Here is a 72,089-nt window from a genome sequence, read left to right on the forward strand (position 1 = left end):
ATTTTAATCGTAGTGTTTATGTTCTTTTGATGCAAAAGTGTGCAAAAATCACCAACATCTGAAGGAATGATGTAACTCCAGGTAGGGTCCATGCAGGTAGCAAAGGTACTGTAAGTCCCCATGGTCCCTGGTGATGTACCTTCAGTTGCTGGTGATCCCCAGCCCGTTTTTATATTTTGTATTGTTCATAATATTTGTTCAATTTTAAAGCTACATGCTAGTTATATTTGTCTGTCTGTGATAATCTAGTTGTTTTACTGCCCTTCTGTGGTGAGGTCATTTATACTGTAAGGTAAATGCAACTTTTGTGTTTAATAGGCACTTGATTCAATATTTGTTGAGTTTGAGTGAAATGAAACATTGTCAAAAACAGCGAAAAACAAGGGTGCTGAACCACATTAGCACCATGTTTTATTCAAACGTTGCCTAAAGCTGTAACCGTTGCCACAAGCTGCATGGAAAGTCTTCCACACGCACTAGGCTGTTGTGTTTGGGAGTTTGAATCTAACATGGAGCTGGTGAAAGAGTTTATACATAAAGATATAGGGCATAACCTGAAGGGGGCGTAAGGGTTGCATATTTGAATTTGTATGAACTTTGAATTTGGAAATTTGCCAGAAGTTGTAGAGCGGATGAAGTACGCGATGGTTTGGTTGGTATTTGTCTTTTTTTATCTTTTTATGTTAACGCTAGGTGGGTATGTGGCCAATTTTGTTAAGAGATATACCTAAAGCTTTGATGGTTTGGGTGTGATGTAGTGGGCTTAGAGTGTTTGTAGTGTTAGGTGTGCGTTAATGTCCAGTGAACTCTGGAGCACCATTCGGTGTTGTTGGTAGCGGGTCAACAGAGGCTCGTTTGAACTGAGTCACTTACCTGACGTTCTGAACGCATTTGTGTGTCCATCGTCTGGTGCTGACAGACTCACATTACACAAACACACACACACGCACGCACGCGCGCGCACACACACATACACACACACACATACATACATAGGCGCACCGTGTCACAGCGTTGTCAACAAATTAGTTACCAGCAAATGGGTTAATTATCGTTGTCACCCTGTCTGAAACGCGGGGTGTCCTCGCTATGCCGGCAGGTGTTGTTTCGAATTACTAAACCGTTCAACCGTGATAGCCCCTAGAATAACAGGTGGTGTGGGTATAGTCTGTATTGACTTTTCCGCTAAAAAGGACATCTGTCACATTCATTTCTTTCATATTTTATTTTATTCTCAATCACAAACCATCATCCTGGCTTAGAGGTTCAGTTCAAACGTGACTCTGTTAACCCAGGAGGAAATCGGTACCCTATATGTGAGATGGATGTTATATACCTCTAGCTTCCTTTGGCAGCTTTGACAGCCGGGAAACCAATATACAGCGTTTGAGCAGATACTGGTTTGTGGATAGGTGCGGTATGTAAATATATTAAAATATTTTGTGAAAAGCCAAAGCAGTTTGCTGTGTTGGAGCAGTACAGAGCACATCCAGTTCTCGGACAGAGGTAAGTTTAAATTTGTGATTACACTTTGAGTTAGACACAGCTTTTAACAACAACTCTTAAAGTATTTTTCCTCAAGATTATGAATACCTTTTTTTTCCAAGTTTGATTCTTGGTTCAACTGCAAACTGAGCTGAAGTCACGCTACTTTTAAATAACCCAAATCTTTTACAAACGTTCAAAAGATTGCTGTTTGGGATTGGGCTGTTGTAGAGGAGAATTTCCCTGCTGCATATATATAACTGTGAAATGTTGTCCACGTATTCATAAAACACCACATAATAATATATTTTTGCGATGCATGATTCGTTATTGATGTGTCAATCTTCGACAGGGTTTTATATTAATATTATTAACTTGCGGTTAACATCCAATCCTTTACTCACAATAACAGGTCATATCACTTTCCAGCCAGTAACGATGAAGGTCTCACTGGGACAACGGATGTTATTGATTCTGGTTGTTTGCGCTTCACTGTGGTTTGTGGCTCGGCATGGCAGTAGAATGGTCATTTATGGCATCAACAAGAACATGTCTTCACATGGTTACCTATCTGAATCCAAGAAAGTAGACAAAGAGTCAGATAAGCATGGCATTCGGTGTGTTGGAGGAGGGGCTCACATGGCAGAGGTTCTATTCTGTATGGTATGTGTAGGGTTTGCTTCCTATTTTTGGAAGGTGAGTCAGTGAGTTGGGGATTTATGCTGCTTTTAGCAATATTCCAACAATATCACAGAGGGGTACCCATGTGTGGAATCCATCTTGGTTGGAGGCGATCAATTTCATTCCGAAGAACTGTTCCAAAAGTATATTATTCCTTAAACAATCAGTTGTCAAACAGGTGCTTTATGCTTTTCATACTTCATTTCAAAAGACTAGTGTTATTTTAATCTCACCATTTACGTTTAGATTTAGCTTCTTTCGACAATCTTTTCCAGATTGGGTCCATGCAGGAAGCATATGTACTGTAAGCCCCCCTGGTCCCTAGTATGGTGATCTGCCTTCAGTTGCTGGCGATATATAACCTGTTATTATATTGTATTTTTTCTGTAATTAAACTGTTTTAGATTTACATACTAGTTTTATATTCATATAGGTTCTATACTATAGTCTGTTTGAAGTGAAAACGTACCGATGAATTTCACTTTATACAAAAAAGTCAATCAAATAAAGTGAAATTAATATTACGAATCGTCTTAATTTTACCTTGCCAATTGAACATTTAAATCTTAGACACTTTAGTCATCTTAGGATAAAAGTTGTTTTACAAACGATCATACATTGAAATCGCTATCATTGGTCTGTATTACAAAGGGGTAAGCACAGTAGTTGGAAAAGTGAAACAAACGCACGTGCGGTTCGTGATGAGCGTTTACTTAGTCCAACTCTACTTGTTCTCGGTGTTTCATTTAATGTGCATACCCCCTTGTAATACGAACCAATAATAGCGATTTGAAACTATGATCGTTTGTTAAACAACTTTTATTCTAAGTTGAATAAAATTCTGAGATTTTAATGTTCATTTGGCAAGGTAAAATTATTCGCAATCACAATTCCACTTTATTCACTTTTTTCACTGCAAACAGACTATAGTAGTTTTACTGTCGTTCGCTGACAATTTGTTTTAGATTTACCTTTATTTATTCTAAAATTATTACTAGGTTTTAGTCACGATATGACTGAAATATTGCTGATGTGACTTTAAATCTTAACTCACTCACTCGACAATTTTAGCATATACAACAATGATCACGTTACTACTTTTTATCATGATAACAAGTTCATTAATACGAGTTAGTCTAGCGGATACAGTGTAAGTCCGGAGATTGAACGGTCGGTGGTTCGACTCCCTGCCTGGTAGTCACATCAAAAGTGAGAACAACTGCGATGAAATGTCGTTGAATATTGACATAAGTTTCTGTTTTCCCTCCATTGCATGTAGAACAGATCCATTATGTTATATGAATTGTTATCACAACATTTCGATATTGAATGGGCTTCTATTAGTTTTCTTTAGGCAATGGCGAAATATTGAAAATATTGTTTAGTAGAAACTACTTTAGCAAATGCAGTGATATGTTCACTGGATACTTGTTACCATTCAATATATGTAAAATATTTAAGGAGGTGGGGTAGCTTAGTGGTTAAAACGTTCGCTCGTCACGCCAAAGAGCCGGGTTCGATTCCCCATAAGGTTCCAATGTGTGAAGCTCATTTGATCATGATACTGCTGGAATATAAAGTCTCATGATCCTGTACCTCCGATACATAATTTATGATTTATTGATAGAGGTTTAACCTAAAATGACATGAAAACAATGTAACAGAGACTGCAACCGAGTCTATGCAGGTTGAAATGTTTGAGTAACTGTATTTAGGCATCTTCAAATTTATCTCTAGGTATGCCCTGGTTGCCACGTTGATCTGTCTGTTTTAACGTCAGATCAGCCAATCAGTTTACCTGATATTTTATGCCCCGGTTGCTAACTTTTGACAGGGAACCAATGTTGTTGTTGGACTGGCCTTGGTCTGTAAGATCCTGGCCTTGCTAAAACTAAGTGTGACTTGTGATCTTTTGTTTTATCGTCTGGTCAGCCAATCAGTTCACCTGATGTTTTATGTTAATGTTCGCATGTCTTTGTTTCTGTGACAACAGAAATAGGTGATATCATGTGACTGACGAGTATCATGTGTGATTCAAAATTTTACCAACTAATCAAGTTAATCAACAAATAGTATATTTTAATGACACTGAATATTTGTTTGCTTTGTGTCACAATTGAAATAGGTGAGTGTCACGTGATTCTTATTAGTGTTTGACAACTGATGAGATAAATCATATGATTGGTTAATATTACTTTAAATAACCATATTTGGAGATTATTTGTTATTTGAACTTATGATTTGGTCTGTAACATGGAGCTGATGTCACATGTGAACTCATAAAATTGGGTTCAGGACCATCAAAGTCTCTCAGAAGATAAAATATTGAAAGTTCATTCAATTATCTACACGTACGTATTTTTATATTATTTTAGCTTTTTAATCAATTGTGCAATTTGAAAAACAAAACACTGTGAAACCGTGCAGACTTATATTCTAATTAATACAATATTTATAATTAATTATAATATTTCAATTATAAGACTTTAGATAGTAGGATAGGAGCACTCTCAAAGCCTACTTTACAACATTACGCATACGTAAATGTACAATGTCTCATGGCCCCTCTTCCTCCTCCTGTTGAGATACTTCACTGTCTGTATCAGATATGTCTTCCTCATCTTAAGTCAAGTCTTCCACCCAAGATATATATTTGTACAGTTATGCAAATCACTTCATGATACATATTATTTGTGTCTTGTACTTGCATCAGTATTTCTTGAAACCCACTGCATATGATACAGATATGTAATAAATCGTGCATACGTCTCTTTAAATTTCCCATGTATGCCTTCTGTCATTTCTTCAGGTAGATCTCTTTTCATGTACAGCTGTCTTTTCTCATCCAAAAAGTCCTTATTCAACTCAAGTGTAGATAAATACATATGTCTCATACCTTGCTGTTCCAAGTCAGCCACCTCATTTTTCACCTTTGTCATGTCGTCTGTGACATCACTGTACGATTCATCATCATTTTCCACTTCAGGACATCTTTATCATGTAAATGTCTTTGTAAGTTGTGGTTATTGCTAAACACCTGACCACCATAGTCACAGTCCACCAGAGGTCATAGTGTATTCACAGCCGAGAAGTTTCTTCCTCCCACTTCCTTTTGAGTCCCACTTGGGGTATCCCAGTTGGGCCCACTGGGACACACACGAGGACACTGTTTTGCAAATCGTGCATGTCTCCACATGTCCACAGTCATTAAAAGATGGCATTTTTTGGAGGTTTTCTTCACACGTCCGCTCACTCTGAAAGTCTAACTCGGACTGAATTTTCCTGGTTTGGAGGTCTCCTTGTAAACTGAAATCATTGGGAAACAGTCGGATATGGGGTTGTTTATCGATAGGGTTGTTGAACAGAAGCACATAATGACAGTTTCTTTTTTGAGTAGGGTCTTCGCTGTGATACAAATTCTGGTTCAAGGCTATCAATGAGCAATTACGATGATGACTTCCTTCAGTAAAAAGATCTGTAGTGCGTGGATCTTTGCTTGCTGTTGACATTAAGTCGTTGAGGACAATGACAATCACAACACTGGGGTCTGGAAATTCATCCTTTTCGAGGTCAGAACAAAATTCAACACTTGGATAAACACAGGTTTGAATGGCATTATAAAGTGGTTGCCATCTTTTGTAGAGCTATGTAATATGCTCAGGATATTGTTCATAATTTTAGATTCGCCTTCACTTAGTAGGTTTTCCCACGGAAGATTGTCCCGGACACGATCATGCTGAATGGATGTAGTAGCCTAAATTCTTCCAGAGACTGGATAGTACTTTCTGATGAATGTGGTCACAGCTGGTTTATACGGTGTGCAGATGTGAGGAGAACGTTTGGTACCAGCTGCTGCTGCCAAGTCAACACTGACAAAGGAGGAAGGCCATGAGGAGGAGGAGAGGGAGGAGCAGAGGGTTGTTGATGTTTCTGTCTTCAAAGTCTCAAAATATTGTCTGGCCTGGAAAAAGTCCGATAGCACATGGGACACGTTGATTGCATGGTGGTACGAGTCTAAATGACAGCGAACATGTGCACTAGCTGCTGTTATCTAAAAATCAATGTTCCATTTCTTTGTGCGAATCTTAACATAAAACATCAGGTAAACTGAGGTAAGTCTCAAACAATGACTGCACACAAAGGACACATAAATTGATGAAGAAAATGGACATGGTTGTCAACTAGCTGTTCGTTGTGGCTTGAATGAATATCATCATTCGGGGTTGTCTTTGTCATTTTGGATTAAAGATGAGTTTATTATATGAAGGAAACGTGTTACATACTCATGTCTACAGAATGAATAACATGATAAGGGCAGCGTTAACGGTATTCTTGGGTCTTGAATGGTCATCTGCAACCAAGGGGCGGTGGGGTAGCCTAGTTATATTGCTGGAATATTGCTAAGAGTGCCGTAAAACTAAAACTCACACATCTTGAACCATGATGCTTGTGCGCTGAGCATCTATCACGAGGATGCTGATATACGAGTCATATTATATACTACCCATCAAAAGTTTAGACTCACTAGTGTAAATGTAGCCACTTACTTCAGTCAACTGTTCTAAACTAGATTTTGCAAAATATCCCATTCTGTTTAAAGCTACTGTTTACACATGAACTGATGTATTGTAAAACGAATTTGTAGTGCTGAAAAGATTATTGTCATGAGTTCAATAAATGAGGGAACTCAGTTAAAATTGGTTAATTCTTAGGAAAACGTAACACCAAAACGCAGCTGTTCACATGCACGATATTTGCACATGCTTTTCAGGAGTTTAATGCATGATCATCGTGCAATTCATCTGCATAAGGTTTGCAGGTGGTTCTCCCAAGATTGTGAAGAAATTCACCTTTGATGTACCCATACATATATAAATAACATATAGTGGGTGTTTTAAGTGAGTCTAAACTTTTGTGGGTAGTATATGTATCAATACCATCAATGAAGTGCTATTATATAATGTTGTGTCTTATATAACAGGAAAGACCCGAATATCTGCCGAACTTTAAGAACCCCTGCTGGTACACAAAAGAGAATGGGAAATTTCATCTGAAGTGCGTCCCATACTACCATCTTCTTGGCGTGTGCAAATCGGGGACCACCGACCTTTCCTACCGCATACTGGCCCATGAAGATGTCCTTGGATGTAATGATTGTTACAAACAGAAGGAATTATTTTATTGGTGCCGTAGAAGATACGGTAATGTTATTAATTGTTAATTAATACATAATTTAAACCAGTGTGTACGGATGAGGGAATTAATGACGAGCATTTTAAAGACATTGACTGGTGTTCAGGCGCATACAAACCAGTTCTTTCGGCGTTTACTGTTTGTTCCCTTGTAGACAGACAAATGTGACACAGCCTTGTACCCAAAGGGTAACGGTAACCATGGAGTAAATATGTAAGCACATCAGTAACTCCTCTATGTAACGTTGTGCTGTGAGTTTAGTGCTCAGAGAGCAAGTTCCGTCTTTCTGGACCATAAATTGAGATTGGTACTGGCAACAAAAGAAGCAAGAATTCAACATATATGATGGTTTCAGATTTGAGAAATCATTTTTAAAAAATAAATTGTACGTCTTGACTAACATCAGTGGTGTGCACACACAGTAAAGCTGTCCATTTTGGGGTTTTTTCTGTAAGATCGTGTCTCGACTACAAGAAAACATAAAAAGGACAGTTTCCTTCAACGTTTCAATAATGGATATAGCACAAAACACAAATCATCTGTTTTGTCTGAAAATGATACCTGTTACAAGTGTGGAGCTAGAGAGGGGATCAGGAAGCATGGAGTGTATGTGATGGGAACGTTCTACAATCAGTATCTGGTGTACCTTCCACGTGCTTGGATAACTGCCTGTACCCTATGTACATACCCACCGATAGTCGTCGTATCCGTTGAAGAGGATACTGACGCCATTTTTTTGCAAAGCTGCGTCCAGCTTTTTGCAGGGTTTTGCTTAGAAATATGATTGAGATTTTTGGGTCTGCGCCACCAAAATCTATTATGATGACTTTGTTATTATTTGGTGTTTTGTATTTTCTCGTCTGTATATTAGAAACAGCATACAAGAGAGAGACGGAGCAGTACAGCCTATTGTTGTTGACCTAATGTTTTGTTTGCTGGTTGTTTAACGCCACATTCAGCAATATTCCAGCTATATGGCGGCGGTCTGTAAATGGTCCAATCTGGACCAGACAATCCAGTCATCAACGTCATGCGAAAATTGGTCTACGTGGTTGGGATACGATGGCACGTGTCAAGCAAGTCAGCGAGCCTGACCACCCGATCCCGTTAGTTGCCTCTTACGACAAGCAAGGGTTGCTGCAGACTATTTCTCTCCCGGAACTTCAAGGCTATGATCCAATGTAAGACACGTTAGAATAAGTTTGAATATGATGAAATAAATCACTGATATTTCAAATCATTTACCTTTACACAGGTTATAAAATGAACATGGCGGGAGAAGGGACACCATGCAACTTCAGCTGCTTTCTACAAAAGTTCTCTACCGCGGCGCAAAAGATAGAACAGAAAGTTACAGAATCAGGATACCACAACATGATTACAGGTAGGAATCCATGATAACATAGTCCAGCTTGTCGTCATTATACTTCCGGGTTTCATCAAAGTGGTAAATGTCTAAGACTTGCAGTACTTCCTTTTGATTCCTTTCTCATCAAGTTCATAAAACTGAAATTTTATGCAAAGCGTTCTTAAACAACCCCACTCACTCCTTAACTCACTAATTTCGTCCAGGTGACGGATCTCCATCAGATTTTGGCGATTTCCGAGGTTGGCCCAAAATACCTCAAAATGCAGGTTTAGATAAACCGGTGGTTCTGACACCCCATCTTATGAGGCATGTATATACAGATCCAAAGTTCATCCTCATCTTAAGAAATCCAACTGACAGGTGGGTACTTGTTTTGTGTTTCCAGAACTATCTTAACTTTTATTATCTCAAACAGATTGTTTGTGTATTGATAGACAGTTGAATTTTTGTACGGATCAAGTTTTAATAATATCAGATTTTTAACAAATAAAGGTACCACCAACGAACAGAGAGACACAGTCAGTGTCACGATATGTGCATGTGCTGTTTGTATGCAGCGTGTATTAGAGAGCACAGCTACATTTTGTCCTAAGGATTGGAAATTTTGATGCGGTCTTGCTGGTTTTAGCGTACAATGATCGAAAAGTGCAGATATTGCAATTGCCATGTGCCCCCATTTTCTTAATTAGTTAAAAAATGAATATCATGTAAGTCTACAATGCCCATTGTATAGCGATGTTTATCTTACCTGCATATAAAAAAACATTAATTTTATTGGTCAAGGACGCTTTAACAAGTTTCCGTGTCACCCCTCCAAGGAGGGTGACAACTGGAAAAAATATTACCCGCTGCCACGGTAACTGCTACGGAAGCTGTATCGCTAACAATCGTTTGACGTCATAATATGACGCATGCAGTGCACAGAGTTCGAAAACAGTTCCATTAGCTGTTTTTGAGTTCACTATGTAAATATTTATTTTACCAACTTTCGTTGCTTTATTCAAATTATTTTATACATTACATGGTTTGAACACTCAACTTAAACATAAGTACCCATTTCATTGTTATAGCAGTTTTAAGCTTGTCATTGATTTTAAAAATCCAATCGAGAAACAGACGCCATTTTGTTTACATGTCATATAGTCCTTAGCGATCTTCACAATAAAATAAAATGATATTTTGTACATTTAATATGGCGGTAAGATAAATACGTTGTATTCTTCTCCCTCGGGCAATCCGGTCCGATGTATGCCTTTTTGTAGCAGTGTCTTCCCTCGCCTACCTGGGTCGGGTGACACTGCTACAAAGAGGCGTACATCAAACCGTATTACCCTCGAGAGTAGCATACAACTTATAACGAAGCAAATATTTGCTATGTTAATAATTTTGAGATGACTTCTTATGAAAATGCACACAAAAGCTTATGGTCAAGTAACTTGAGCTATGTTTACTGCTACTACATTTTTCAGGTGAACAGTTAGCTTCTTTTTGCATTTGTTAACGACGGGTGCACCGACAGGACAGCATACGCGCACCTTCTTTTATGAACAAATGGCGTCAACCCTTCTTGACTGAGAATTCATGATAAAGTCGGATAGTATCGGAATTGTACTATCAACTTTGCCTTCAGCAGATATTTCGCATGGACGCGCAAAGGGTTTTTTGCTTTTATTTAGTCATCTATGATCACCGAGGATTGGTATCTAAAGGTGGATGTTTTGAACATGTCCTCTCAAACAATAGAATCCCGTCACTATGAAAACGTACTTTTGTAGAATTGCAATGTTTGATCTGTTTTATACACATCTAAGTCTAAAATCAAAAACAGAATCAAAATACGTTTGAAATGAAAGATCCTCTTCATTTTTTAAGGCGACTAAAATATCTTAAGTTCAATAATGTATCAAAATACTTATTTATTTATTTACGTATTTTAGTCCATTAAACGTAACATAAGTTACAGCAAACGATAGTAGATAGATAGTAACGTGAGAAAAACGGTTATGTTAAGCTACTAATTATAACATTGAAGAAGCGAATTTCTTAGGTAATATTTTCAGTGAAATCCAGCAGAATTATATCCTTATGTAATGTAATTGCAGGTTATATTCCGACTACATGATGAAAACCGGACTGTCTGCTGAGGATTTCCATGAAGCCGTCAGTGACGATATTCGGATCGAAGAGGCCTGCATGAAGAACCATACTGTGGAACAATGTCTGTACAGCCTGGACATAGCACGTAAAGTTCGGGTGAGAATTTTTGAAAACTAGTAACTCGGTCATCAAGAATGTGACGAATATTTATCAATATTGTAGGACTAACAGTAAATCAAGTTTAACTTCAGTCAAACAACTGATGGGGCAGTGGGGTAGCCTAGTGGTTAAAACGTTAGCTCGTCACGCCGAAAACCCGGATTCGATTACCCACATGGGTACAATGTGTGAAGCCCATTTCTAGTGCCCCCCAGTATGACATTGCTGGAATATTGCTAAAAGCGGCGTAAAACTCACTCACTCAAACAACTGATAAAAACACATACTAAAATTCATATATTTTTTTTCAGACTCGAATTTATTTTGGGTGCTATTCGGTGTATATGCGACAATGGCTGAAGGTGTTTCCGCGAGACCAATTCCTGATCTTGCGAACAGAAGACCACGATAATGATCCAGAAGCACAGCTAAGCACAGTGTACAACTATTTGAAACTAAGTAAGTTATCACTTTCTTGCATAAGTTTCTTTTGACTTCCCAGATTATTTCAGTTGAACAATTGACTAGATTTTGCATGTGTTCATGATGAGGCAGGATGCGCTCACCTTTTCGCGAACACTGTTTCATAAACAAATATTATCGTATCGCATGGTGGCATTTACTTTTTATAGTATCAACATCCTCGAACAACCCAGTTACTAATATTCCCACTTGAGGACAGCTCAATCAAAGTGTCATTTTACTTCAGATTATACTGAAGAGTGGCTGGCCTCCATCACGCGTGTCCCTCATCAAAATGCCAGTAAGAAGAAGAAAAGAATGGGACCCATGCTTCAAAAGACCCGTATCCTACTGGATGGATTTTACAGCAGATATAATCAGGACTTGGCAGATATATTGCAGGACAAGATGTTTCTGTGGTTGACATAATATTTGCCTTGAAACTTAATCTTAATTGTGGGAGATATAAAATACAACAATAAGCAAATAAACACAAACAGTTAAGAAAATTATACACGTCCAACAATATTTACGAATTCCTAATTCCCAGGGGTTCAAACAAAATTTTAAAGGGGCTTTAACAAAGTAACTTGCCCTGACTAATTTTCCACTTGCCCTGATTTTTATGACATCATCGTGATGATGTTATTATGAAAGAATTAATCAACATGGTATTTGATGTTAATGTTTACTGGACTTTGTATTTCTGCTTTACAGGTAATAATTGTCATCATGTTTTTTTATATAGAAATGTCTCTGACTCTAATATTCTGGAAAAGTAATTTAAATCAATACAAATATGATTACTGGAATTCGCCTTCAGCAGGCTTTATGCATCAGTTGACTGGTGGCGAACTTGAAACACTGTGGATCTGGCAATGAAGATGTGCCCGCCTGCTCCTGAAGACCATGCCCCTTGACATGTCTCGTACCTTTATCGCCTGTCGTCCACTCTTTGATGGCTGACCTAGGGTCAAAGTCTGTGAGGGACTTGGGCCCATGTGTCATAATAGTCAGGATATTGTTCAGGTTATCTTGACTGAGAACTGATCTGTGGGAGGATTTGACAAGATTCACAGATGAGAACAGCCTCTCACAAATTGCTGTGCAGGGACTGATTGTGAACATAAGTTCAACAATTTTCAAGAAAACCTTGAAACACTCGGGTCTACTGAACAGTAGGTTTGTTTGATTAGCAATCATACACTGTTTTTTACAGTTCTTTAAGTGCCCTTTAAGAGTTGTGAACTCTTCTTTGATTCTTGTCTTCTTCTCCTCTGTGAATAGTGGATGGTAATGATCAAGTAAGGCATCAATCTCCTCACACCCATACACCTATCAGTTGGACACTCTGTGTAGTCTAGTACTTTGAAGTATTTCAGTGGAGCTTGACTGAAACATTCAAACCTTTTGTCAATATATTTCATAATTCCATCAATTAGTGAATTGAAGAACACGCCCTGTTTGAAGTTTACACGTTTTGACTGTCCAATTAGTCGAATCACACCATCAAAAGTACCATCTTGGTGTGAGTACAGATCCATGAAGCCTTTCAGGTTTTCTCCTGTCTCTGGCTGGACCTTTAGTTGGGTAAGTTTCAACATAACACCTTCAACTTCCTGGGAAACTGTAGTGACAAGAAGGTCCTCCTTTTGGAACACGAGGGATACTTCAGTGAGTAGAGGGAGTACATCCAACAGAATAAACAATGTCTTAATGAAAGTCACAGTTTTTATTTTTGCAAGCCAGCCCTTTGCTTTAGAGCTCTGTTCAGTTCGCCCAGTAGCAACAGTTTCAAAGTGTTGAATCACTGAATGGAGACTTGTACTGAGAGCCCTCACAGCCTTTGCTTGCCAACCACTGCACATGTTTCACATCACTCAAATGAACCAAATCTGTTTCAAAGATCTGAGAAATAGTTTTAAGTTCTCTTCTCATTTTGGGGCTATTGTGGTAGAATTTGAATATCTGTTTCAATATCTCTTCAAAGTTACTCAGTGGCAACAAGCCTTTTACTGCATCCAACACAGACAGCTCTAGCTTGTGTGCTAGGGAGCTTCCCGTTTGATCTTTGCCGCAACTCCTGAACGGTTACCCATTATCACAGAAGTACCGTCAAAGTTCACAGACACTAGTTTGGGCCCCTCGTGGTCTTGTGATACAAGCTTGTCGTAACTAATGCCATTAATTTCAAGAGCAGTTTTTATTCCATCCAACACCCCATCAGCACTAGCATGATCTAGAGATACAACTGCAGCATGGAATGCAACTGGAACCCCCTGGCTTACGTAACGAATAAACACTGTTTCCTGTTCAAGAATTGCCGAGTCGGTACTCCCATCACTAAGTCTTTTTTTAAACTCTGTGAAATTGCTTGAATAAACTTGCTCGAACCATCAATGTTTCTGTAATTATACCCTATGCTCAGGATGATACACAATTTCATGATGCACGTGCATTTCATGTAGGGTGCGTTTTAGCGATTCACTACAGACGTGAGTGTATCGTTACGTTTTTGTTCAACGTTTCTTTTTTCAAACGTTTTGTCGTCGGCAACCATTCCCCCACAGGCTGGGGTTCAGCATGGATTGGTTTGTGTCAAATATTTTCCTAAAATTCAAAGTTTTCCTTTGTCAAGTTTCTTTTTTGAAGAGTATATTAACTCTATCATGGTCTAGAAGCCAGACCCCAAAAATGATGCAGTTCTGGCGACTTAACAGTTTTCACAATCAGGAATGATTTAGCTTTGATTTAAAGCAGGTTGTCATCAGCTACTGTGCGTGACTACCGTGCAGGGGCCCTTTTAAGGTGCAACATGCCATGTCAGTTATGGCAATATTTTCACCGATAACGGGATGGTTTAATTTAATAACTCTGGGTTGGTGTGACCGATTTTCATAAAAATAGTAGTTTGGAATGCTCAGATCATGATTTAAAATTGTTGACAATAATATTACATATATGCTCATCGCCATAATATTTTGGTATGGTCAAAGGTCAATTTTAATAGAAAGGGCATTTCATGAGAAAATATGAGTTGAATTTTACAAATTAAAGGTACTTTTTGCAACATTATGTTTTTCTGATTCAGCTATATCATGTGAAGATCATATATATCGTTGGTTGGCATTGTATTCATGAAAAACCATAACAAGGAAACAAAGGTTGGTACTTTGTATTTAGATCAGCAAAATATTATATAATGTCTGTTCAACAGTAACAGCTCCATGCTTTACATAGTCAGCGATACCAAATATGTCGAAGATACTGTTGGACTATCATTAAAATCACACAACATAACAGAAAGCTCTTAAATGTATAATTCTATTATGCCAGATGTCTTTCTTTACTCATCAAAGAATGATGAGTAAGTCATGTCATCATAACGCAAGCAACATTGCCTTCATATCAACTCGTAATTTATTGTTCTTCATAGTCATAGTGTATTCCCAGTTCACATGTTAGTCAATGTTAACAATGTCAAGATCACCGGAACATGTTTCAAGTCCACATCCACATGCTGAAGTACACAACAGGTTCAACCTCTTGCAGCTACACCTTCCTGTACATTGATTTTATATGCACAGATATGAAGTTGAAGAAGGTCCACGGAAACTATTTAGTCTTAACTTATGTGCAACTTTATCAATTTTACAGATTTTACCAAAATTATGTTTTTATAATTCAGCTATATCATTTAAAGATCATACATACCTTTGGTTGGCACTGCATGCATGAAAAACAACATTTCAGCAGATGTCAGAAGGAGATGTCAATATTGTTTATATTTGTGTCATTTCACGCTCAAGCTGCACTGACATGCCGTGAAACCCATAAAGCTGATGGATAATAATGTGGCATCTTGATGGAAGGTTTACAAGTGAAATACATTCCTTTTGATTGTAATAGGTGATGTATCTCTCTATTCTAAGTTATCTTGGTTAGAAATATGAATATTTCCTTAGGTGGGGAAACATTTGTAAATTAGTAAATTTTCAAATGTTTTCATGGCTTAAAACCTTGTGCATCATTCTGGATATCAAGGGTATACATTTGAACACTTTTTATATGTACTAAAACAAAATGGTCACAGAAAAACTGGGTTCACATTGTTTTATGCTGAAATCTTTGAAATCAAGGCTCATACGGAGGTCCTGGCTAAGCAAAACATTGTTATGCAAGCAGACAGGTTTCCATCAGGCCACCAGCTTAATCACTTCGTTTCAAGCCATTGTCAGTTCTTTAGACAAATGTGAGTGGGAGAAAAGGGCTACAGATGTTAAAGACTTAAATGTTGTCATTCACATTGAGGTTTGTTAGTTGTTTAGGCTATGAAATACACAATGCCATTTTATAAAGTGGTGAAATGTAACATATGTTACAGTTGTTTAGGCTATGCAATATGTTATTACCCTCGCTATACTAAGAGAATGTAATCCCAAATATAACATATGTTACAGTTGTTTAGGCTATGCAACATGTTATTACTCTCTCCTTGTTTATTGGGTTTTTACTGACAACAACATTGCAGTTTGCAACATGTTTCACATCCATGTATTATACAATGCATCCGATTCTCTTTTGTGTCTTCAGGCTATTTAACATCTTTCTTGTAAACATCCACTTTTATTAGAAATTATTGAATTGTATAATGAGCTTGCTACTGGCCAATGCGACATCGTCTTTTGTTGGTTACCCAGCCACGTTGGCATTTCTGGGAATACAATGGCTGATCTTGCTGCCAAGGCAGCACTCAACAAATCTGTGACACCACTTCTTATTCCATACTCTGATTACAAATCTTGCATTAGAACTTACATCCGTGATCTGATGCAGAAGAAGTGGGATACCCAAGTAGGTATCAATAATTACATGAAATAAAACCCTATATTAATTACACCTACTTGGGTTGTCAGTCCTGACTTGAAGAGGTCTTCATGCGACGATGTCGCATTCGCCGTACAAGGTATACTCATGAATATTTGTTAAAAGGCGAAGATCCTCCGTTTTGCATCCCTTGTGATGAGAGAACCACGGTCAGGCATGTCCTGCTTGACTGTGTTGAATTCTCCATCTTAAGGGATAAATGTTTCAATATCAAAACAGTAAAGGACCTTATAAATACAGTTAATTATCGTTTAATCATTGATTTTTTAATAGAGATAGATTTGTTAAATGAATTTTGATATATGTTTTGTAAATAGATAAAGTTTTATACTTGGTAGTTTAGATTATCAACTTAGATTGTTAGTGGCTGTATCCTCAAAGGGGGTTGAAGTAGCGTAAAATTATTGTCCTCCTGAGAGGGTACGTAAGTCCCCAAAACTTTCAAAGTGAAATTTTCTCGTACCAAGATTTTAAACGTAGTATTTTTGTTCTTTTAAATTTCGGCTAAATCATCCGACAATCACCAGCAGCTGAAGGGATGGTGTAAATCCAACTAGGCTCCATGCAGGTAGCAAAAGTAATGTAAGTCCCCATGGTTCCTAGTTTGGTGATCTACCTTCAGATGTTGGCGATCTATAGCCCGTGTTTTATATTGTATTGTCTTCTTTAATTGGAATGTTTTAGCTTTGTTTGCTAGTTTTATATTATATCTGGGATTATCTACTATTTTTACTGTCCATCGTCGACAGGTTTTAATCTTCAAAATATTTTCACTTTTAATTGTATAAATTGTTTTCGTCACGATATGGCTGAGATATTGCCGATGTGACGTTAAATATTAACTCACTCACTCACTCATAAATTGGAGAAAATAATCATACTAATTATAAGATTGCACAAGCAATCGTACATGCAATATACTTGAATTAACCTTTCCATATTCCCCTAAAATCAAGCAGCTATTCAATATTATAAATACACGACGTTTCTGGGCTACTAAGAAGCAGCCCAGAAACGTCGTGTTGTAAATAATAAAGAAGTTGTAAATCCATACCATACGTTGTTATGTTACCTTCCAACTCCTAAATGCCCTTCAATCATCTACATGTTGATCAGTTTACAGTGCAAACATTATGAAAACTTACCCATGATTAAATATAGAGATTAGGATGTAATTGTGTGGCATTTCACTAAAAAGGAGATACAAACACACACACGCGCGCGCGCGCGCGCACGCACGCTCACACACACACACTCAAATCACCAGGAACAATCTTGAGCTTATGGTACAAACAAAATGTAGGCCACTTAATTCGCTATTTGTGTGTTAGTGAGAAAATAATCAGTTAATCCTGCTAAGTGGATTTCATCTTGAATAGCCCCAGCCCATACAAATGCAACAAAAAACAAATAAACAAACACACGCACAAAACCCAATACCATAAGAAGGCTACACAGCGTGACATTTTAATAGTGGATCTAACAACAGTTGTTTAATGTGGGAAAAATTCAGAAATATAGATATAGTTTTGAAAAACAAATAAGCATATCTGGGGCATGTTTGGATCAATAATTACCGGATCCTGGCACGTTATAATGGGAAATTTTGATAGCAATATATAACTCCGTACATACTGAATTAGCCCCAGTGAGCTCGGAGATCCAGAACCAGTGGGGGTCTAGACTGGCTTCATTTTGGACTATTGCATTACAGAAGGGGTTGGACCGAAAGTTTGGATTATGAGACAGACTTCTGGCATGTGTAAGGTCCCAGCGATTCAGAGCGAATGTTGTTCTTACAAGGAGGGAAACGCATTAAAAAAGCCTATTCTCCTAGTAATATTAGCATTCGTATTTCGGAAATTAAACATATGCCAATGCGACATCGTCTTTGTTGGTTACCCAGCCACGTTGGCATTTCTGGGAATACAATGGCTGATCTTGCTGCCAAGGCAGCACTCAACAAGTCTGTGACACCACTTCTTATTCCATACTCTGATTACAAATCTTGCATTAGAACTTACATCCGTGAACTGATGCAGAAGAAGTGGGATACCCAAGTAGGTATCAATAATTACATGAAATAAAACCCTATATTAATTACACCTACTTGGGTTGTCAGTCCCTGACTTGAAGAGGTCTTCATGCGACGATGTCGCATTCGCCGTACAAGGTATACTCATGAATATTTGTTAAAAGGCGAAGATCCTCCGTTTTGCATCCCTTGTGATGAGAGAACCACGGTCAGGCATGTCCTGCTTGACTGTGTTGAATTCTCCATCTTAAGGGATAAATGTTTCAATATCAAAACAGTAAAGGACCTTATAAATACAGTTAATTATCGTTTAATCATTGATTTTTTAATAGAGATAGATTTGTTAAATGAATTTTGATATATGTTTTGTAAATAGATAAAGTTTTATACTTGGTAGTTTAGATTATCAACTTAGATTGTTAGTGGCTGTATCCTCAAAGGGGGTTGAAGTAGCGTAAAATTATTGTCCTCCTGAGAGGGTACGTAAGTCCCCAAAACTTTCAAAGTGAAATTTTCTCGTACCAAATTTTTAAACGTAGTATTTTTGTTCTTTTAAATTTCGGCTAAATTATCCTACAATCGCCAGCGGCTGAAGGGATGGTGTAAATCCAACTAGGCTCCATGCAGGTAGCAAAAGTAATGTAAGTCCCCATGGTTCCTAGTTTGGTGATCTACCTTCAGATGTTGGCGATCTATAGCCCGTGTTTTATATTGTATTGTCTTCTTTAATTGGAATGTTTTAGCTTTGTTTGCTAGTTTTATATTATATCTGGGATTATCTACTATTTTTACTGTCCATCGTCGACAGGTTTTAATCTTCAAAATATTTTCACTTTTTATTGTATAAATTGTTTTCGTCACGATATGGCTGAGATATTGCCGATGTGACGTTAAATATTAACTCACTCACTCACTCATCTGGGTGAAGTCTGTCAATATGTTAGAGCTGACCTTGTATTTGCCGACGTTCATCAGCTGATGAACATAGTGATTCGCGTGAGCCAATTCCATGATGCGATAACTATTGTCAATTCATTCACTCTCTGCTTGAAGGACAACGTAGTCATGCGACATACTGAAATCGGGAAAGGAACGACAGTTGATCTTTTAGTATACATCTAGACGAGGTCACTCATTACTGTCAATAGTGATTGATTCAATGTTTTCCGCGCAAAATATGATTCTAAAGCGTCTGTCAACGTATATACCAACTTCTGTGCGTGTATTGAATAGCTGATAGTAATTAAATGCAACTTTACAATTGGCTCTCTGAGGTACGACTTATGCAGAGACCAGAAAAGATATTGGCGGCATACATTGTGTTGTCAATAATAGCATTTGGGATGATGTGCAATAGATATCATGAGACTGACTATCCATTTATTCATTAACCGTTCTCACATGTTCACAACTATGTTGGGTCAAACTTGATCTTGAGCAACCCATGTTGTAAGAGGGAACTAATGTGATCGGGTGGCCTTTCTCACTTGTTTGATGCATGCCATCGTATCCCACTTTATGAGCGTTACAGTAGAAGCAAGATGTTTATATGAATATTGTCTAGGAATTTCTTTGTGTTGTCCATAAAAATAGGCCCTTAATGTTTTGTATTTAAAGCAGTACGTTTCTGTCGTAATAGATCTTCATCAAATATTACTCTGTTCCTCCGTGATAAAGTTGCAAATAAGTTAAGACTAAATCGTTTCCGTGGACCTTCTTCAACATATCTGTGCATGTAAACGCCAATGTACAGGAGGGTGTTGCTGCAAGAGGTTGAACCTGTTGTGTACTTCAGCATGTGGATGTGGACTTGAAACATGTTCCCGTGATCTTGACATTGTTGACATTGACTAACATTTCAACTGGAAATACACTATGACTATCAAGAACAATAAATACGAATTGATAAGAAGGCAATGTTGCTTGCGTTATGATGACATTACTGCGTGTATATTTGGTGGTAAGATACCACAACTCTTTTCTGATCAGTGTGTCGTACCTTTTACAATGTATAAATGATTGCCGGTGTAAAATAAATCAAGAAAACCAAAGTCGTAATATTTCACATTGTAAACGGAAAAATTGGCACACCATAATGTCACCTGTAAACCTTCCATTAGGATGTCATTTTATTATCCATCAGCTTTAAGGGTTTCACGGCAGGTCAGCGCAATACTGACACTTACCAAAACATATCTCCTTCTGACATCAGCTGAATTGTTGTTTCTGCCAAATGTCAGAATGAAATTTGTATAATAGTTCAACAGTATCTTCGACATATTTACTATTGTTGTTACTTTGTAAAGCATGGAACTAAAATTATATAATATTTTGCTGATCTAAATACAAAGTACCAACCTTTGTTTCCTTGTAATTGTTTTTCATGAATACAATGCCAACCAGCCATATAATCTTCAAATGATATAGCTGAATCAGAAAAACATAATGTTGCAAAAAAAGTTCAACTCATATTTTCTCATGAAATGCCCTTTCTATTAAAATTGACCTTTGACCTTACCAAAATATTATGGCGATGAGCATATATATATATGTAATGTTATTGTCAACAATTTTAAATCATGATCTGAGCATTCCAAAGCTATTTTTTATGAAAATCGGTCACACCAACCCAGAGTTATTAAATTAAACCATCCCGTTATCGGTGAAAATATTGCCATAACTGACATGACATGTTGCACCTTAAAAGGGCCCCTACACGGTAGTCACGCACGGTAGCTGATGACAACCGCCTTTAAATCAAAGTTAAATCATTCCTGATTGTGAAAAATCACATCCCATTCGGTCGCCAGAACTGCACCACATTTTCACCATTTTGGGGGTCTGGCTTCTAGACCATCATTCACGATACGGATCCAAGGCTTCAACGATCCTATCACATTGGACAGGGACAGCGTCATTAATGGTAAGAAAGTTGGAGGCGGACTGTGTGTATATATACTGAACCACAAAAGAAACGTCGCTTTGCAAAACCAAATGCAAAATTTTGTTCTTAAAAGGTGGTGTTTTTATTAGTTTGTACCGTTTTCTTAACATGCTTTTCGATCCAACTTGACAGTTATTACATTAGTGTGTTTTCTGATGAAAACGCATATCGACCAAACGCACCGAAAAAGGCAGACATGGTAAAAGATTCCGTATGACATTCGTGAAAATGATAATGCACGTGCATGTCGTGACAACCCTATCAATGAAAGCGGGTCCCAAGCTCGCATGAAATAATTTTTGCTTTGAAACAACCACCATGCCACATCATACGAGAGATCAGAGGAACCAAGTCGTGGGACGATTGCAAGTTGTCCAGATTGCACGGAGGGTAGCCAATCATTTTCATGTTCATGTTAGGACAGCAGGAGTGGTATCAGGGCACTAAGAGCATTCAAGACCGTCAACGCAGTGGGCGACCTTCAGTAACATCTGCAGGATCGCTTCCCAAGAACGACGGAAACAGCACGCCAGACCATTTCTGACTCAAAAAAGACCCATCACTGCCGATACAGTGCGTCGACGTTTGCGCGGAAGAAACCTCTGCTTTCAAAGATCATATCGTAGTCCTGCCGCCCAAACCAACCAATATGGGCATCTCAGCATCGAAATTGAGGTTATCGACAATGGAGAACTGTGCTGTTATCTCATGAAAGCCGATATTGTGTTTCGACAGTCGATGACAGTGAGAGTATGGCAAGGGCGTGGTGAAATGTTTTCCAATGAGTGTATTGTTGAAAGAGACTCGTGGGGTGGTCCAAGCATCATGGTGTGGGGTGCAATCGGTCTGAACAGTTAGTTGACACCGTGGTGTTCCAGAATCTTGGTCCAGGATGAGGAAATGACATGACAGCTGCTCGCTATATTGATTAAATCATAAGACCCCCACGTTGTACCACATCTTGGACGTTACAGAAATCACATCTTCCAGCAAGACAATGCCCACAATGCCAGAGCAACACTTGACGTCCTAAGATAGCATGCCATCCAAACCCTACAACAGCCTGCACTCAGTCCGAATTTAGGTCCAGTAGACCACCTTTGGGACGAAATTCAAAGAAGACTGAATGGCCTCAAAGTATGGACCCAAGTGCCTATGGCCTTCATCGACCGGCTAATTCATTCCATGTACAGACGATGCAACGATTTCATCGATGTCCATAACGGCCACACACGATACTGACTTTGGGGTATCTTAATGGTACCATTTTTGGTGATTTGTTTGTGTGAACTCTAAATGTGATTCCCGACAATGTGTTAACCATAATTGTCAAGTTTGATTGTTAATTAGAGTGAATTAAAGTGTGTGGTTTAAGAAACCCCCATCAGTGCGACATTTCTTTTGCGGTTCAGTATATAAATGCAGTAATTATATCGTAAGGGACACTGCGTGCACGGAAGATATAGAACTGTTATCCATATCGATGAGACCTAAGTATTTGCCTGGAGAATTTGGTCAGATATTTATATCCACTGTCTCCATATTCATCCGAAAGCAAACTCAAACAAACCGAAGGACATATGTCTGCTTACATCAGTAAGCTCGATGCCCATGCACCAAAACTGATTCTTGGGGACTTCAACGGCTGTGTGTTGAATAAAGTACTGCCTCATTATCAGCAATATGTCATTTGTGATTAACGGAAAAATAGAACCCTAGGTCTGTGCTACGGCAATATAAAGGAGCCTATAAATCATATGTGAAGCCGCCAGTTGGTCAGTCAGATCATAACGTTGTTTATCTCGTTCCGCAGTATAAACACACTCTCAAATCACAAAAACCAACAGTAAAATCTGTTAAAAATCTGGACGAAAGAATCTATTAATCAATTAAAAGGTTGCTTTGACTGCACAGTGTGAGATAACTTCCGCGAATAAATCGACTGATCTGGATTAGCTGAACGACATTGTAACAGATTATATCAAGTTCTGTATCGATGATATTGTTCCATCAAAAACCATAAAACTTTTCCCTAACAACAAACCTTGGATTAGCACTGAATTGAAAGGATTGAAATGACAAGAAGCGTGCTTTCTGCGCAGGAGACAGAACTCGAGAGAAAGAGATACAACGAGATATCAAACGTTTGACTAAATATGTAAACTTGATTACAAATAGAAAATAGAAAAGGATCTTCGAAGTAATAACTTGAAAGCAGAGTGGAATGGAATTAAAACCATGATTGGCAACGACAGTAAGTGTAAAGTCTCGAACACTCAAAACGATGTCTTATGTGCGAGAGATCTCAATAAATTCTACTCAAGGTTTGATGTACATGCCTTCTCTCAGACAAGAAATGCCTTCATTCAAAGCCTACCCGAAAATGATAATTTAGTTATCACCGACCTTTATGCGATGGTAGCTTTTAGGGAGATTGGCCCCGATGGAATACCTGGAAGAGTTGTACGGGATATACAGATTGATATTTCAGATCATATACAAAAAAACATATAATCCCTGTTCCCCAAAAGTCAACACCTTCAAACATTAATGACTACCGCCCAGTGGCTCTTATTCCAATAATCATGAAATGCTTTGAACGAATTATTTTGAACTTAATTAAGCAGAATACTGGACATCTAATGGATCCTTTACAATTTGCTTACTGGGCCGCGCGCGGGGTAGAAGATGCACTCATTTCACTTTTGCATAAGATCTAGAGAATTCAAAATCTTATGTAAGAATCCTCTTTGCGGACTTCTCTGCTTTTAACACAATCCAGCCACATTTGATAAGGAAAATATTCAACATTGAAGTAAATAGTAACATCATCAAGTGGATGCTTGTGTAGTAATATATATATATGTCTCTCTGTCTGCCTCTGTATCTGTCTCTCTCTATCTGTGTATCTCTGTCTCTGTCTCTCTCTGTCTCTCTGTCTGTCTCTCTCTCTGACTCTCTCTCTGTCTCTTTTTCTCTATGTCTGTCTCCCTCTCTCTGTTTCTCTCTCTCTGTCTCTCTCTCTCTCTCTCTCACTGTCTGTTTCTCCCTCTCACTCTCTGTTTCTCATATACACACACATATACATACACACATGCATGCATACATACATACATACAGACACACACACATACATACATACATACATACATACATACATACATACATACATACATACATACATACATACATACATACATACATACATACATACATACATACAGTACAACCAAAAATTATTGAGAATTTAAAGATTGTAATTTTATATATTTTTTCACTCATTACTCACGTATTAAATGTGAATATTAGCAGAACATAACTTCAGATTCAAAGACAGGTGAACAGTTAGTATTATGTCAAGTCACCATGGGCAGCAATGCAGGCTTCAATGCGGCGGGGCATACTACTGATCAAAGAAGTTAGAAAGTCGTGGTCATGCTGTCCCAATATCGGACCACCTCTTCTTTCATTTCAGCAATATTTGTCAGATTTTTCTTATTGACACTTTCCTTCATAAGTCCCCAAATATTTTCTATTGGATTTAGGTCAGGGCTATAGCTTGGCCAATCTAATAATGTCATATTTTGGGTCCGAAACCAGGCCTGAGAATACTTTGAACGATGTTTTGGGTCGTTGTCCAGCTGCAAAATCCAAACATTTCCATAGAACACTTAAGCAGATGGAAGTAAATGTCCTTCGAGAATATCTGTGTACCGCTCACTGTTCATCTTCCCTTCAAATACACAGAGGGGCGTTGCCCCTAACACAGATATGCCACCCCACACGTTAAATTTTGGACTGTAATTTGGGCGCTGATACAAAGGTCTTTCTGTTTGTTTGGTCCAGAATTTCAGTGTATTAGGAAACAGCCACACTGAACTTTCATCTGAGAAAATCACATTGTCCCAGTTAAAATTTCTATGCAGTAAGCACCAGTTCAACCTTCGCTCCTTTTGTTCAGGTTTCATGATCGGTGTTGGAATTCCTCGACATTTCTGCCAACCCATTGCATGCAGCTCAGTGCTAATTGTCTCCTTACAGACAGCCACAGTTCCTCTATCAATCATATCCAGCCTTACGTTTTCTAAACTCCTTCGTTTGTTTTTAGAAACAAGAATACCAAGCCGCCTCCTGTCACCGACAGTCAATTTTCTGGGCCTACCTGCGCCTCCCTGGTGCTCAATGCCATATCCATTTGCAATATTTTTCAAAACACGATAAACAGTGGACAAAGGGATGCCTGCTCTACTTGAAATCACTTTAGCTGATCTGATGTCCTTGTGATAATACTCTAAAATCAACTTCCTCTTCTCTAAATCGTCCATACCGAGGATCACTGAAAATGTCGCCTGCTAGCAAGTAAACAAAGGGGGATAACTCTTCACAAACTAATGAAAAAGGATTAACGGAGTTGTCTCTCTTGAATGAAACCAAGCTCTTGATAGCTGGTCAAGGTTGTTTATACTAGAAATCCAATTAAACATATTCCTAAAATTCTCATTAATTTCTGGTCACACACACACACATACATACACTGTGTCACTATGTTGTCAGCAAATTAGGTACCTGCAACTGGGTTTATTAACGTTGTCAGCGACACAGCTGCCTGGAATTAAATTTTGAGAGTAACGGGTTGGCTACTGAAGCTAGGTATTATGGATGCGGAGCGGGATATTTCTGACTGACCATCCCTGTCCATGTAATCCGCGGCAGTCTGATGAAGCATGCTGTGAGTTAGTCAATACTAGAGACAGCGGTTGTGTCTAACTCCTCCAGGATGTCGCCTGTCTACCACTGCTGCAATAATGTAGTTGAGTCTCCACGGTGACAGTTAGGTGGTCCAGCTCTGGCTGTTGATAGTCCTTGGCTCTTAGTTCAATAATGTAACATGTAATATTGGTGCATGATTTCAAAAGGTATAGTGTTTTGAAATAATGATTTATATCCTGCTGACATGTTACTGTCCTCAGAGGATGATCGTATTATACGTAACGATTCATTGCTCTGAATAACATCGGTCATTTGAAAATATACCTCTTGTGACGTCATCAAATTCATGACGGCATAACATTGTCAGGGCATTGTTCCAAATCTACTGTCAAAACTCTCCAAGGAGATATCGTTAGATCTCACACAAGCAATAGCTCCTCTGGAACACAGTTTTGGATGATAAAACGTGAATGACCCCCCACAGATATTATGTAAGTCCCCCCGCCCCCGCATGTCATGTAAAATGTCATGTCATTACCAAACCACACACACACATAATTTTAATCATATTTTTCAATATTTTTATGTACAAAATTGCTGAATCCCCTAGTTTATGTGTACAAAATTCATGACTGATCCCACCCTTCCTCCACAGAACAAAACTGGTGACCCCCCTAAAAATCATCCCACGCCCCTTCACCAACTAATTCAGAGACTATGGTATTCTTCACTGTGCTCATTCATTATTTTTTTGTCAGTCATTATATGTACAAATATTAATTACGCAACGCTAATCTATTAATCTATTACATGAAGGAAGACAGGCAGGTAGGTTATTTAAGTCTCAGTATCCATATGTACACAAGACATTCTTGTACAATAATGGGAAGTGTATATGGTATATACCCTTGAAACAATACCTTTCATCACATGAGTGAGTGAGTGAGTTAAAATTTTGCATCGCATCGGCAATATTACAGTCATATAGCAATGAAAACAAGGTAATCAATTTATATTTTCACAGATATATATTTAAAACTAGTAATTAAATCTAAAATACTTAAACTACAGAGGTCGGTACAATATAACAACAGGCTATAGATCCCCAGCAACTGAAGGTAGATCACCATACTAGGGGCCATGGTGACGAACAGTACCTTTGCTACCTGCATGGACCCTAGTTGGATTTACACCATCCCTTCAGCCGCTGGCGATTGTAGGAAATATTTAGCCAATGTTTAAGAGAACAAAGTTTTAAGAATCCGGAAAGTTTAAATTTAGCTTTGAATTCATCACATGAAGGTAGAAATATATATGTTAACATATGCACGTATAAAAACACCAGATAAAAGGAAATGGGTATATAAAATTTAAATTGTTTTTCCTTGTTGTCATTAGGACACACGTCCGTTCAATACGTCCCCTGATTAACAGGGAACGGTCCTACCCAATTGGTGTCTTCACGAAATATAATTAAACGACACTGTGTACCTATTTATTCTATTTTATAATTTATTTCTTTATATACTAGCCACATAAAAAAAACTGTGCATTGTCAAAATATTATCCCAGTTGATAAGTACGATAACAATGTCCAAGGTACATATAAACTTTAATGGAGGGATCATGAGACCATAACAAGTCGGGAGAATTTTAATTGAAAAGTCAATCACAATGACGTCACGAGTCCACAAGCGGGACAGGGGTCAAACGACCATGTCACAAGCTCAATAACGGGTATGTCCACCATCGGCATTGAGAACAGCAGTGCATCGACGACGCATAGAGTCTATCAAACGTGCAAGAAAGGCTTGTGGGATGTTACGCCAGAGTCTCTCAAGTTCTGTTGCAAGGTCAAGGACGTTATCTGGCGGATAGGGAGACGGCGTAGACGTCGATCCATCTCGTCCCAAACATGCTCTATCGGGGAGAGATCCGGTGAAATTCCAACGTTGTGGTGTTGCAAGAAATCCATAGCAACCCTTGCCGTATGAGGGCGGGCATTGTCCTGTTAGAATGTTAACCCAGGGCCATGACGTTGCAGAAAAGGAATTGCCACAGGTCGAAGAATCTGATCCCTGTAGCCCACACCAGTTAAGTTGCCCTGAACAATCACCAAAGGAATTCTTTGGCTTGCTGTTAAATCCACCCCTAATCATCACGGAACCATCACCAAATCGATTCCTCTCCAAGACACAGGCCTGTGCATAACGTTCTCCCACGCGTCTATAGGCACGTTGACGTCCATCACTATGGGAAATGTTAAACCTGGACTCATCTGTAAAAAACAACATTTCTCCACCAAAACAAGGGTCTGCGGACATGATTTCGGCACCACATTCGGCGAGCTTGTCGATGACGTTGTGTCAGGATAGGCCGTATGGCGGGACGTCGTGATCTGATCCCGTGATGACGTAAACGTTGTCGAACTGTGTTGGGGTGGATACGGCGAAGTCCCGTGATGGTTCGGGCAGTCATCACTGCAGTCTGAAACCTGTGGCGAAGATGGGTCACCCTTATCCATCTGTCCTGTCTTGGCGTTGTTACACGTGGACGTCCAGAACGTGGCCGATCGATGACGTCATTTGTGTTCTGGTAGCGTCTCACCAGTGCAGAAATGATGTTCCGGTGGCAGTGGAAATGTGCAGCCACTTGTCGTTGAGACATTCCTCCACGGACCATCCCAATGGCCTCATGACGTTGTGCAGAAGTGAGCCTTGGCATGCTATGCGTTTCAATAGCCGTTTAATTTTTTGAACGATCGCAAGGGCAGGGGTTGAGCTTTCCAAAGTGACTGTATTGTGTGGCATTCATTTGCTCTGTTTCTCTTTCCCGGAATGCACGTGCAACAACGTATTGCGCGTCTCAAGGACGAACCCACTGACGTCACGGAACGTGACAGGTGCATGCATGTTGGATACATGTCACTAATCTCTGAGTTTAAATCCTTATGTGTCTACACAGGTTTGATAAATTTAGATTTTATATTTTTGTATGCAGAGTTTGTATGTGCCTAGTATACTACGTCACTGTCAATGTTGTACGACCGCTAGTCGTATCCCCATTGCAACAAAATATACACTTATATATAATTCTTGGTTTTTAAAGGAAATTGATTTGATTCATAAATTTTGATCATGTACTGTAAGAAATAAGTTCTTTTTAAATTTGGTCGAATGAAAACATATCTATGATTGTCACTGGCTGGACCCCCGGAAGTGGTTGAAGTAGCGTAAAATAATTGTATTCCGAAGAGGGTACTTAGGACCACAGCATCATTGCCAGAATTTTAAACGTAGAATGTTTGTAGTTTTAAGTTATGGCTAAATTGCTCAAACTTCGCCAACAGTTGAAGGGATGATGTAAATCCAGCTTGGGCCCATGCAGGTAGCAAAAGTAATGTAAGTCCCCATGGTCCCTAGCATGGTGATCTGCCTTTAGTTGCTGGCGATCAATAGCCCGATTTGATATTATGTTGTTTTCAAATGATTTAGCATTTTACACTAAATTAAACTAGTTTTAACTAGTAGTCCTTATAGTTTCCTTCGCTGACAGGTTTTTAAAGAGTATGAATATATTTATTCTCAGTATTTGACTTTTTGTCGTCACGATATGGCTTAAATATTGCTGATGTGTCGTAACATTTTAACTCACTCACTTACTCATGTAACTGGTGTTACATTTATGTGATACCTTTCTCTGTTGAAACAAGGGAGAGACAGAGATTCCCAATATGCATCCTGACGTATCTCCTGAAGTCAGACCTCCACGTCCAGTTCCTTTGACAGGGTATTGGCAGATACAATGTGTATATGTTATTTCGCCAAAAGTTTTGGAAACACGAATTTGGTTGTTACCGAGTTTGGCTTTGCACATTGGTTACATTTGTGTTTCATATACATGGAACATTCCAACAAGGCTCTGACAAAGCAACCTGTCGGTCAATCATTAACACCGTTATGATAAAATAGGTTACTGATAATTCTTCGGAATGTATATTCATATGATCTTCTTTGTTTATGATATTACAACCACATTTAAACTATGTCAACCAAAGAAATCTGTTATCCTGTAGTATATCTGCCAAGTCCTTCTTGTATCTGTTGTAAAAATTGTCCAGCAAGACACGGGTCTTTTCAAGCATCGGTCCCTTAAGTATCTTCTTCTTACTGACCCGTTGATGAGGCACGTTAGTAATGGAAGTCATCGACTCTTCGGTATAATCTGAAATACAATGTCGCTTTGAATGAGTTGTCCTCAAGAGGGAATGTGTGTATGGCAGTAAATGAGTTGATCCAGAATGTTGATGTCTCTGGACCATAAAGTGAGGATTATGTTATCTTTCCCTTCACAACACTGAACTCTGCTCCCCTCGGTTACAAGATAAAAATATATTGTGAAACGGGAACAAAAAGAAACTCACTCAGATTCAGATGGTTGAACACTTTTGTTAGCTGAGCTTTTGGATCTTGATCATGGTCCTCTGTTCGCAATATAAGGAATTGCTCTCTGGGAAAAACCTTCAGCCATTCTCGCATGAATACGGAATAACACCCTAAGAAAATACGTGTCTGTGAAAGAAAAGTACATGTTGTTATCTGAGGTAACGTACATCAGTTCAATCCTTCTTCACCGTGAAAGGTTGTACTGGTTAGTTTGTAGACAGAACAAAAAACAATCACCATTCAGTTGAAAGAGTCTTAAATTCCAAAAGATGAACACAAGTTCAGAAGTATAATTAACATGAAACTTAACACGTATGATCACATGTCAAACTATGATACCAATCGTTGTCAGTAAGAAAATCAGCACAACAGATCCAAAGTCAGTATCGCCCGTGACCACTCTTAGTGACTTTTACTTCCATGCATCTTCTGTACATGGAGAACATTAGTCGGTTGACGAAGGCAATCCGTAGTTGTCGGCCTTGGTCGTACGTCATCTGCTCGCCTTTGAACCTTGTCCAACATGCATTCTATAGGGTTTTAAGTCTATGGTTAAAGCTGTCGATTACATGATTCAGCTGTCATGTGTGCGCTGACTGTGTGGGCACGGGCGTAGTCTTTATGGTAGACGAAATTATCGACTACACTATTGCCTCTTCATTGTAAACCAAAAGTCACTGTGTTCTTTAATCTGATTGGTTGAAAAATATGATCGAATGGTATTCGATTCCCGGAAATTCGCTGCGTATTAATACGTACAAACATCGCTCACACCATTGTATTGTTACGTCGTCAGTTGGGATGACGTCATTCAAATCATATTGTGATGTAAAGTCTGAATGACGTCACAAATGAACAGTTCCAGATGCTACCATGGGAAACAGCCGAAACGGCCGGCTGATGACATTTCACTGCTGTACCCGTACTCGATGCCACGGGAATATTTCATTTGAAACCTCCGGCTGACACCGTCGGTTCCAAATAAATTCCCGTGCTTCAAATACTCAATAACACCCGGAAATTGTTTTATATGTTTTCTCCGTGATCAGCAGTATTCCAGTTATATGACGGTTGTCTATAAATAATCGAGTGAGTGAGTGAGTTATTATTTAGCGTCACATCGGCAATATTTCAGCCATATCGTGACGAGAATAATCTAGTTATAAATAATCGATTCTGGATAAGACAATAGAGGTATTCTCATCATGAGCATTGATTTGACGATGTCATCAAATACGTCAGCGAGCAGGACCACACGATCCCGTTAGTCGCCTCTTACGACAGACGTCATTGCAGATGTACTGATGCGTTTATGGCGGCTTCCAACTATTTGTCGTGCACTTTCTGCAGACCTTATGGAATGTTTCTGAAAATGTTGAGGCAAAATCTGTCGGTCCTGTGCAGCTTCATCACCCAAGGTCGACCATGGTGCTGTTGATGACCTGTGGATGGTTCTCACGCGGAGAGTACAAGCATTACCAAGCAATTATGCAGTCTCGCCAGCATGCAGTCTTACTTAAGCCTGCTTTCCAAGTATAATTTGGCATGGAGGTGGTATCTATTCAAGAATGATTGGTCCATGTGTTAAGGTGCCTTTTATGAATAAAATGTACAACAAAGTTCTCGTCCATTTAGGTACCAAGGTCGTTTGCTAAGCTGCATTTAGTTTATTGATATTTGTGTCATTGGCAATGTTTTCTCCCTTAATATTAGATTTGGATAAAGACTAGTGTAAAACAACGAGATACTTTAGTTTTAAACAGATCCTTTGACATTTCAGGAACTTTCATAAATAATATCAAGAAGTGATGTTTCAATTGCGTTAAATTTCTGACGTTGTCACTTGTCAAAAGACATATCCTACCCGAAGTCTTTGTGCTATGTCCAGGCTGTACAGACATTGCTCCACAGTGTGGTTCTTCATACAGGCCTCCTCGATCCGAATATCTCCAGTCACAGCCTTATGGAAATCTGCAGCTGAACTTCCACCCATCATCACGTAGTCAGAATATAACCTGCAATCATATGGCATGCATGTGTGAATAAAGAACGACATTACGGAAATGAGCGCTCAGTACGTTATGAAGTGTTTACGTTTTGACGTGATGCTGAGGGTTCAAGCTGAAACTAATTGACGTGATAAATGTTATGTTTAGAAGTTTACTTTTCACTCGAGTTCCTTTATTATTTTGTCTGCTGTAATGCAATAGTTATGTAAAATTCACATAAATTTCACACAATTGTTTGCCCTTCAGAATGGTAAGCGTATGTCAGTGCAAGTTATTTCAGTGTGTATAGAAAGGAATGGGTACCTTCAAAATAGTAATAATCTGAAACAGGGTAAATAATTGCAGTTTTCAACAAATAACAAATAAAGATACAATATTGAATTTCTACAAATGTAATATGTAACGAAATACTTGTTTCTATAACTTGTTTTCTATATACTTATCGTATAATTTTCATAATTGCATTATTCTCCTTCTGTCACAATACACTTGGATGCCCTTGTCGGAAAGTCACGTGTGCCTAGCCATGCAAACTTCGTATCTACTTCTAAGCTGTTTGTGTACTAATTGCATTAGTTATGATTGTTACCTGCAACGATGATACACCTGAGGGATTATTTGATTAGAAAACTATCAATCCATTGGTCGCAATATTTATTTTTCATAATACTAAAATCTAACTTCTGATGCAAAAGAGACATTTCAAAGGTGAGGTCTGAATATCAATCATGCTTTTCTTGTATCTAACCAATCACAATGCTGTCAAAAGGGACCGAAAATTAAATAACTTAAACAGTTTGACTGGTTTATTAAAAAAACAGTCAGATTTCTTAGCCTGTATATAGGCTTCGAAGAGGTTTCGGGTGAACAGGCCAAGAAAATGCAGGGAAGGTCAGGTGTGTTGGGGTGAAAATATCTGAGGCTGTATATTCCAACGAACTTTTCTTTTTCCATGACGCCCACTACATATTCTGGTCGTACTATGGCTGGACCTCCTAGTTAAAACCATAAGCATAGCGTAGTCGGTAACCATGTCGCTAAGATAGGGTGTCTGTGCAGACGCTGGGCATCCACTAACAAACTAACATTCATTACATAATATACATTTCATATCAATATTTTGACACAATCACACATTGATGGCTACCAGTGGGAAGTAAATGGCATTGAGCAGTGAACAGAAAGCATTCTCTTTCACTTTCTCCATATGAGATCCGGGTTAGAATTGGTCTTCAGCAACCCATGCTTGTCGTAAGATGCGACTAAAGAGATTTGAGACTAACGGGATGGGGTGGTCAGGTTCGCTGACTTTGTTGACGTATGTCAGCATATCCCAATTGTGTAGATCAATGCTCATGCTGTTGATCACTGGATTGTCTAGTCCAATCTTGATTACCCATGAAGGTCCGGGTTAGAATATTGATCTTCAGTAACCCATGCTTCTCGTAAGAGGCGACTAACAGTATCGGGTGGTCAGGCTCACTGACTTGGTTGACACATGTCATCGGTTCCCAATTGAGCAGATCGAAGCTTATGCTGTTGATCACTGGATTGTCTGGTCCAGACTCGATTATTTACAGACCGCTGTCATATAGCTGGAATATTGCTGAGTGCGCGCAAAACAATACTCACTCACTCCAGACTCGATTATTTACAGACCGCCGCCATATAGCTGGAATATTGCTGAGTGCGGCGTTTAACTAGAAACAATCAATAAATCCTCAATGGAAGGGAGTGCTGCTCTTCTCAACACAATGCACATATGCTTGGAGCAGTGCCTTATTACTTTGTGGCTTCAGTGCCTAATTCCCTTGTGTCTTCACAAGAGAATCATCACAACTTGATATGTGCAAAAGTGCGCAGCTCCGGATACGATTGAGGGAAGACCAAAGGTGGCGGGCTCTATTTTCTGACATAATTCTACGTGTGAGGGTATCAATGTTCTGAATTTCTTGTTTCGTCCGATCAACAACACCAAAAGAATATGAGAGGACGGACCCAGCATAAATATTGGTGGCTTTGAATTTAAAAAAAATGGATTCTGCCCAAAGTTTGTCCTATATTAAGGCATTCTGGAGTCTGTCTCTAACCTGCACCCGTAAGTACGTATTGTCCTAATCTTCCACTATTTGGCAAATAACTTCTCTCTCAAGTAAATTGACAGATGTTCCTGTTTATCCCCCGCCACGCGTTTAGCGTGAAGCGGGGGGATATAGTATTAGGCTCCGTCCGTCCGTACGTACGTACGTACGAATTGAAATATCTTAAGAACCGTTGACTAGATTCTTCTAATATTTGGAACCTAGGTTCATCGCAGTATATCGAAGGTCCCAGTCAGGTTTGGTGACCTTGACCTTCATTTCAAGGTCACAAATTGACTTTAACGTTCTACTCTTGGCAGGGAGATATCTCAAGAACCGTTCACTAGATATTCTTAATATTCAAGAACAAGCTTTATCTAGGGAAGGCGCAGGGCCCAGTCGATTTGTGTCGCCATGACCTTTACATAATTTTCAAGGTCATGGCGACACTTTGAAGATTTCAGCATATTCACCTGCATGTTATGCTTGTCAGCAAGATACCTCAAGAACCATTAACTGGATTTTCTTCATATTTGACACCAAGGTTCATCTAGGAAAAGTGCAAGTTCCAGTCGATTTTGGTGATCTTCACTTAATTTTCAAGGTCAAAAAGACACTTTGAAGATTTCATCATGTTAAATCGCATGTTAAGATAGTCAGCAATATATCGCAAAAACAATTCACTGGGTTTTTTCATATTTGACACCAAGCTTCATCTAATAAAGGCGCAGGGTCCAGTCGATTTTAGTGACCTTCACATAACTTTCAAGGTCATTGCGACACTTTGAAGATTTCAGCATGTTAACCTGAATTCACTGGATTTTCTTCATAGACTTTCAAGACTTCCCTTGAATGTTTTTCAATAAGCAATTTTTTTGGTACCATTTTTGCATATTTCATACACTATGACATTCATGTCAAGGTCAAAGTCAGTCTTGAAAATATTTGTGTGTTTGGATAACTTAAGAGCAAGATATCAAGAGAGGTTGACTGGTCATGTTGACATTTAACTTCATCTTAAACTTTCATTACTTTTTAAGTTTGATTTGATAATTTGCTGCGGGGGCTTATGTCACCTTAGATACAATGCTTGTTCTGTCTTACATAATTAACAGGCACTTGTTCTACCCCTGGAATATTAGTGACCATCGCTAAACATTACCCACTGGCCCATTTACCAAGTATACGATTGTTGCAGAACGAAATACAAAAAAACAAACACGTTGAAACACAAAAGAAGTTCCCACCTGTCAGTTGGATTCCTAAAGATGATGATGAACTTTGGATCTGTATACACGTGTCTCATAAGATGGGGTGTCATAACCACTGGTTTCTCTAAACCTGCATTTTGAGGTATTTTTGGCCATCCTCGGAAATCGGAAAAATCTGATGGAGTTGCGTCACCTAGACAAAAGAGAGAGTGATTGAACGAGTATGTTTTAACAAAGCTTAAATGAGTATTTCGGTTATCAAAGCATACAACTTTATCAATATCACCTTCTTGTAAATTCCGATATTATTATCAAACTTATGTGACTTCAACCAAATGAAGATTAGATGATTACACGCGCCACGCGCACGCTCTCACACCCATCCATCCATCCAAGAGATCAGCCACATTCTTCAAAATGCCCAACCTCTGAAACCAAACCTCATCCAAGGAGGGAAACAAACCATAGATGACCGCCAGGAGTGAGTGAGTTTAGTTTTACGCCGCACTCAGCAATATTCCAGCTTTATGGCGGCGGTCTGTAAATAATCGAGTCTGGACCAGACAATCCAGTGATCAACAGCATAAGCTTCGATCTGCTCAATTGCGAACCGATGACATGTGTCAACCAAGTCAGCGAGCCTGACCACCCGATCCCGTTAGTCGCCTCTTACGAGAAGCATGGGTTACTGAAGATCAATATTCTAACCCGGACCTTCACGGGTCTGACCGCCAGGAAGACCCACAAATCACCACTGCCTCACCCTTCAAGGGACGAGCCACAGGCCACCTGGATAAGGATACTAACATGCTTTCAGACACCCCACCCACATGAAGTTCATGAAAGCTCCCATCACAATACCATGTCTCCTTAAACCACCTTTGATGATCACATGCTCTTGAAATATTGGGTTCACATTGTTTTATTTTCACAAATGCTGAAGTCTTTCAACACAAAGTTCATATAACTTCATAAAGCTTCTATTGATACGTAAAGCATTGTTATGCAAGCGGACACGTTTCCATTACGTCACCAGCTCCTTCCCTTCAACTGGTTATCAGTTCTGTAGACAAATGTGCTTAGAAGAAAAGGGATCCACACATATTTTGAGCGGCGAAGCGTTTGCTTAAATGTTGTAATTCACATTGTGGTTTAATAGGGTTTTAAGGGTTATGAAATATATTTTTACTCTCTTCCGGTTTATTAGGATTTTTAATTGACAACAACATTACAATAAGCATGATGTTTCGCATTATTCAGTGCAGTAGAAGTCTTGAATACTAATAATAAAAGATATGTAAATATATTTGTGTTTGCAACCTACCAACAGCCACAAAACATTCTCCAAAACTAAGTTCCATCAAGTGAATACCTCCAACTAATATTCAAGTAATATTCCTGTGCCAACTAATGAAGGGTTATCTTGTTGTACATAGCCGAGGCCAATGATGTCGATACAACACACCAATAAAGGTGTTCAACTATAGAGAGCTGCATCATGACGTGCTTCAGTGAACGATGTTGGACACGGTAGGGCTGTCAGTATGAGTGCGTATGATTACAACATCGATGTGTTTCTTACACAAAACCTTTGAGATGGACTTTAATTTCGAGACTTCATTAAATTCTGATTTCGAGGCTTTGGTGTGGGTAAATGTGAGTTGATTGGTGGCGAAGGTTTGTCCTCAGGTTCTGACATTGATCTTCACAAAGCAAGCCAATAAATGGAATCTAACTTTGTTAATTTGCTATCCTGTTACAGACGCTCGCAAGTAACTTCATCGAAAATAGCTCAAACAAGTGACACTTATGAACAAAGCGCAGATTCAAGTTTAGCAAGGTTTGGCCAACCAATATCAAACCTTCATCTCAAGAATTTGTATGATTCAACATATACTGCAATCAAGAGTATGTGGGCACGTCGCTTGTATTGGGTGTGGGTAAAAGAAGGACGTAGGAGGGACAGAGGAGAGGGCATAAGGAAAGAAAGGAAGCCAAATGTAGCATTGATGGTTTTCATATCAGGGTCAGAAATCAGAAGGCGAGGGATATCGTGAGAATACGCTTTATGAAATTGCCTCATCCCTGCGAAAATATTATATGAGAAGAAATGGTAGATGTGTGAATGAAATCGTTACATTGCAGACTCAAAAACGTCTCTAAAAAGATCCAGGGCACAAATGAACCTGACGATTCCATCAGCTATGATGTTGTTCATATCCTTCAATACTGAAGAAGCTTTGTAAATCCTCAGCCTGAATGAACCACCTGACACCAACTTCTCCATAGACTCCTTCACCATCCTCACCAAATCATGCATAACCTCTACCAATTTTACCTGTAGAGACGACTCCCAAGATCCCCTCTCAAACCTGTTTGTTGGAATATGAAAGATGGATGACACCTTTGTTATCCTCAGAAAAGACCAGTACCCAACCCACTACTCAAACAACCCCGTATCAAGTTAACCATGGACACAGAGAGCAACAAACTCGCCTTTATCAACGTCCTTGTTTCCAGACACCCAGCAACAAGATCAAACCATAGTCCACAGGAAGCCCATCCACTTAATACATTCACGTAAATTCTAACTATCCCCCCAAAAACATAGCCTGGCGTCATTTCAACTCCAAACAAACAACCAAGGAACATCTGTCCAAGCAAGCATGACCTTGTAAATGAACATGAACCCAGTATCGAACCAAGTAAGATTGGTTTTTGTTTGTTGTTTAACGCCGCACTCAGCAATATTCCAGCTATATGGCGGCGGTCTGTATACAATCGAGTCTGGACCTTATCATTCCAGTGATCAACACCATGAGCATCGATCTACGCAATTGGGATACGATTACATGTGTAAACCAAGTCAGCGAGTCTGACCACCCGATCCCGTTAGCCTCATCTTTCGACAAGCATGGGTTGCTGAAGGCAAATTTTCACCCGTATCTGAACGGTTTCCAACCAAATTAATCCAGAGGAGCATTTTCAATACATTTCCACTACACTCCAGCCAAACCTACATTGTCAATTCTTCGAATCGAAGACAAGTGAGCGCCAGTAGGCTCCACTGTCTTTTCGTCAAGTACTTATGGTTGTTAATGTGAATCTGTTACATGTCAGGGGCGGTGGGGTAGCCTAGTTGTTAAAGCGTTCGCTCGTCACGCCGAAGACCCGGGTTACAATGTGTGAAGCCCATTCCTGGTGTCCCCCGCTGAGATATTGCTGGAATATTTCAAAAAGCGGCGTAAAACCTCATTCATTCACTCACTGTTACTGGTCACAAAATAGAAACATACCTCTCTTCACTTGGCTGCAGTCACTTCAGCTTGATAATGGTGAAAGAAACTAAGTAGAAAACGTTGCTCTATGCAATAAAATTGTTATCCATAAAAGTTCGCTATTCAGTAATCCACGCCTTCAATGCCAATCAAACAATAAATGTTTCAGCTATACCACGACGCGTCAGGAAGCTCGTCTTTGGCGTTGACGTACAGTAAGTACAATGATTTATATCATGTATATTCATCACGTCTACTACCTGTAATCATGTTGTGGTAGCCTGTTTCTGTAGTTGTCTGTTCAATCCGTGGCGTGGCTTCAGCAAACATATCTTGAAAGCAGCTAAAGTTGCACGGTGTCCTTCTTTTCATGCTAAATTCATAACCTGTGAAAATGTCAGCAATTTGCATAAATCATACTCTAGTGGTACATCGTTAAACAATTAAATGTTTCTGCTGCAGTAAAATATTGTTGTTATAATGAATTACTGAGTTGAGTTTTACGCAGCAATATTCCAGCTATAATCGAGTCTAGACCAGACAACCCTGTGATAAACAGCATGAGCATCGATCTATGCAATTGGGATATGATGACATGTGGCAACCAAGTCAGCGAGCCTGACCACCCAATCCCGTTAGTCGCCTTTACGACAAGCATGGGTTACTGAAGTCCAATCCTTACCGGGATCTTCACTGGTTCAACAGTACATGTATTTTGGTCCCCTTCTCCTGGGCCCAGATTTTCGAAGCTCTCTTAGCGCTAAGATAGTCGTAAGTTAATGTTAATGTATGGCACTTACGACTATCTTAGCGCTAAGAGAGCTTCGAAACTCTAGGTTGTTATCAATTCAAACCCGGATCTTCACGGGTTTGTCGTTACAAAACTTGCTCTTCTGCATTATATACACAAAGAAAAATGTTAAGCACCCCTGATACTTTTTATGAATTTTTTCCCCATTCTTTAAAATAGTGATACAAAGTATAATAATGGGAAGAGTAGAGTTTGCGCTGGACGATATAACCAGTGATGCGTGACAATCGCACTCGTGTCGCTTGTGGCATGCACGTGCAACATGCTACCTTCGAGGATCACACAAAGCATCGCAATATATCGCAAAATGAAAATTCTCTGCAATACCCACCCCTACAAAGCAGTATGGCCCAATTGTATTTGTGGGTATCTAACGTTGGCTGAAACGGTCATTCAAGCATATTCATTGAACATGGCACGGAGACGATTGTCAATCGACACTAGGAATCAGATTATTGGTATGCATACCTTAGGAATGTCCTGTAAGGCAATTGGACGAAATCTGGGCTACCATTACACTGTTTTTAGCCGTTTAGTCCGGAAACATGCGCAGACCTGAAGTGCAATGGACCGCCCAAGGTCTGGAAGACCTCCTGTCACTACACCGCGTGAAGACTGACACGACTGATACGACATGCACGCCGAGAACCCTTCAGTACAAGTCCTCAGCTGAAGAGAAGTGGTGACCCAATCGACCCATCAGCACCAGAATAGTCAGAAATCGTCTCAAAGCGGCAGGATTGAAGGCCAGAAGAGTCATTAAACGTCCCTTGTTGAGAGACCACCATAAACGTGCATGACTGGCTTAGTGTTTGGCCAGACGACACTGGAATCTGAGGACCTGGAGAAAAGTCTAGTCCTGCAGCCAGTCATTGTCCCTCATTCCAATAACCATCCACTTGCTACACGACCCCCAGTACATGGACGACAACGCCAGGCCTCATGGATCACGTGTCGTAGTGGATTACATGAGGACCAATGACAACTCTACCATAGCCAGCGTTAAGCCCATATCTGAATCCTCTGGAGCATGTGTGGGACATTATAGGGCGGCGAATCCAGGCACGGTACCCTCCAGTACAGAATTTACATCAGTTGGAGGCTGCTCTGGATGCTGAGTGGTTGTTATTGACCCAAGAACAGATCCGACGTCTGACTGGAGGCATGAATAGGTAGGGTGGAATGTGTCATCCGGGTACGTGGCGGGTCCACCCGGTACTGATTAGTCTCACTGAACAGTACTGATTAGTCTCACTGAACACGTACACTGGTGTCTTCAAGGAATATTTTCATGTGACAATATCAATGTCAACACCCTTTCATTGACTTGCAGCTCCATACTTTAGGGTTTTTGTTTCGGGGTAAAAACAGTACCTGTGATAACATGACGCTGTTGCTATTAAATCCTAACACAGCTAACCGATGTTGCGTTTCTGTCGTGCCAGATGGTTGTTCTATCAGATAGCATTTGAATGTCCGAGCATTTAGGGTCATTGCCGACCTGAAATGTGTTTTGCCTTTTGGCATTGTGAACATATCAGGGAGTGGTTAACTTCTTTTTTTTGTATATGTGGGGTGCGAATCTTGTTTTCCCCTGCTTACTGGTGTCTGTCCAATACAGACTGACAGGAGCGGTGGGGTAGCCTAGTGGTTAAGGCTTTCGCTCGTCACGCAGAAGACACGGGTTCGAATCCCCTCATGGGCACAATGTGTGAAGCCCATTTCTGGTGTTCCCCGCCATGACATTGCTTGAATATTGCTAAAAGCGGTGTAAAACAGTACTCACTCACTCACTCAGACTGACACGCGTCCATACATTTTAACACATGGTTTCTTACTGATATCCTATAAAAACCGTAATATAGACACTGGAAAGAGTAACACAACACCTGTGATTTGTAAACCCCGATATAGCCATTTAAATTCATCATTATCTGTTTAATTGGCATAATTATATCTGCATGATTTCTTTTCACCCTTTGGGCGCAACATACATTGAGTTGAGACAAGAACGCTCCATGATCAAATAGCATCACATGCCATACGTGTACCCATCAATTAGCAAATATCACGTTTCAGTAAACTGTTCTTATAGCTCAATAACCTGGAAAATCAATTGATTTCACTGTTGATAAGCAAAAATGGGTCTTCTAATCAGTTGACATCTTCTCAACGATAGCTAGTAATCGGTATGTGGAATGCTGGCACGTCATTGAACCCTATTGCAAGAGATGTTGGTTGTCATCTATTGATGACTTTTTGGAACTGTAAGCGTTCAAGTCGATCACGAGTGACAACACCAAGGGAGGATACAGACATTTTGCGTGTTTTAAGAGTGACTTCCACACCGCCGTCTCTCCAACAGAACGGTCCGGCCGGGTACTGAGCTGGGTACGACCTTTCAGACGTCCATTCGTAACCTCGAAACACAAAGCAGCAAGACTAGCCTGGTGTGAAATTCGACGACCCTGGAAGTTTAGGAAGGTCCATTGGTCGGACGAACGTCGAATTTTTTTTTTTGATGACTGATTGCCGAGATTATGTTTCAAGTACCGCTCTCGAGGGGATTCATTGATGGTGTGAGGATGCCACAGAATGACTCTAAACTTGACCTCGTGACAAAATATGAATAGGCAACGATACATAACTGTCATCCTGGATGACATCCATTACTCCGGACACAAGGCCAGCCTTGATGGACCATACATCGTGATATTCTATGTCAAGAGTCTCAACCCGCCAAGAGTCCAGGTCCTGTAGTGCATTGGAACAAGGCCTATCAAGCCCTCCATCAAGAATGCAGTAGTTCAACGTCAAATCCAACGACTAATATAGTCAGTGTGTCGGAGATCAGGGACGTTATTGCACTTGGTGGAGGTTACACCAGATATTGACATTGTGCTAGCTTATTGATACTGATTGAGGATTGTATGCCAGAATCTCAAAAATGACCGCACTTGTTGAAGTCATATGACCATGGTTATCAGCACTCCCAAAGGAGTCGATTGTTGACATGTTTGCTTCTCTGAATAAACTGGTTTCTTGATCTTTTTGTATTTATATCTGTAACTTATTATTCCTTGAGGGTCAGGTTATCGACTATGAGTTAAGCCGAGGTTTGGACAAGGTCCTTTGCTATAATTAGTAGTGACTTAATGATATTGGGTGTTGCGATACTTGTTCCCATGTGTATATTACAGTCTTATTCAGTCTCTTCAGACTATACATACAGTTGGAGACTCGTCTTGGAGCAGAAATTTCTTATGATTTGGTAAAGGAAATAAAGGCTTACTATAGTATTATCAAGTGGAGTCATGGTAACTGCGGCCCTTTGTGCATTGACAATTCAATCATCTGAGGTAAATCTATATTTTAACGAATATACGGCACAGACGCAAGTACTGGTATGCATGCTCCTCTACTCTTTGAAAGTCAATAAGCCTGTCCGGTCATGTCTTTGTCTGTACACAGTAGTGTTCATAATGACATTAAGGGGCGTGGTGGGCGAGCTGGCTAAGGCGCCAGGCTAGTGATCCAGCGAGCATGAGGTGCCGGGATCGAGCCCACCTGTGACCGGGTGTAAAAACCTTGGACTCAACTTTGTGTGCAGACTCGTTAAGTGTTGTCACAACCCCTAGTGTACAGTACACAACCCTGTGTACTTAAAAGAACCCACGAATCCGTTGGTAAATGACCAGATGGTGGCCACATGAATACGTGCAAACACCTAGTTGCGGGTACAGCAACGTGCAGTAAACTTGGATAAAGTACTGTGACTATGTGTCCCAGTCCACCCAGCTGTGAGTGGGTACTTTGCAAAGATGGAAAAGCCGCAATAGCTCGGTTCGCCTTGTGGCAACAAGAGTTGTATGCTTCCCAGGGAGTTGACATTGATAATAAGATGTGAGGTTGAGATTGACATCCAATGATCAAGGGAAAAATACCAGCGCCTTGAGCATGCACTAGTGCGTGGGTATGTGCGCTATATAAATACCCAAAAGGTGAGGTGAAATTGGTTTTAACGTCGTGCTTGAGAATATTTCGCTCATATGACGACGTGCATGCGTGTGTATGTGTATGTGCGGCTGCTTGTACTAGCCCAGGTTTAAGCCAATGCCGCAGTGAAGCATGAATACACCACTCAGACACATTATACTGAATCCGAGCCGACCGGTCCTTGTTGTACCCATTAATGCCGAGCGCCAGGCAGGGACCAACAAGTACCATATTTTAACGTCTTTTGTTATGACGCGGTCGGGGATCGAACCTGCGACCTTCCGCTCCCCGGGCGGACGCTCTAACCATTACACGACGGTGGCGGTCAAATATCCAATAATAATAATTACCATATCTTCTACGGCACCAGTAGAACGTTTCCTTCCCCCCAAGACAATTGTTGCACTGGAGGACGTCTTCATGGGCCCTTATGCGGTAGGCGAGGTCGGTGGTCCCTGATTTGCACACGCCAAGAATATGGTAATATGGGACGCACTTAAGACGAAATGTCCCGTTCTCTTTTGCGTACCAGCAGGGGTTCTTGAAGTTGGGCAGATATTTGGGTCTTTCCTGTTATATGAGACAGAACGTTATATATTAGCACTTCATATGGTATGATGCGTAAAACAGCATAATCTTGATAGATGCTCAGCACACAAGCATCATGGTTCCAGATGAGTGAGTAAGTGAGTCGTAGTCTTACGCCGCAATATTCCAGCAATATCCCGGCGGGAGAACACCAGAAATGTTTTCACACATTGTACCCATGTGAGCCCCTCGGTTCCAGATGACCTTTCAAGACCCAATAACACTTATACGCTGTCGTAATTATTGTTATTCGTTCTGTAGACATGGGTGTGTAGCACGTTTCATCTAAATCAAAACGCGACTTTTGACATACATTCAAGCCACCACAAATAGCTTGATCAATTAACGTGTCCTTTCTGTGTGCAGTAATGGTTTGGGAAAACACAAGATTATGATACTTTCATCGAAGCTCATGTACACGCCTGGTACTTCAAAGAGAAGTGACAGTTCAATATTCAGCTATTTCAGTGGGATAAAGCGTCTGTGAATTGTGTGTCCGGTGCGGAGAGTATATGGTCGTGGACGTCTCCTATGAACGCCGGCACCTTTAGTTTTAGGTAGGTAAAGCAGTGAAGCATGCTAATTGGTAGAGAATGGTAGATTATGGGAGGCTAACTAAGGTGAGCGGAACATGGGTAAACTGTGTGAAGCCCATTTCTGGTGTCCCCCACCGTGATATTGCTGAAACTTGCAAAATGTGGCGTAAAACAATACTCAATTACTCCTGCACTTTCCAAAAATAAGAAGCAAATCCTTTACATACCATACAGAATAGATCCTCTGCCGTGTGTAACCCTCCTCCCACACACCGAATTCCATGCTTCTCTGACGTATTGTCTACTTTCTTGGATTCAGATAGGTAACCATGTGAAGACATGTTCTTGATGCCATAAATGCCCATTCTACTGCAGTGCTGAGCAACAAGCAACAGTGAAGCGCAAACAACCAGAATCAATAACATCCGTTGTCCCAGTGAGACCTTCATCGTGACTTGCTGGAAAATGATACATGCTCCAATATTGTGTGTTTTTGTGATTGGCTGTTTGTCAACCTCATCGCTATCAAGTTAATAATATTGAAATGAAACCCTGTTGAAGATTGACAGATCAATAACGACTCATGTGTAGCAGAAATATGTTATTATCTGCTGTTTACGAATACGTGGACGAAAATTCAGAGTTATATATGCAGCAGGAAACTCTCCCCTACAACAGCACAAAGGGCAATCCCAAACAGCAATCTTTTGAACGTAAAACATTTTGGTTAATTAAAAGTAGCGTGTCTTCAGCTCAGTTTGCAGTTGAACCAAGAATCCCAATTGTAAAACATATGTGCACTTAATCATGAGGGCAAAATACTTTTAAGAGTGAGTGAGTTAAACTTTAAAATCACTTCGGAAGTATTTCAGCCATATGGTGACTAAGAAAGTTGTAAATTCATAAATGAATAAAAACAAACTTATGTAATATACTTACTTGTCTGCAAAGGACAGTAAAACAACTAGATTATCACAGGAATAATTTAAGACTAGTATTTAAATCTAAAATATTTTAACTTATTAATGACAATACAATATAAAAACAGGCTATAGATTGCCAACAACTGAAGGTAGATCACCATACTAGGGACCATGGAGACTTACAGTACATTTGCTTCCTGCATGGGCCCTAGCTGTATTTACATCATCCTTTCAGCTGTTTGCAATTTAGACAAATCTAGTCATACATTACTTTTAAGAGTTGTTATGAAAAACTGTGTAAAAAACAAATTAACCTTACCTCTGTCCGGGAACTGGATGCGTCTGTATTGTTTCAGGACAACAAACTGCTTTGGCTGTTCTCAAATTAATTAAATATATTTACATACCGTACTTTTCAGAAACCAATATCTGCTCAAACGCCGTATATTGATTTTCCGAATGTCAAAACTGCCAGCGGAATCTAGAGGTATATTACATCCATCTCACATATAGGGTATCGATTTTCTCCTGAGTTAACAGAGACATGTTTGAAAACTGAACCACTTACCCAGGGTGTCACCAGACGTTCTGAACGTATTCGTGTGTCCACCGTCTGGTGATGAGAGATTGGTATTACATACAACTGCGTGTCCACCGTCTGGTGATGAGAGATTGGTCTTACATACAGCTGCATACATAGATATATGAGATATATGTGTCACAGCGTTGTCAACAAATTAGTTACCAGCAAATGGACTAATTATGGTTGTCACACAGCACAGCTGCCTGAAACACAATTTTGAGAGTAACGGGGCAACCCCAGCCATGGTCATTTATTCTAGACAGGTGCAAGAGGTGAATTGCCTCCAGTTTGAAGAAACAAGTCTCTTCATTGACTGTAAAACAATCCGTTTACTACTCTTCAAATGTTGTTTAAAAATACAATTAAAATATGTGACAGATGAATTAACGCAACCATATCATGTGTACACTACTGCCCAAAATTTCATTCCCCTTACACCCGTGTGCAACGCGTGACGCAATCCGTGTGAGTCGCGTTGGTCACTCATGTGGAACCAGTTTGCCACGCGTTGCACCCGGGTGTGAGTCGCGTTGGTCACTCGTGTGCAACCCGTGACACACGCATTTCGGAGGGAACAAACTTTTGACCAAAGGAGGACCCATGTTAACCTAAAATTGAAGGTTGTAACATAGAGATCAATTTTGAATTACGTGATGAAGTCTCTTTAGATGTGATCTTGCAGGAAAATAAAAGTGATGTGATCAATCAGACCCATCTTATACATATGACCTTTCGTTTCTACATTTCTTGACAGTGTGTTCTTGTCATTGAAAGGTTTGTTTAAATTCACATTAAACAAATTCGGCATAACTGTACATGTTTATGCATGATATTCGCCGGTGTACATGTATTGTTTTATCTTAATTACTTTATGTTGGCTTCGGTGAGTGAGTGAGTGAGTGAGTTTAGTTTTACGCCGCACTCAGCAATATTCCAGCTATATGGCGGCGGTCTGTAAATAATCGAGTCTGGACCAGACAATCCAGTGATCAACAGCATGAGCATCGATCTGCGCAATTGGGAACCGATGACATGTGTCAACCAAAACAGCAAAACTGACCACCCGATCCCGTTAGTCGCCTCTTACGACAAGATAGTCGCCTTTTTATGGCAAACACATGGGTTGCTGAAGACCTATTCTACCCCGGATCTTCACGGGTGTGATGGCTTCGGTCATTTTGTGTCAGCTTCATGGCCGTGACGCTGGGAAGAGCAGCATTTAATTAATGAGCGGCGGCTACTGCAGGAGGAAACACATGAAAGAGAGGGTTTTAATAATTGCCGTACCACAGGAAGAGACTATTACACGTGAGCGCGGAGTCGTGTGTAAGACGGCCATGGCATAATGGCCGCCAAGAGAATTGGAAATTCTTACGGCGATAATCTTACCATATCGTTTCCCCTTTTATTACCGTACAACGGTTCCCTATTTGTCTAAGACATGATGAAATTAGGCATAATGGCTCTCAATCACAGACTAACCGGCTACAAGAGGACTATTGATGGGTCGGTCATTAAGACAACAGTTCAGTTCAAAGGCTTCTTCAATACACAAGCTAATAATATTACAATAATAAAGATAGTGGGTGCATGCAATTAGTTTTGTGTCAGGCCAAATCTTAGAAATTAATATTTCTTGTCTGAGTCCTGTCCAGAGAATCTGAACTTAAAGGAGATATATTGAATCACAACTATATTTCAAGGCCTCAGGTGATACTTGACCAAACGATACATGCCAAACACCCTGAACGTGTTTGTTTGTTTGTGTGGATGTTAGAACGTTGAAGTAGATCGTAAATCCTTAAGTAATATGTGACGAGTATTTGATTCATGTTTTGTATGCAGTCTTCGTTATCAGATTCATTCAATGTCCGTCAGACATATACGTTTCTTCAAAAACAAATTTTCCCACGTCTTACACCTACGAAGCCTGTAACAATGACATCTTATAGCAGAGGCTTGGGGTAAAATCCCACTCACTCCCAACGAATAAACAAATATAAAATAATTCATCATGTAGCATCTTTATGCGGTTTTCCCACAGAACCTGTGTCCTCATTCCCTGGTCATTAGCATATTGCTTTATGGTGCAATTAGTGGTACCACCCCTCACCCCCTGCTAATGTGCATTTTCGGACGTTGGCGTCTGGTGTATATTGCCATTCATTTTGGCGTTTTTCCTTCTCTGTAGTAATTATTCAATCAACGATAGGGTTGATAGCCTAGAGATGAAGCCTTGATCTTTATACACAGCATGGGTGTTCGAAGTAAACAATAATAACAATAATATAGTTTATTATGATGTCATGTGTACAAACAGATAAATGCATAGATATTCCTTTTTTTAAAATACCGGGCCATTACTTGCCGTAAAGACACCTGGCATAAGATTACAACATTTACCAACATTTTTTTTCAAAAGAACACATTCCGAAAATAACCGAAAGAAACATCCCAATGCATCCACCAACAACGTGAATGTCGATACAATATATATAGAACACGTCACAATTTAATTCTGGACACCCAAACGTCCAGAAACTCTCCGCACTGGGGCCACTTTCTGACAAAGGAATTGACAAAATTAAACATGCAGTTGTTATGAACATATGATAAGGATAAAAACGAAAAAAATCTTTTTCGAAAAATCAAAATTTATACTCGCTCGCCCCTGGGCGAGAATGTTTAGTTTCGCTCAGAAGTCATGTTTTGGGGGATGTAATTGAATGAAAATATGTTTCTAAGTATCTGGACTTATCTTGAACTCATTTTGCCTTAATTCGGCTAATTGAGAGCGATATTAAAAATCTTGATATTATAAAATATTTACTTTTGCTCAAAATACATGTTTTTAATGTTTTAGAGGTTGCAAAGGAATGAAAGAATGTCTATAAGTATGATGATGCAAAAATTCACTAATTTTGACTTAATTCGGCTAATTTAGAGCGATATTAAAAAACTTCGCCCATGGGCGAAAAACAATTTGGCCCAGTTGCGACAATATTTACTTATGCTCAAAATACATGTTGTTGTATTTATTGCTTTGGAAGTTGTAAATGAATGTAAGTATTTTTATAAGTATCATGACAATAAGATCATTTGGTCGTAATTTGACTAATTTAAAAGCGTTAATGAAACATCTCGCCCATGGGCGAAAATATTTTCATTTGCTGGATTTTCTTTATATTGCAAATAAATGATTAAAAATACATAAGAAGAACCATGACACATAATTTAATTTAATTGAACTTCACTCGAATGTGATACAGTATTAATATCTAACCCATTTTGGTTCGAGTAAAATGGGCCTAAAAAAGGCCTTCCTTTAAACTGATTTCTTGTTAGGTTAAAATACAAGGTGTGCCAATTTGCACCTGCACAAGCATTTCAACATTTTTAGCGTTATGATATCAAACGGATATCGTCTTCTTTATCATGTTTATATTTCAGTTTTATAAATGAAACAGTCCTTTTACAAACATTAAGCCGTGATATCCTACATAAAAAACAATGACCTCGGATGCAGTATGGTTCACACAAAAACAAAAAGGGAACACATGGTACAGTGAAAATAGACCACATCATCTGCTACTTTTGTGGTCGTTGCAAACTATATTTGAAAGTAGTGAAGTTTGTGGAAGTTCTAGTGGCGGTAGGATTTACATATCATTTGTCAGAGCACCATAAATTCACAATCAGCTGAAAATTCTCTAGGTTTAGAAATATCCCATGCATCGCATCGGGATTTTACATTTGTGGACATTCTGAACGAAAATTTAAATGTTAACCAATTGCAACAATCTGCTAGAACAGATGAACGCGTACGCGTTACCATATCAAAAGTTAATTCAAAATACAAAAAGCTGACTGGGGCGAAAACGCAGGCCTATTTAAAGCAGACGTACAGATTGAGATTATTGGAAAATGAACTTGTAAATACAAAGCAAATGAGCAGGACTGTTCGCGAGCCTGCTGAAACCCCGCATCAAACATCACTCACTCACAGCAGATCAACTGAAAAGATGAGCAAACGCCAGACGTACAGAACCCTGAACAACGTTCAGGCATCAACGTTAAAAGCTTTAGACTTTGTACGAAACCTTGGACTTACACCATCTAGCCTCAAACTAAAGTCATCAAATGGTGATGAATTCACTGTTAGATATGATCAAGCTGAATCAGAAGATGAGGAACATTTGTCCCAAATCCTGTTTGTACTTGTTCAGTTTGGCGTAAGTTCTCATCTTATCATGAAACTGCCCAGATCAACAAGGACCTGCCCAGACTCGGCGCAGTTGCTGAACTCCGAGCTAAACTGGCACGTGAGTTCAAATACACAGAGTTCCTGGCAGTATTCCTGGAACAGTGATGAGAACGAGCTTAAATCTAGCGTTGGGCAGTATTTAGAATCTCGGCCATATGTAGAAAACGTTGAGATTAAGGTCGGTGGGGACGGGACTAGGGTTAGCAGCCTCTCGAATTTTGCAGTTTTCTCATTTAACATCGTAGATGACACAGCCAAACAAGCCTCAAGAAACCAACTCACTTTAGCAATTGTCAGCTGCAAAGGGAACTATAACCACCTCAAAATGTCTCTGGTTCCATTATTTGAAGAAGTCAATTCTGTTGATAAGGACAAGTTTATTCAAACTGGGAACAAACGTATAGGAATCGAGATTTTCTTAGGGGCTGATATGAAAATGATTCAGTTAGTTCTAGGCTTAGGGGGTGCGACTGGAAACTGTTCTTGTCCACTGTGTAAAATGCACAAGGACTACCGACACAACATGGCGCATGACTGGTTGTACTATTCTACCGAGCCCATGTGCAGGACAATTGAGGAGATAAGATCTCACGCAGATAAGCTCCAGTTTGGTGTTCAACAGACTCCACTGGTTGAAATAGGTATCGACAATTTTGTCCTGGACGATCTACATCTCTTGATGAGAATCACGGACGTTCTGGAAAGAATGATTATTCAGGATGGGGAAGCATGGGATAAAGAGTTAACAAAATTAAGGCAAGGGAAACCTAGATAGATGGGATAGTGGAAAGCATCAGAGGCTGTGGGGTGTCGTTCAATGTGTGGGAAGATAGAGACGGCAATGGGACTAAAATGGACAAGTCTGTCAGGGGACAACAAGAAGAAAATTCTGAATCAACTGCCTGACAAACTTCACGGTCGACTGACACCAGACACGGAGACGGACTTCATCAACGTTTGGACAGGGTTTAGGGACATCTACAAGTTGGTAGTTAGCGGGGAGAGCAACGACACACGACAGTTATACGACATGGCGAGGGAGTGGATACAGCTGATTCTTAGAGTAGGAGAGAAAAGGAAGGAGTGCTTGTCTAAGAACATCACGCCCTACATGCACTGTTTAGTGTATCATGTTCCTGTGTTCATGTCGAGGCACGGGAACATTGGTAGGTTTAGTTGACAGACCCTGGAAAAAATGAATGATGGCATCAAATGGATTCAGCAGCTGAAACCCCAAAAGTGGGATGGTCCAATTGAGACTATGACTGTCCGAAAGCGCGTGGAAAGTCAAATACACTTGGCTACACCAAAACAACCCAACAGTAAATGTAAGCTTGAGTACTGGGAATCTGAGATCCATGAGGCCAGAAGCGCAAAAGGGCTAGTATACAATATGACTTCAGAGACATCAGAACCCTCAAATCAGCCACGCTCAGATCTTCTAAAAGTGGTTGAGTACTTGGGACGACATTTCTGATGTCATATTGTATACGGTTCATTCCCATCATGACTACTCCCAGTTTGACTACCCGTCAAATACACAACCTGTTCCAGTCGAGTGGTTTTTAATTACTAGCTCCCTCCCCTCCATCAGGTAGATCTAGACTGTTCCACCAACACTTATAAACAATTATAGCTGTACCAGGTTCATACAATATTTATTCAGCTAATTACATAGGTCATTGTTGTGATGTTCAAGTATACACATATACTGAGTTACACGATATATCATGTGCATTACATAGTGAGTGGATTAAGAACTGGAATTAATTTAACAACAAACGAATAATAATGAGACAAAATACCAGATATATGATTGAGTAATGGTGGTTTGTTACGGTGCTGGCTACGCCTAGCAACGAAATGAGCTGCGGCAGAAATGAAGTTATATAAAACTTGTCTTACATTGAATATATATGTAGAGGTGTGATCACTGGAAGCGGTTACTGGTGTAATGAGTTGCGAATATCACTATTTGTTGATTTATTCAATGCGCCGTTACCGTATAAAGTAGTTTTAACATCGTATCCTTGAATATAAAAATACATAGTTGTTCTTAAATTTTGATTGTTCCGACATGTAAAAAGTAGTGAATAACGTCTTCGTTACAATGACCACATGAACACTTAGATGTTTCCGATATATGTCGATTATGTCTGTCTGCGTTTAGGTCACTACAGCCGAGTTTGAGGTGACAATGGATGATTTGACAAAATCTAGTCCCAAAATTTAATTCAAAGTAATTGCAAGTTTCTGTTTATCATGGTTTTATATTCTTGATGATTTAAACCTTTCTCGTGATAGAATTTCTCAAGACGATGATAGAGGCAACAATTTTGGATTTATGTAAAATTAGTCTCAACATGTTTATTTGTAATGGGCGGTTAGACAAGGATAAGAGAATAGGTAAGGCAACGTGTAAAAATAAGTCTGTTATTGATTATGTTATTGCGTCCCCACTATGTCTACCATTATATAAAGACTTCGAAATATTTGACTTCTCACCTCAATATTCTGATGTCCATTGCCCTGTCCACTTTACAATAAAAACCGCCACGTGCAGCAGTACTTCACAGTCCGTTAGTAATCCGACACAAGAGCAAATCCTCCAAGCTAGTAAGCCAAACCATTATGATATTGAAAAATCTACTATGTTCTGTCAAAACTTGAAAATTGAAAAGCTATCGGAGATTCAAAGACGCACAGAGCTAGCGTGTGAGTCAGGGGTTGACCCAGATACGGTAGATGACATCGCTTCTGACATAGCGCACGTGTTAGTTGATGCTACACGTGAAACATTCGGTGTAAGGAAGACTCATGCTAAATTTCCCAAATCGAAAGCTGGTAGAATTAACAAGCCTTGGTTCAACACTGAATGTAGGAATATGCGTAAAAAAAATCATAAATGTAAAAATGACTTTAAAAAATTTAAACTACGTTACATAGACAGACGTTTTGTAAAACGTCCCGTGCTTATAAAAAATGTATGGATAAATGTATTAAAATATTTTCTAAAGAGACAACTAAACAAAAAACATTCACCGAAAGAATACTGGAAGATACTAAATAAGCGTGACTGTAAAAAAAAAAACCAGTCACCAAGCATTGGTGACTTTTATGAATATTTTATAAAAGTAAATGAACGAAATGTGAGGATGAAGTCCTCATTGAGAATGACGATAGCGATAACTTTGCATTCGATACAAATATTCTCAACGATACCATTACAAGTGATGAAATTGCCTCTGCCATAAAGAACCTAAAAAGAAATAAGGCATCTGGAATAGAATTGGTAGAAAATGATTTTATAATTTACGCTTCAGAAAAGATAATCCCACTTCAGACTACTTTTTTCAATCTGATACTAAATTCCGGAATTGTTCCTGGTTGTTGGCTTAAAGGCACAATTAAACCTATTTATAAAAAGAAAGGTGACCCTATGGACCCAAACTCCTATAGACCCATAACCATATTAAGTTGTTTTGGAAAACTATTCACAAGTATTCTTAATATAAGACTTTCACATTTCGTGGAGATATTTTATCCCCGTCCCAGTCAGGTTTTCGAAAAGGTTTCTCTGCTTGCGACAACCTATTTGTAATACATGTGTTATTTGAAATTCTTAAACTTTCCAAACGAACACTATATTGTGTTTTCATTGATTACACGAAAGCTTTTGACACTATATGGCGAGCTTGTTTATGGTATAAGTTATTCAAATATGGTGTAAGTTGGAAAATTTTGTTTCAATAAAAATATGTATCATAATATAAAATCTACCATTATGTTAGATAACCATATCTCATCTTACTTTCCATGTAACACAGGAGTGAGACAAGGTGAAAACCTCCCCCCTTTATTATTCTCACTTTTTATAAATGATGTGGAATCGTTTCTTTATAGTAAAGGTTGTCCTGGAATTAACTTACAACAAGTAGATGAAAACATGATAAGGCTCAAACTCCTCTTATATGCAGACGATGCTGTCCTCGTAAGTGATACCCCAAATGATCTACAGCTGTCCCTAAATGCTTTCCATGACTATTGTACTCAGTGGAAGTTGAAAGTTAATCTGTCTAAAACCAAAATAGTTGTCTTTGGAAGTGGTCCCTCTGAAAATCCAAAGAATAAATTATGTTTTACTTATGGGGACAAGCGCATTGAAATTGCTGATAGCTATACCTATCTTGGTATCAAGCTCCATCGAAATGGAAGGTTTGTAACAGCAATTAAAAGTTTAGCGGAAAATGCAACTAAAGCAATGTTTTCGCTGTTGAAAAAAGCTCGCAATTTGAATTTACCTCTAGGTTGTCTGATATCAGTTTTCGATACTATGATAGTCCCTATACTAATATATGATTCAGAAATATGGGGTTTTGAATGTCTATCGATAATAGAGAAAACTCACTTAAAATTTCTAAAATATGCTTGTGGTGTTCGAAACTCAACTCCCAATGTCATGCTTTATGGGGAATTAGGAAGATATCCGCTATATATTAAGATATATAAAAGAATAATATCATTCTGGCATAAACTAGCTACAAACACTTTTAGAACGAAATTATCGACCCTTTTATTCAATTTCATTATATTTTCTTCTCCAAACACTTTACCTAAATTGAAATGGTTTAAATTTGTCAAACAGATCTTAGATGATTGTGGACTCTCAGAAATGTATGATTACCGGATGTTCCGGCAATTGCCTTTCCTGCAATATTTTGATTGTTGTGATATTGGTGAAATAGTTTTTCCTGTCTACATTAATCAACGACTCGTCGATCACTGAAGTTCGGTGTTTTTCACTGCAAATGCGGAATACGTTTGTATATTCCAAGCAATTACTGGACCATTTTCAAAGGCCTGTGACTATCTTTCTAATTCTTTAACAGTTCCATATTACGTTCATAATTTCCAACAAATGAATCCAGGGGGACATATTTGAATAAACCTAAGCGTAGACAAGTTTTAAACTACAGGTCCTCTTTATCTATCACCATTTTACGGTTTGGTGGTTTCAATCCTGGTGTGATCCCCTAGCACAGATTCTTGGGTATGTTATACTGCTTAAAGGTCAAATGCAAACACACAAAAACGTAATTAAAACACAATTATCACTTATTCATGACAAATAATATACCTTGCTGATTGTGAAAAAAACAAATAAACAAAATTATAAGCGTACAATCGCGAATCAAAAGTGCAATATTTTGTACTTGGGTTTACTTCCCTCGAAACGAAGCACCCGGGAGACCGAACCCAGTCAGAGGGGTGGGTGTGCATTCAAGTGTAACGAAGTTTTCATTGGCTGGTTCATTTGCCGATACTCTGAGGGCTCATTGTGTGTGTGTATATAGAGATAATCCGTTTGATTGGCATTTTAGAAGTATGGTGAGTAATACGAAAGTAAGATTCTTTATGGACAACAACATCGTTTATTGTTTATGTTGCGACGTTTCGGTATGGTTTCTTATACCGTTGTCAAGCAAGAGTTTCCGTCCGATCCAGTCATCCGAGAAAAATGGATGCAGTTCGTTTTAACATGTCATGTGTATTGCAAGAATCACACCTGCCTGTCTGTGTAATTACATATTGTGACGGACAGAACTCAGGTGCAAATGAGCCATAAATCAATGTATTTTGTTTATGGTGTATATCCTGATAGGTGTTAAGTTCAAATTGCATGAAGTTGTGTAAGTTTTAACAATGAAATTAGTATTTTCTAATGCTTCACTTCTCTTGAAAACCTGGTTTGCAAATCTGCAACCAAGTATGGGACCAGTGTATTTTTATTACTGCAGACCCAAGATGCTTGTAATCACAAGAAACATCTTTTGTTCTCCAATTTCGACCACAGCGATAATCCTTGCACGCATCACTTGCTGTGTTTTTACGGAGTCATCTTCCCGGTTCAAGCCGCGCGAACCAATCACTGCGCATGCGCTATCGCATTCAACAGCTGTTGAAATGCACTTGTCAAATGCCCTGAAATTGTAAATGAATTGTGATAATAATACTCTATCTAACTATTCTATTATCCGCCATAAAATCAATGTATTTTGTTTATGGTGTATATCCTGATAGGTTCAAGGAAATTGCGTTGAAGTTGTGTACATATTGTCATTAGCGGACAGGCAACTACATAGGTGTCAATAAAACAGACATTAGTTTTGTCTGTGACAGAGACTGCTTATCACAATCAACCTATTTTAAAACATTTAAGTTTTCAAGCTGAGCACGTTTTAACAATGAAATTAGTATTTCTAATGCTTACTTTCTTGAAAACCTGGTTTGCAAATCTGCAAACAAGTATGGGACCAGTGTATTTTTATTACTGCAGACCCAAGATGCTTGTAATCACAAGAAACATCTTTTGTTCTCAATTTCGACCACAGCGATAATCCTTGCACGCATCACTTGCTGTGTTTTACGAGTCATCTTCCCGGTTCAAGCCGCACGAACCTAATCACTTATCTCGCATTCAACAGCTGTTGAAACCACTTTTCACCCCAAGCGCTGGGGTGAAATTAGTGAATCGTTTGAACTCCAATTTCGCGGGTTTATTTCATCGCGTTATTTTTCAATTTATAAGTTGAATTTGCATTTTGATAATTTGTTACTGTAAGTCCATACCGAAAGGTATCAGAATCTGCAAAGTTGGGTTTTGCGTTGCATGTGACCTTTAAATAGCTTTTAAATATACCATCAAATCCCTGTCTCAGAGATTAGCCATAATGTCTAAATTAGTCAAATTAAGTCCAAATGATTAATTTTTTGTCATGATACTTATGAACATACTTTCATTCATCTACAGCCTCTTAGATATTAAAAACATGCATTTTGAACAAAAGTAAAATTCTCGCCCATGGATTCAATGTTTTTCGCCTATGGGCGAGATTTATTTAATAACACTCTAAATTAGTCGAAAATGATTTAATTATTTTTGTCTTGATTCTTTCTTGTAAACATACTTTCATTCATTTACAACCTCCAAAAGATTAAAATCAATGTATTTTGAGTAAAGTAAATATTCTCGCCCATGGGCCAAATTATTTTTCGCCCATGGGCGAGACTTTTTAAAAATGCTCAAAATTAGTCGAATTAGTCGAATTTGTCATGATACTTAAAAACATGCATTCATTTATTTACAACCTCCAAAACATGGGAAAATATGTATTTTGAGCAAAAGTTAATATTCTCGCCCATGGGCGAGATTTTTAAATAACGTTCTAAATTAGTCGAATTAAGTCCATATGATTTATTTTTTTCTCATGATACCTATAAACATACTTTCACTCATTTACAATCTCTTAAATAATAAAAAGAAAACATGTATTTTGAGAAAATATAAATATTCTCGCTCATGGGCGAAATGTTTCTCTCCCATAGGCGAACATTTTTAATAGCGCTCTAAATTGTCAAAATGAGTTGAATTTTGTGTTATGATACTTATAAACATACATTCATTCATTTACAACCTCACAAACATGGATTCTGAGCTATGAACATCAAAACATGCTGAATCAGATGTTACTGTCACAAAATCATTAAAGGATGTCTTTACTCTTTAACATAAGGACCCGTGAAGATCCGAGTTAGAATTGGTCTTCAGAAGCCCATGCTTGTCGTAAGAGGCGACTGACGGGATTGGGTGGTCAGGCTCGCTGATTTGGATGACACATGACATTGTATCCCAATTATGTAGATCGATGCTCATGTTATTGATCCCTGGATTGTCTGGTCCAAACTCGCTTATTTACAGACCGCCGCCATATAGCTGGAATATTACTGAGTGTGGGGTTAAACAACAACCAAAACCAAACTTGTGAATTTTCCCATGTCTTCTACCCACCTCTATCAATTTGTTCTGAGCACATTCACTTTTGTGAAAATACAAATTACGTAACGCTACGTTACATGGATTAAATGAAGACAAACAGACAAACAGACACACACAGACAGACAAAAAAATACAATGGAGTTTAAGTCTCACCTTTTGCACAGAAATATTATGAACAATATATATGTACAGAAGTCATTTTTATAGAATTATGGGAGACTGCGGTATATAGATTTACAACAATACCTTACTTCACATGAAAGTAGAAATATAAGTTTAAAATATGCACGTATAAAAACACCAAATATAAGGTAATGGTATATAAAATTACAAGATTAAAATAGATTAAATAGTTTTCACAGAGCAACTGATTAACTGACTATTTAAGATTTATTACATGTCATAAAATTGAACTCTTAGCAGGATGTAGTAGGAATACTGTAGTGGAATACTTTCTCTAATTAACACCTGTCACAAGGTACACAACGTTTGCGCTTCTGCTGTGAAACGTGTGACGCACATGGTGTCTTCTCGAAATATCATAAACCAACAATCAATTTAGTCCTGTGAGGTTCATGTTCTTTGGCATTCATGAACTTGTTAATAGATAATTGGTTGTGTCGTTCAAACATGGGCGGATTGTGGCATGCCTATATGATCTAAATGTACATCATAGTGTAACTAGTTAATTTCATCGTTTAAAAGAATTAAGTGACTGAATGATTTAAAATAGATTCAGTTTAGATCACGTTTAATAATATTAGAATGTTGATAGTAGAGAAATCAAGTTTATATCATAGAAGATTCCCGAGAAAAATACATTTGAAACATTCAAGTTTAGGAAAAGCAATACATTCATAATAAGCAAGGCAATCGGTGCTGGGTCAGGCAGGAATTATTAACCCTTATCTCACAATAGGTTGAGTTGAATATTAATATCTGCATTGTGAACACAGCCTCCAGGTGTTGCAAGAAGCAAGGTCTGAATATAATTTTTTGTAGTTTGAATGACTCGGCATTTTCAAATGTATCACCGTGTACTTATTTGTTTTATTTTGTCATTTATTTATATAAAATACGTCACTTTTAAGCTAAAGAGAATAAAATATATTTAGAAAATGTTGAAACCCGTATGAAGAACGACCGCCAGTCGTATCCCCATTTCACAATAGTTTGAGTTATTAAATCTGTATTGTAAGCAAAGCCGCCAGGTGTATATCAAGGCTACTTACTGCAGCCCATAAAAGGCAGGAAGAGAGGTTTGAATGTTAAATTTTTTGTAGTTTGAATGACTCATTTCTTGATATAACATTGCGTACTTTTTGTTTTAGCAGTAGAAACACCCAAGCTAAAGGAATTAAAATATACTTCCCATCAAATGTTTAAACTCACTAGTGTAAATATAGCCACTTACTTCAGGCAACTGTTCTAAACTAAATTTTCCAAAATATTCCATACCGTTTAAAGGTACTGTTTACACATGAACTGATGTATTGTAAAACAAATTCGTAACGTTGAAAAGATTATTGCCATGGGTTCAATAATTGATAAAAATCAGTGAAAATTGGCGAATTCTTAACAAACCTTTACACCAAAACGCAGCTGTTCACATACACGATATTTGCACATGCTTTTCAGCAATTTGATGCATGATCCTCGTACAATTCATCTGCATAAGGTTTGCAGTTTGTTCCCCCAAGTTAGTGAAGAAATCAACCTTTGTTGTAATATATATATATACCTAACATATAGTGAGTGTTATAAGTGAATCCAACTTTTAATGGGAAGTATCTATTTGTTGAAACCCGCATTGAGAACGACCGCCAGTCGTATCCCTTATTACGGCAAAATATACACTTATTTTCAAAAAGGCTCAGCATTCAAATGGTAGATATCGCATCATTCTTGTAGTAGGGCGGTTAAGGCAAAAAATAGCAGTTTGGGTTAAAAGCACTAAATTTGGCACACTTATATAATGAAACATTCAAACATTTATGGACATGGATCCATATCATCTACAGAAAATCCAAGATGGCCGCCAATTTGACTGAAATGCAATCTATGCTTATTACATGTACATCATAATTATCTTGTCATTTTCAGCATTATATTAAGGATTAATTGAAACCGAAATGAATATATTCCTAATTTATCATACAGCGCCACCTGGTGGTGATGAAAATCCAAGATGGACGCTAAAATGACTTAATTATCACACATTTCGTTGTTGCACTGCATATATTGATGTTAATTTGAAAGTTATTACCATTTGGCTCTGGATAAGTTGATGATATTTAGGATTGACCAGACCTTTGTTTACTGAAGATACACATTGGCAAATTGTCAGCGATATAACTAGTCAAAATATTACATGGACATGTTCGTTTAACGCTCCTTTGTTTTGGTGTTTTACCAAATATTTCTCTCATATTTATGTCTCTTGAATAATGTACTGCGACAAAGTATTATAACGCGTTGTACACGACAAAACAGACGTGTTCGGGGTTTTGAATACCTCATTCACGCGGGTTAATGGGTTTCACTAGAATCCAGGGCCTAGATTTTCGAAGCTCTCTTTGCGCTAAGATAGTCGTAAGTTAATGTTAATGTATGGCACTTACGACTATCTTAGCGCTAAGAGAGCTTCGAAAATGTAGGCCCTGGTCGTAATGTGTTTGTTTTATCTTTATGTGTATCAGTGCCACACTCACTGCGACCATATACACTTATCATATTCAGACTGTTACTAGCATTAATAGTACTGAGGACTCAGTGATCAGTACCACTGAAACAAGTTACGTACGTTTCACTATGTTGAACAACAAACTTAATTCAACTACTTTTCCTTTTTAACTTGGCACTTTTGAAGAGCAACCTCCTCGTGCTGAGTGCTGAGTAATGATAATAGCCCTTCCCCCGTGTGGACCCGGGGCAGAATTGGTCCGCAGTACCCCATTGCTGGTCGTAAAAGGCGACCGAACTGAGCAACCTGTTTGCCGTGGGTTAGGCCCCTGTGTCGGTGGAGGACGGGAGTCTGGTGGTTGAGGTCACTGGTTCCAGTAAAAAGCGTCCCTTGCCCAATATACCACTTTTACCTTTATTTCACCTAGACAGGTGGTAGAGTGGACCCGGTTCTATCAATCGGCTGGTCACGCCATACCCTGTGCATGGAAAACTTTAAGATAAAAAAATCATGACCTGAAAGTGTTGATAAAGGAACGTGACAACCTTATGACTGCACATTCACACTTTGTAATTTGCCTCGAGTCCTATGCCAGAAGGCGGTGGCTCATGAGCCAAACTGGTGGAACATTTCTCAGTGTTTCTGCTTGTGTATACCTTCTTGGTATCGCTTGTAGAAGACCCACAGACATATGATATCGTTCTTCTTGACACTCCATGGTTGGTGGAGCGCCAAGATGGTGAAACGCAAATAATACTATACTGTGGATGAAATTGTAGATGAACTCAAAGGTCAGGGAGTGATCAAGCGACTACTACAAGAACACACAATGAAGTTGTTCAAAGCAATACGTATCTTTTCACCTTTGTCTTTCCCAAAATCCCAGATTCACTAAAAGCAGGATACTACATTTAAATGTATAACGTTAAGGTAGATATGTACATTCCTAATCCTACAATTACCCAAAAAGTGGACATTCATCAAACTCATGCAATAAGTTATCTGCACATTATAGGTGTGGCGACAATTGTGCCTTCTTGTGTCAACTGCTCTGGCGACCATCTTCATCTACAAAGGAATGCCTAGCTTGGAAACGTGAAACTAAAGTTGTAAAACTGAAACACGAACGTAACACTTCGTTTCAAGATGCCAAGAAACGTGTGTCCTCAGAAAAACAGTCAACTGTTTCCTCTTACTCCGCTACTGATTCTTGAACTGTTTCAGGAATCGTGTCAAGATCCGTTGCCAGACCTGTTTCATTTGCAACCATTGGTTGTCAAACAGATTATGCTTGGGCAAAGTCTAAAACCCTTGCAGACATTTCTCAGTGTACCGTTGATACACCTGTCTCAAAAGCAAAGAAAAAAGACCGGGTCCTTAATGACCAGTACCACAAGTTTACAGTGGAACTGTCGAGGTCTTTGGGCAAATTGTGCAGAAGTTAAACCTATTTCACAGGAATTTAACCCTTAAGCATTCTGCCTTCGAGAAACATATTTAAAAGAAAATGATCAACTTAACTTCCGTCAATACAATGCATATAGTGCGTATGTCAAGGGAGCAAATGGTAAAAACACTGGTGGCATAACATTACATGTTAAACAGGGAACCCTTCACAGTGTTATCCGATGACACGCTAAGCAGATGCAGTTCGCTTAATCATCCAGATTGCAATTACTATAATTGCTCTGTATATCTCCTCCTCATCACATCTCCCCCCCCCTCCCCTCCTCTCTCTCACACACACACATTCCCTTGATATCAAAGAACCCAATCACCTTATACAACAGGTACCTAAACCATGTTGGATTATGGGAGATCTTAATGGTCACAAGCCATTATTGGGTTCATCTGACCATTAAGTCATAGAGGAAGGGATTTGGAAGAAATGATACAAGACCATAGCCTGTGTCTATTTAATGATGTCAGAAAAACATATTTACACCCAGCTACTGGAACCGATTCCATTTTTGATTAAGCTATTGCTGATCCATGCGTGATTGATGTGTTTTCTTGGTCAGTACACGATGGCCTGTGCGATCATTTCCCGACCATACTTTGTTTAAACATATTTTTATTCATGAAGATGAATTGGGATTGGTGAACAATCATTACTGCTTATATTAACACCGCTCCCATTCAATGTATAATACAACATGAAATGGAGGATTTGACGTCATCGATACTGGCCTTTGCATAAATATAATATTTTTAAATATATATAAATATATACAAATTACATGAAATACAACTATTCTCTAAGTAGTCATAAGTTACAGAGTTACAGTTGTGTGTGTCTAACAAGCCATTGTAGAAATATAAATCAATCATGAGAGAAGGTTGTTGAGTAAATTTAATTATTTTCCTGAGAAAATTTGAAGCGTTGTGTCTTGGTTATATAATCATGGACGAATTCAGCTATTTTCTGGTTTACACAAGGAGTAAGTTCTTTGTTTCCCTTAAGAATGGTATCCAGGTTATAACCGGTAGTGTAAAAATACATATTAAGTCTTATCCGAGTATAGCTACGGCAAGTGAGGAAATAGTGTAGGGCGTTTTCACTCTGATGTCCACAAGAACAACATGGGCTGTCTAATAAATGTCTGTTATACTTATCGGCGTTAAGGTCGCTACATCCGAGCCTGAGGCGGCAGTGAACGATTTGGCAAAAACGAGTGCCATAATTAAGGTCAAAGTAAATCTTATTTGCAGTTTTTGTAATTAGGTTTTTAAATTCTGTGAGATTACATGACGCTTTGGAATTTGGTAGGGCCATACTTCAGACTAACACTCAACATACGGACATCCCTATTCCTAAATGGAAGTACAATATAATAAGGATGGCTGGCACACCTATAGCACCTTATGCAGTGAGGAATTAATCGCATTCACAGACGATCTGGATCCGATCAAATCATTTTCCGATGAACTGATTAAGATTGCCATTTAACTATCCAACAAACCTCGGCCCATTTACGTACAGAAACCCCGTGGTACAATGATGAATGTAAAACAGTCAGAATAAAATAGGAAAAAGTCTGAAAGGTTATTTGATAAACATCCTTCCCAAGAAAACCTAAAGCATTTACGGGTATCAAGAGCAAAGGCTCATAAAGTAATTATACAAAATACTGTAAACCGGAAATAGAACACTTGGCGTCAGCGTACCCCCAGCCTGTTCTGCAACGTATTATTTTTGCGAGAGTAGTAGGCTTTGCAAAAACAACATTGTTAACTAAAACTACATTGTTTACTAAAACTACATTGTTAATTAAAACAACATTGTTAACTAAAACTACATTGTTAACTAAAACTACATTGTTAACTAAAACATCATTGTTAACTAAAACAACATTGTTAACTAAAACTACATTGTTAACTAAAACTACATTGTTAACTAAAACTACATTGATAACTAAAACTACATTGTTAACTAAAACTACATTGATAACTAAAACTACATTGTTAACTAAAACAACATTGTTAACTAAAACTGCATTGTTAGCTAAAACAACATTGTTAACTAAAACTACATTGTTAACTAAAACTGCATTGTTAGCTAAAACAAATTGTTAACTAAAACTACATTGTTAACTAAAACTACATTGTTAAGTAAAACTACATTGCTTCTTACAGGGATACAGGTATCAGGGATACAGGATGACAGGTTACTTATTAATCCCTTTGATCTCGACAGTATCATCTCAGTTCTAAGTTGTTTTTGAAATAGTGTTGAACTACGTATAACACTGACCTACAACACAAGCACCTACTTTTTTCGGGAGAAATACTGTTCAACCTTTGCACAACCAAGGACATTGAGGACACAAGGGACTCGTTTTCACTACCGGTTTCGAATGATTATTATGTACAGATAATTGCTATTTCATCTACGGACCACAAAGAAGTAGTGAACGCAATTGCGCATCCTAACGATTTTACACAGTGTTGTGTGAAACGATCAATATGCAGATGTAAGAAACTGGAACGCTGTTGTTGAGAGAGGATTGCAGGACGCTTCAGTCAGTTCCCTTCGCGGAATTTACCATATATGGTGTTTGACATGTGTCCAATCCTTTAAAAACTGTTGCATCAGAGTTTCCTTCTTCCCCGCTTAGGAGTGTGTGCGTGCGTGCGGGGGATTAATTGGTTACTTTCGTTCGTTTCGAAAGTTCGTTTATGAAATTTCGTGGTCTAATATCAGTGTGCAAAATAAAAATGTTCAGAGAAAATACATATTTCGCTAAACGTACCATATCCATATTCTGGATGAATAGTGTATTGGGCATTGACTAATTATCTATATTAGCCAACTAACAGCCCCATGCAGTGATTCTCCAAGCCATCCAAATTGGGCACTACTTCGTTTGTTTTTTCGGGCAGCTAGCGAGGAATTAAGGTAAAAAATATACACTCGCCTAGAGTGGCTTCCCTTTGGACTGGGAATGAGGCCTCGTTTAGATGAAAACAACAACATTTTAATACTGGAAAGAGTGACTGCGAAAATACTACCTTGACTCACATTTCCTGATCATATAATTCATACTCTAACTATACATTTAATGTCTTCTAAAAATTGTGTTATGGAAGCTGGCATCCGACCAGACAGGCTCATATTGTGGAGACCTTAAAGGATGCCATATTTCCACTTGGTGTCATAAGCCTCCTCCACATCAAATATGATAGATACTACGTGTAGTATTTTAACAAAACCATTTCGTACAAATAATTCTAGTCTAAAGAGATGGTGCTCCTCTGGCGCCTGAATCTTTTTTCAGAACATGATTTGTTGTAGTCCTCGGAATTATCTGGGGGCGGTGGGGTAGCCTAGTGGTTAAAGCGTTGGCTCGACACGTCGAAGACCCGGGTTCGAATCCCCACATCGGTACAATGTGTGAAGCCCATTTCTGGTGTCCCCCGCTGTGATGTTGCTGGAATATTGCTAAATGCGGCGTAAAACCAAACTCAGTCAGTCGGAATTATCTGCTGTAAAATTACGAGGTTTCTTTTTAAATTATGTTTTTGTTTAACCTGAGGATCATAGTTTGCAGACACTGATTTGGCGCTTATCGTTTCTGCTTATAGCGATACCTACATTGTATTTTAGATGTTATGGTTTTATCATTTGATTTTAGATGATGTACATTGTTTGTAGATCCCTTACCCTTCAGTTTCCTTATCATGTTCCATACCTTATTAATGGGAGTGCGATTATTCAGTTTGGAGACAAAAGTTTTCCAACTGGTTCTCCAACTGGGATAATCACTGCATCCAATACAATATCCATCCAGAATATAGGCCGTAGGCCGAACCCAAACATTGTGTCAAAGTGCTTCAACATATCTGGTGAATACACAGTTAGGGTTTTATAATTAAGTTTATTATTTATAAAGCCTATTAAAATCATTTCTTGTTAAATCACTTGGACAATAATTAATTAGAAGCCTTAGACTGGAAAAATCTAAAGCGGTGAATAACCGTGGTGGCAACGTATTATTATTATGAGAGACGATCGAGTGAGCTTTTAGTTTTACGCCGCTTTTAGCAATATTACAGCAATATCACGACAGGGGACACCAAAAATGGGCTTCACACATTGTACCCATGTGGGGAATTGAACCCGGGTCTGCGGCATGACGAGCGAACGCTTTAACCATTAGACTACCCACCGCCCCCATGAGAGACGAAGATCAACTGTCAATGGTGAATAAGAAATAATAAGCGCCTTCATATTTGTTTTCTGTGAACTTAACTTTATTCTCTCGGCCCAAGTGCACTTGGGTCCTACCGTCATCACTATTAGAATGTGATTCAGAGACACATACTTAATATGATATAGTCGACGTCTTACAATGGATTCTGATTTCTAACTGTGGGTCAGAACATGTTTACCCTTTTTCTTTCATATTTGGTCTTTTACGCCCAAAAATTCTGTTTCAGCGGTGGACCGAGACTGAGTTCTTCCCCGACGTTTATTAATATAGAAACCGTGAGGCGCGGGTTAGAATATTGATCTTCAGTAACACATGCTTGTCGTGAAAGGCGACTAACGGGATCGGTTGACACATATCATCGGTTCCCAATTGCGCAGATCGATGCTCATGCTGTTGATCACTGGAGTGTCTGGTCCAGACTCGATTATTTACAGACCGCCGCCATATAGCTGGATTATTGCTGAGTGCGGCGTAAAACTAAACTCACTATTAATATAGTGATAAAGAAAACTTCTGTCTTAGTCTATTCATTTGGATAAGTACCGAGTAAACTTTTTGAAAGGCATTTAGAAGTTAGATGAACATGAATACATGACACGTTTTATGGATAACAACTTTATTTGTATTCTTAACACGACGTTTCAGAGCTAATTCCTGCTCCTTCATTCACCTGATGAAGGAGTAAGAATTAGCCCTGAAACGTCGTGTAAAGAATACAAAAAAAGTTGTTATCCATAAAACGTGTCATGTATTCAAGTACCGAATAGACATGAAGAATTGGAACGCACTCAGCTTTCATTCATTTTCACTGCATCAATGTAGCTTGGGGACACTCAAGTTGAGCACTATCCAACATTAACTATCCAAACTTACGATTGACCGCTACCAGTTGGTTTACCCTTTTCATTAACATCTAGACTAAGTGTTGTTTGCAGGTGCTTGAGACTGGTACCACTGATGGGTAAAACACATGTAAACTTCGCGAACAAATAATCTTTTAGTAGCATTATTTGAGAGTGATTCATAAATTAATTATCATGATCCCGTCTGAATCACACAATCGACACGCCTTTAAGCAGACATTTCTGATTATGAAATGAATCTTGTTGCTTCTATTTATTTATTGGTATTCCAATGCAGCACGTATGATTTGTCTTCAGAACACCATATCTGATTTCATATTCCTCTGGGGCGACATATATGCTTACACATATTTTCAGCGTCAGCTTCATTATCTGTTATGTCTACTGCCCTTAAAACAACGAAATGGTTGTCATTTCGCGTACTTGAACCGTACATACCTATGTCGCAAGCCACAACAGGGACAGAAGAAACACATTTGCTAAACTTGGCTAGATACTTCGATTTACACTGTGTAAACATTGCCAAAAGTTTGTACCGATAAGAAATATTGCAATAAAAGTATTAATTATGGTGTTCACAGAAATTATTGAGAATTTTTTTTTCGGCAATTATCTAATACATGTATATTAACTATATAGGCCTTAGGACTAACCCCAAAATTGTGTCAAAGTGCTTCAACATATCTGGTGAATACACAGTTAGGGTTTTATAATTAAGTTTATTATTTATAAAGCCTATTAAAACATTTCTTGTTAAATCACTTGGACAATAATTAATTAGAAGCCTTAGACTGGAAAAATCTAAAGCAGTGAATAACCATGGTGGCAATGTATTATTGACCAATCAGAATATATGAGGAGCTATTTGTGCAGTAATAATGTTTCATGTCAGATATCAGAACTGTCTGATCAGATTGACTGTACTGATGCATTCAAATCATCAGAATCATGTGTATTAATGAGTCATATTTTCCATTCTGTACATATTTCAACTGTGTGAATTATGTTTCCTGTCAGATATCAGAACTGTCTGATCAGTTTGACTGTACTGATGCATTCAAATCATCAGACTTGTGTGTATCAATGAGTCATATTTTCCATTCTGTACATATTTCAAATTTGATAGTTTCATGTGATATGTACATGAAATTTATTTGCATCGTTTATATCAATTACATTTAAGTAATTAATTAAATCAATTGCATAGATGAATGTAATGTTTGATACAGTTTATGTCAGTGATTTAAATGTTTCTTGGACAAAACAATTTTACATTTTTGATTTTCATGATTGGTTGTGTAAATTATCTTCACCCTGAAAAAAGTTTAATTGGGAAAATTTTAATTCAAGAAATTGGAATTTTAACAAATATGGGCTAATTATAAAATCATGAAAACAAAGCCAATGTTTCTAGAACATTACTATTGCACAAGTACCATAAAAGGCTGTTACCAACAGGCCAAGGTCAAGGCCGTGTAATGAGAATCCGGTCAGGGGGTAGCCTTCTTTCAGGAGCTGTGAAACTATTTTTGCAAGAAAAGTTTTGATTCTTCACAAGCACATCCTGGGGATCATTTTGATACATACACATGTAGTTCTTGTATTCACCAAGTATGTTGAAGCACTCTCCTATTTCTAGAGGCCGTACAGATTTCGGCCCACGACCTTATATGGATATGGTACATTTAGCGAAATATGTATTTTCTCTGAACATTTTTATTTTACACACTGATATTAGACCACGAAATTTCATAAACGAACTTACGAAACGAACGAAAGTAACCAATTAATTTTCCCCATCCCCTACACACACGCGCGCGCGCGCGCGCACGCACACACGCGCACACTCCTAGGAGGGGAAGAAGGAAACTCTGATGCAACAGTTTTTAAAGGATTGGACACATGTCAAACACCATATATGGTAAATTCCGCGAAGGGAACTGACTGAAGGGTCCTGCAATCCTCTCTCAACAACAGCGTTCCAGATTCTTACATCTGCACATTGATCGTTTCACACAACACTGAGTAAAATGAATTGCGTTCTCTACTACTTTGTGGTCCGTAAATGAAATAGCAATAATCTGTACATAATAATCATTCGAAACCGGTAGTGAAAACGAGTCCCTTGTGTCCTCAATGTCCTTGGTTGTGCAAAGGTTGAACAGTATTTCTCCCGAAAAAAGTAGGTGCTTGTGTTGTAGGTCAGTGTTATACGTAGTTCAACACTATTTCACCTGTTACACATTGTACCTGTAGAGTATGTGAGGGTCAGTGGTGAGCTATGTTAGATTGTACTATATATAGCTAGAGGGCTTGAATGTACTAGAACCCTCTAGTACAGGGAATATCATGGAAAGATCTACCTCGGCGTATAATGTTTCTAGGGACATATTTGCCTGTGTATATAAAATTGGAGATAGCTCTGGCGTGTCATCTCACTTGAAGACAAAATGTGATAATCATATCCTTGATACTGTCTGTTCAACCGTTTCTTCCCTTGGATTACTGTATAATACTGAATATCACCACCGTTGTCTTTATTGCTATAAATCCTGCTCATTTATTACACTGATCAATAAGGTATTCCAATGATATACCATTGTCCATGTTGAAGGCTCTAGATGATTTCCTTTGTGCAGCATTTAATTCATTGACCCACTGAAATTTGCGCTCATATGTGCTGGTGCTATATATATTGATCTGTGGACAAACAACACAACAGCTGGCTTCCCCCGAAGAGTTCAATACACCAATGAAATGAGAAACTGGAGGGAGAACATGTCTTCTTCCCTATGGTTTGGTTGTTTCATTGTTGTTGTCATTCTAAGCAATGTTCTTGCTGTATATCGGCAACCTGCCAACAGTCGAGTCTGGAACAGTCAAGCCAACAACGTCAAGGTACAGTAACACGAGATGAAGGAAGTAGCTGAGCCAGATTATTTCCATATCTAGTCAGTCGTCTCGTGGGACGGATATAGGTGACGTTGTACCTTGAATCCCTGCGGAGGACCTGTAACTGTGAAAAGGTGAGAATATGTTCGTAGTACTAATTTTTCAAAACCTAGCAGGTATATTCTAGTTGTTTGGCCTTCAGACAATCAAACACATGTCCTGTAATCATCCACATTTAATCGCAGTTATTCAATTATTACATATTCTTACTAAATGCCAGTGTAACATCGTCTTCCGTGGGTTAACAAGCCACGTTGGAATTATTGGTAACCAAATGGCTGATGCTGACGCAAAGGCGGCGCTCACCAAATCTGGGACACTACGTCTTATCCCACCTGTAATCATAAACCTGTAAGTAGATGCTACATCAGAGATCTAATGCAAAAGAAGTGAGACACCCAAGAAGGTATCAATAAATTCCATGACATTAAACCAACCATCGGTTACACCTACTTGGTTGTCTGTCCAGGTCTGAGGAGGTCATCCTAAGACGATGCCGTATTGGCCATTCTCGTTATACGCATGAATATTTATTGAAAGGCGAAGATCCTCTGTTTTGTATCCCCTGTGATGAAAGAATAACAGCCAAGCATGTCCTGCTTGATTGTGTGGATTTTTCCATCAAAAGGGGTAATTATGTCAAAGTTTCAACCACGAAGGATCTTCTTAGCATAAATTCTCGTTTAATTATAGTTCTTGTTTTTTTAAAAGAAACTGAGTTGCTGCCAAAATTTATATCAATATGTTCTGTATACAATAAATGATTTTTTTTTTTTTGGTCGTCAAATTTTTGTCCCCCAGAGAGGGTACGTACGATCATGTCATTCAAAGTACATTTATTCGTACCATAATTATAATTGTAGGATATGTGTTCATTTAATTCATGGTCAAAATCGCCAATATCTGAAGGGATGGTGTAAATCCAGCTCGAGTCCATGCAGGTAGCAAAGGTACTGTAAGTCCCCATGGTCTCTAGTATAGTGATCTACCTTCAGTTGTGGGTGACCTGTAGCCCATTTTTATATTGTATTGTTGAAGATAGAAATAGTGTTTTATGGTTAAATGCTAGTTTTAAGTATAAATCTGCAAAGGACTAGTTATTTTACTGTCCTTTGCAGACATGTAAGTATATAAGTAGGTTTCAATTCTTTTATACATTTACGAATTTACAACTTTCATAGTCACGGTATGGCAGAAATACTGTCCATGTGACTCACTCACACTAGTTCTTGTTGTTTTACGCCGCCCTCAGCAATATCCCTGCGATATGACGAAGGTATTACCATAATTGAG

At 38.8% G+C, this 72,089-nt stretch overlaps 2 protein-coding genes and 2 long non-coding RNA genes across 4 annotated transcripts in view; 2 read left to right on the top strand and 2 right to left on the bottom strand.

The window, feature by feature from the left end:
- The first annotated feature begins 8,628 nt into the window (after positions 1-8,628).
- LOC124258010 (carbohydrate sulfotransferase 15-like) lies at positions 8,629-11,875 on the top strand. Its single transcript, XM_046692084.1, has 5 exons — positions 8,629-8,743; positions 8,932-9,088; positions 10,831-10,981; positions 11,296-11,443; positions 11,694-11,875. The coding sequence occupies exons 1-5, from the start codon at positions 8,629-8,631 to the stop codon at positions 11,873-11,875; spliced, it is 753 nt and encodes a 250-aa protein (XP_046548040.1).
- A 13,762-nt stretch (positions 11,876-25,637) lies between these two features.
- Positions 25,638-40,320, bottom strand: LOC124257999. The gene is made up of 3 exons (XR_006893480.1): positions 40,195-40,320; positions 38,044-38,046; positions 25,638-25,648 (listed from the first exon to the last, which is right to left on the bottom strand). It is a non-coding gene; the product is annotated as an uncharacterized LOC124257999 (long non-coding RNA).
- LOC124258000 lies at positions 30,011-32,390 on the bottom strand. Its single transcript, XR_006893481.1, has 3 exons — positions 32,332-32,390; positions 30,446-30,593; positions 30,011-30,246 (listed from the first exon to the last, which is right to left on the bottom strand). It is a non-coding gene; the product is annotated as an uncharacterized LOC124258000 (long non-coding RNA).
- A 30,269-nt stretch (positions 40,321-70,589) lies between the features above and the next one.
- Positions 70,590-72,089, top strand: part of LOC124257996 (beta-1,3-galactosyltransferase 5-like) — a 3,220-nt gene continuing 1,720 nt past the window's right edge. The window contains exon 1 of the mRNA XM_046692073.1: positions 70,590-70,870. The gene's annotated coding sequence lies outside the window, so the exon portion shown is untranslated. The remainder of the gene's footprint in view (positions 70,871-72,089) is intronic.

This window comes from Haliotis rubra, unplaced genomic scaffold (assembly GCF_003918875.1).
Source record: "Haliotis rubra isolate DU_JTF1 unplaced genomic scaffold, ASM391887v1 Scf68, whole genome shotgun sequence".
Classification (NCBI taxonomy): domain Eukaryota; kingdom Metazoa; phylum Mollusca; class Gastropoda; order Lepetellida; family Haliotidae; genus Haliotis; species Haliotis rubra.

Bases quoted from the DNA above. Each gene is read 5' to 3' on its own strand.
- LOC124258010 (XM_046692084.1), top strand. From the start codon at position 8,629: ATGGCGGGAGAAGGGACACCATGCAACTTCAGCTGCTTTCTACAAAAG. The intron at 8,744-8,931 runs GTAGGAATCCAT...AATTTCGTCCAG, and splicing joins ATACCACAACATGATTACAG to GTGACGGATCTCCATCAGAT. The intron at 9,089-10,830 runs GTGGGTACTTGT...ATGTAATTGCAG, and splicing joins TTAAGAAATCCAACTGACAG to GTTATATTCCGACTACATGA.